The 71,728-nt window shown below is 45.9% G+C and overlaps 1 protein-coding gene and 1 long non-coding RNA gene across 2 annotated transcripts; both read right to left on the bottom strand.

Moving 5' to 3' along the window:
- Positions 1-11,842: 11,842 nt before the first annotated feature.
- Positions 11,843-14,626, bottom strand: LOC108640387. The gene is made up of 3 exons (XR_001921138.3): positions 14,109-14,626; positions 12,154-12,225; positions 11,843-11,926 (listed from the first exon to the last, which is right to left on the bottom strand). It is a non-coding gene; the product is annotated as an uncharacterized LOC108640387 (long non-coding RNA).
- A 5,452-nt stretch (positions 14,627-20,078) lies between these two features.
- AUTS2 (activator of transcription and developmental regulator AUTS2) lies at positions 20,079-45,898 on the bottom strand. The gene is made up of 12 exons (XM_018076719.3): positions 45,805-45,898; positions 44,521-44,762; positions 44,080-44,124; positions 39,772-39,867; positions 38,423-38,494; positions 36,726-36,755; positions 35,146-35,217; positions 31,245-31,386; positions 30,607-30,684; positions 29,211-29,294; positions 28,102-28,324; positions 20,079-23,256 (listed from the first exon to the last, which is right to left on the bottom strand). Exons 1-12 carry the CDS (start codon positions 45,896-45,898, stop codon positions 22,017-22,019), a joined length of 2,418 nt encoding a protein of 805 aa, XP_017932208.3. The 3' UTR covers positions 20,079-22,016.
- Positions 45,899-71,728: the final 25,830 nt, after the last annotated feature.

The raw sequence follows: 71,728 nt of genomic DNA, 5'->3' as shown, positions 1-71,728 counted from the left end.
AAAGAGGGGATGGGGAGAGAGGAAAAGAAACATCTTTGAAATCCTTTTTTTTTTTTTAAAATATGTACTACTCAAAGCCCCTGAATCATCCAGTTACCTGGGGATGCAGGGGGGTGGGTGGAATTTGTCCCTTCTGTAGATCAAAGACTTCAGTTTCTAAAAAGTTGCTTTGTTGAAGAGGGCTGCACTTTTGTCAGGTCCCCTCTTGCCAAAGGAACCAAAAGTTCTTGGCAGAAAACAGTCTGCCACGACGGTACATACAGAAAGATGGAAAATAGAGTTGTAAAAGGAACTCGTTCTCTTCAGCAGATGGCTCGTTCACCAGCAGGTATTTTGAGAAGCTGCTGCCTCGACATCTTCCTCGAGAGAGAAGGAACAGTTTAGCACTGGAGAGAGGGAAATCTAAATGCACTTGCAAGTTATTCTCTGACTCTTCAGTAGCTCACACTAAAGGAATGCAACTGTAATTGCTTGGGTTCCCAAACTACAGCAGGATTTTCTTTATGAGTGGAGTGTGTCCCTCTCTCACTTTCCCTGTCCGTTCCTTGGAAAGGATAAAAGAAATAAAAGCAGTGAGTGGGGACCTCCCAGCTCCAGGTGGAGCAATACTCCCACTTGCTCTGAGTCCTTTCTCCAGGCAGCTTCCCCTCACACTAACTTCAGTGACAGAACACCACGTGCCAGGTGACTGGACGTGCAGGGTTTGGGTGGATTCCCTGCCTGTGACACCACTCCCCAGCAAGCCCAGGGAGCTGGCCTGTCCTGCCCCGTTCTCTCAGGGAGGGGAGAGGCAGCAAAACCTTCCCCTGCTCTCAGATTCACCAATTTACACATTTTTCCATAGAGAAAGGAGAACAAAGGGAAGAAGTTTTGCAGAGAACGTTTTTTGCCTCCTCTGATTGCAGCCTCATTGTCCGTCAGGGTTCAGTGGCATTCAGTCAGTATCTTCCCAAAATAACTCCTGAGCACAAGGTAAGGTTCAGGCAAGCTAAAGTCCCCTCTAAAATTTCTCAACATTCAACTGCAGCATCATCCACAGGAACACAGCTCAGCTGAAACAGTGGCAAAGAGCCAGGATGTTCAGCAAGCCTGAAGCAGAGGGCACAGCCACCCAAAGATGAAAAGCACCTGGGAGGTGACATCCTGCAGATGACTCCAGGAAAGCACTGCAGCTCTAAAAGGCAGAGGAGAAACCACATTTCCAAACTGCAAACCTCGAGGTGTTCCAACCTACCCACACCACAACCATCCACTCCTCCCATGGAAGGGCTGGGGGAACACCAAGCTTGTTCACACAGACACAATGTGCTGATTACACTGATCTGCACCACTTTGCACTGGCAGATGGGAGAGGAGACCCACGATCCAGCAGAGCATCCTGCACCACCAGCTCCCATTCCTGAGTGGAAAGTTTAGTGACTTTTCTTGAATCTTTCCCCACCCCCTCAAAACCCCCACAAACCCCAGGATTCAGCCTGTAGCACCCTTTCCTCCTGAAACCAGAGGCTTCAGCAGGAGTGCAGGGATTTTGCCAGCAGCTATGCAAAACTTTTGCAGGTACTGGATCACCCAAATATTTGCCTAAAAGGCATGGGAAGAAAAAAGGCACATTGAGCTGTGATGTGCTGGCAAATGGTCTTAAGCAATAAAACAAACCACAGGTAGGTGCTTTCCTCACAAGAAGCCATTTCCATCTGCCCTACTTTGGATGTGGTAAATGTGCTGAAGGTGACTACAAACCCTTAGGCACCATTGCCACGGGCTGGGGTGCCCCAGCACTGGAACACCAGAGCCTTCACTGACAAGGACAGGGCACCTTATCTGCAGCTCTTGCCGTTGTGCAAGAGAAAAGGGAGTTAGTGACTGTAGGGAACATATTTCTTCCCTAAAGTATCTCCTTGGAACACCTGAGAGTGGCTTAAAGCACAGGTCAAGAAGTCCAAGTGGTTATTACCTTGAAGGGATGAGACCTGAAAGGCTCCAAGGATGAGAAATGCCAACTATTGTGATTACCACAAACTGATCTTAAAACAGATACCACGAGAGAGAGAAAAGGATGGGCACAGCCTTCAAAGGACAGTCATTTTTCACTGCCTATCAGCAACAGTTCAATTACAGCACTGTCTCCCTGTGTGCTATAATTACACTTTCAGCTGGGCTCACAGGCAAGTATTGCTCAAAACTAGTTTCCACTGGAGTGGAAGTGAGTGACTCCCACGCTGCCAGTCAGACGTGGCACTGGATGGGGACACCTGGGTCATGCTGTGGGGGCAGGGAGCTGCATGATCCTGAAGGTGCCTTCCAACCCAAACCATACTATGACCTTCTAAATCAAATGAATTAAAACCATAAAATTATACACTTGCATGCACATCTTGAACACTTCTTTTAGTGTCAGCCTTGATGCAAGGCCTGGATCCAGTGGCAATTACTTTACCAATCAGAGCACTCAGATTGCCCAGATACAAAATTATCCTTCACATTCAGGAATTAATAATGTACTTCTGAAGAAGCAGCAAGGGAAAGGCCTGGGGCAGAAGGCTGGCCAGCACACAGAGCACATATGTGGAGGTTGTGGGTCAGTCTGGTAAACAAACATGAAGCACCTCAGTGACATTGCAGAGGAAGGACCCCAACACCCATCCCAGCACACTTTGTTCTGCTGAACAGAAACAACCACAAACAGCTGCTGTTTCCTACCAAGATGGCCAGCAGATCTGCAGAGCCTTAAAAAGGCAACCCATGCTGTTAAACACCCCCTTACCACCCATCTGGCTGCAGGAGCTCCACAAGCGCCAACTCACTTCCCAGACAACCCAAACGCTCCAGAAAAGGAGACAATGTATTCACAGAAACGGGGCACCTGGAAAATGACAGGACATCTCTTTAACTCTGGTTATTGTATCAAAGTTCAGTGATTTTACCCAAGTCATCCCTAAACTACCATGTTTGCACCAGAACAAATGCTTGTTTCCCACTGTACTGCTCTCTTCCCACAGACCCTTCCCCACACTGCTCCCCGCTGCCTCCCCATGCAATACTTGGCATTCCCTGACGTTTTTGGTGCTCTTTGAAGCTCAGGATTTCACTAATTCATTTCTATGCTTTATTTCTTCTAAAAATTCCTTTGTGAAGTCTGCTCAGCCTTGGGAAGTAACACTGCACTAGTGTGTGACTTTGAAAAGGGAGCTGAAGCGTGAAATGGGAGAAAGGCTGCCCACAGGTGTGGTCACCCCAGAGCAGAAAGGAGCTGGAGAACAGGGCTCAGAGAGAGAGCTAGAAGCTGGCCTAGAAGCTGCTTTCCATTCAGGAAGATGACAACTAATTTCTCCACTCTGGTTCAGTTAATTACTATCACACTCCCCATGGGATTAAGTAGAGTTTAGACCAAGAGGTTTTCTGCCAAGAGTTCAGCAGTAGGTGGGGTGGGGGCTGCAGTGCCACAGCCAGGCTGTGTCCCTGGGCTCCATCATCCCTAGAGCCCATGTCACAGAATCCCAGGGTGGGTCAGGCTGGAAGGGACCCCAGTGGGTCACTGGTGCCACCTCCCTGCTCAGGCAGGGCCAGCCCAGAGCACAGGGCACAGGATTGTGTCCAGAGGGCTCTGGAATCTCCCCAGGGAGGAGACTCCAGCCCCTCCCTGGGCAGCCTGTTCAGAGCTGGGGCACTGCCCAGGGAAGAAGTTCTTCCTCCTGTCCAGCTGGAGCTTCCTGGGCATCAGTTCCTGCCCGTTCCTGCTGTGCCATTGCTGGGCCCCCCGAGCAGAGCCTGCTCCATCCTCTGCCCCCTCCCTGCAGCCCCTGACACACAGTGGGAGGGCCCCTCTCAGGCTCTGCTCTCTGACATTTTCCTCCATCTTCAAGGAACTCACCAACCCCTTCCTCACCCATCTCCCCAGCAAGCCATCCTTCACCCAGGATGTCACATCCCAACGTGCCTGCTGCCCTGCCACCCCCTCTGGGACTCTTTTCCTTGCTCCTCCTAAAACCCAACTACAAACAGTTTTGAGCCTGGGATATCTTTATCATGCACTGTGACCACCATGCAAGTTCTCCAGAGCATCCTCCTCTAGTCCATGGGAGTCTTCTCTTCTGGGGCAAAGACAACAGTTCCTGCAGGTGCTTGGCACGACCTTGGGAACAGGCCAGGCCAGGCTGTGACTCAGCTCAATCAATCAAATATAAAAATAACATGTGCACCCATCCTCCACGGATTTTGTAACAGGGTTTCCAACCCTTGGATCCCAGACCACATCCCCTTCACATTCTTTAGCCAGGACACACATATTTCAGTTACAAGGAGCAGTCTCAGATTCTCAAAGCCAAGTATTCTATTAATTTGAATTGGGACTAGTTGAGTTAAATTGATTTTTTTAATGCGTTTATCCTCTACAGAGGCTTTTTTTTTTCTTCTTAAATGCTGATTTGCTGAAACTGTGCCTATCCAATACTCATTACTGAAATGCATGGAAAGCTGCCAAAAGAAGCGATGCCTTCTGGACTAAACAAGGGATTTATTACTGAGAAACCACAGCACAGGGTAAAAATCCATCACAAACTTATTGATTTAAACTGATTGTAAGTAATCACACACAATTTATATTAAGTGAAACATACTGCCATCTAATTCAGAGTAAGTGAATGGAATGTTACTGCTCTGAATTCTCTTTAAACCCAAACTCTAATTGATATCCAAATAGAAATAATTGAGACTTTCAGAAAACATGAATAAAATATTTAGTTATCTCGGTTTATTACGTATTGATAGGTCATTTTTACCTATTTAAGAACAGTTAGACAGTAATTATAGTATTATATTTCATCAGAGATTTACATGTAAGCCTGAGGGCAAGTTAAATGAAATTGGACAAGTACTGTGCCTACAGTGTGGAGAAAAGGATTGGATGTGTGGGATGCAGTTTAAATAACTTTATCTTGCTCCTAATACAGAAGCCTCAAACTCTGCCTCCATTCCACCCCAAATATGATGAAATAAAGTTGTGCATTTCACTAAAACATGCTTGTCTCACCTCCAGAAGCAGCATTTTAAGATAAAAATTATCACTGTGGTATCAAATCTTCCCTCCCTCCCTTCCCATTCAGGGAATTGTCAGTCTCCTCTGGTATGTCACAGAATGGGATCCCAACCCTCAGCAGTACTAGTCAGCCCTGTAGCCAATTTTATTTCTAAATAAATGTTTGAAGGTATTTGCTGTTCTTTTAAACTGTCCGTGTGTAAACACTGACAGGAATTGAAAAAGTAAAAATTCAATCTTGATCAGAATGTTCTCTGCTATACTCAGAAATTCAGCTATTAATATTTAAGGATGTTAAGAACATATTACTTTTTATTAATAAAATCAATTACTTGCAGGAGCACAGAGTGTGCCACCATTTCAGCAGCCCATTGGCTCCGTGAAGCTGTCAGAGAGCAGGAGCCCACCTCAAACCTCTCCCTGTGGAACCTCCTCTCAGGTCATTTTTAGTTACAGACTGCCACACCATTTCTCAACAGAAGCATTTCTGAGCCAGATCATAACATGATCAACATCCAGGACTGACTGGGAACATTTCTGGTGCAGGTTGGGTTCAGCCACCCATTTGCAGGAAGGTGCATTTCAAGGTAACGTGATGTTAAAAAGCATAAATAAGGATTATTTATGCTTTATTTATTTATTGCTGATTTTTGTTGCTTTATTTCTGATGGCTTTCTGATACTGAAATGCTTTAAGCACTGCTCTAATCCACGTTGCACTCACGAGTTTGAATCCAGTCATGTAAAGAGCTGGTTTAAGTGAACAGTTGCCCATAACCAGCCTCATTACAACTCAATTAAGTCCATTTGCAGAGTGCATTGCAGAACTGGCCCCTCAGGAATTTCTTATGTTCCTGGAGCTTATTAAATTGCTGGATATCTTCAACAAGGCAACAGCTCTGCATCCAAACCATCATTTATTCCTATTTGCCTGGTTAGCACTAGCCACCTGTTAGCTCTTATTTTTGCACAACTGGACACTTCCATTCCTATAAAACTTTCCCCACTTTCATAATAATCTGGCTTTTAACACCAATCCCCTGACCAAACAGTGCAAAACTCTGTTTTTCAGCTGCTCTGACATTGTCATGGACAATGCTAAGTTCTACCAGAGGACATTCATGCTCCTCAGGTAATTGCCAAGCATGACTTCAGTTCTACAGAAGCTATTATGAGAAATAAAACCTAATTTGCAAGCTCTGTTTTTTAAAACAAATTTATTCACTGCACAGCAACCTGTTTAGCAAAGCCTTTTTCCTGTCCTGTGATGTGGGTGCTGCCAGGCCTGTTTCTACACAGTTCATGATCACCTGCCTGACCTCTCCACCCAAAAGTAGATCCACTGGCTGCAGTGGCAGAGATGGTCTGATGTGCTTGCTTGTCTTGCAAAGCATTTACATCATAAAGTCAGAAGAATGGTATGTTACTGAATCACAGAATGCCTCCAGTTTTAAGGAACCCACAAGGATCAACAAGTCCAATTCCCCTCTCCTTGCAGGACTACCAAAAACTAAACCTTGTGACAAAGAGTGTCCTCCAGATGCTCCTTGAACTGTCTCGCTTGGTGCCATGAGCACTGCTCTGGGGAGCCTGTTCCAGGGACCAACCACCCTCCCAGAGAGGAGCCTTGTCCTAATGTCCAACCTGAACTTCCTCTGGCAGCTCCACTCCATTCCCTGGTGTCCTGTCCTGGTCAGAGGGAGGGGATCAGCACCTCCCCTCAAGGAAGGTGCAGCTGCCAGGAGACCCCCTCAGCCTCCTCTTGTCCAGGCTGAACAAGACAAGGCACCTCAGCCACTCCTTGTAAGTCTTGCCCTAAATTAACTTACACTCCCATTCCAGGAGCCTTGCTGCTGTTTGGAGACAGAATCCCAGACTGAACACACATTTGTTTGCAGTCCCAGGGCTGGGCCTCCCAAAAACTGCTGTCAGCTACTGCACTGTTCCTTCAGAGAAGTGAGAAGAATTAGCAAGTTAGAGTAGTGATAAGTAATTCTTTTCTCTGAGGGGGAAATGCATTTCTTTATTAATAAATAGAAGTAAAACTTCAGTCAGAGATAACCTGTCACAACAGAAAGAAGTGAAAAAGGTTTATTTTCTCAAGGAATAGCTAAGGTTGAGCAGGCACTATGTCAGAAAGATTTTAGGCATCGGCAAGGTACAACCAGCAATTTTTCTGCTGTGTTTCCCCCTCCCCTCTCAGCAGTGATTCTGAAGCACATAACCAAATTCTTAGTCAATGTAATGTCAAATAGCACAAAAAACCCCACTCCCTCACAATCACATCTTCCTTTGATATCCCTGTGACAGCATTCCCACTCCTCGTGTTTACAGCCTGTTACTTCCTGATGGTTGTCCTCTCCTTGCTTTGGATCTCAGAAAAGTGAAATGTTGATATTGAAAGAGAAATTCATCTGTGTGATGAGTAGTTATCTGGCATAGAAGCTGTCAAACCATGGAAGTGTCTTACAACTGCCATAGAATAATGAAAATATTCTTTAAAACTGTGACAACTGCAAAGTGAGACAGAAAACGAAGCTGCCTACACCTGGAGACTGCTCTCCCCTGTGTGAGCACATCAGCCTCTGCTCTGGACTGCACAGCAGGTTTCATGGAATCACAGAATCCTCTGAGTTGGAAGGGACCCACGAGGATCATCGAGTCCAACTCTTCCATGACTGGCCTGGACAGGGATTAAACCCACAGCCTTGGTGTTATTATCACCGTGCTGTAACCAAGGGACAGACAGACCATTCTGCTTCCCGTTTCCCCTCTGCCAAAACAAGGCATTGTTGCAGTCCTGTTTTGGAGGAGATGGGAGATCTGCCAGGATCCCAAGGGCAAGCAGCTCCTTGCAAAGGATCAGCCTTGGTGTGGGGCAGGATGGCTGATGGAGCCTCACCATGGTCAGGGGCACCCATAGACAAGCAAAGGCAGCTCAGGCTGGAGGAAGTCTCAGCTCACTTGAGGAGAAGCTGAGGAAAACCCCTGGCCAGTGCAGAGCACAACTCCAGCCTTTCAGAGAATGCAGTCTACATAATGAATGTGGTTTTTCAGGAGCCAAAATAAAGATGGACATGAAGCTTCAAACTCTGCAGAGTCCATAGTACCTGAACCTGCACCCTGACTGTCACACAGCAAAGCACTTGCTTTACACAGAGGATCACAAAGATTCTGTTTGCCACAGTTCCTGAAAAGCTGCTCATTTCAGTGAATCAGACTTTGTCTCATTGAAAACATTTCTTGACTCTATGAAAAGCTAAAGATTTATATGCTTTAGACACTTAGGCAGAGATTTCCACAGGTCACCAGGGAACTGGGATGTTGAGCTCTTGCCAGAAGTCTGAACATTGAAGAGTGAGTACAGGCAAGCAAATATTCGAGGTATTTAACCTCCTCCAAAGGTACCAAGGCTAAGCACCCAGGTGACTAACCACCTGCAGAAACACAAGCTCCAGATTTTGGGAGGTCATTTCTGTCAGCATGGAGCAGCCATTAGGAGATGTGGGAGATCCAACACCTTTGCCTCAGCCTTCAGTGCTCCTGAGGCCTGCAGGGCAGAGCATCAGTGGCTTCAGGGCTGTTAATCACTGCTGTGGTTGTATATGAAGTCCAAGTGCAAAGGTGGGGCAGGGGGGACATTTAGCAGGGCTGCTTTGAGGGCAGAGAAATATGAGATTACAGTTAAGAGTGGAAGATTGGTATTATCAAATCAATACCCTACAATAAATATAATGTGTTGATCCAATTAGCTGAGTGGAGCAAGATGAATCTGGGGGCTATTGGTGAAACAGGAAAATTGCAAGAGGCTAAAATTAAATGCACCCAAAAGAGAGGGGCAATGGAAATAATACTCTAAAACAATGAGCTTGGGTGACTCTGTGCAGTTTGAAAATTCAAGCTGAGTACAGAGGTCATCATGGAATTTTTGGAGCTTTTATTCCAGAGGCTGAATAGAGACAAGTTCTTCCACAAGTGAAAACACAACAATGCCAAAATTCTGCAGATGAAGCTTGTTAAACTGTTTGCTAAATACCTTTGCACTGTAACACATTGAAAAGAAAGAGAAGTATCACTGTAATGATGTAGCTGCTTGCAGAGCTCGTTAACTCGTCCCACAGCCCCCTGTCCTCAGTGAACTCAGCAGCCAGATTTAGCAGGAGCTGGGGAAATAACGGGGAGGAGGCAGGAGCTATGGAAATATCAGGGAGGAGGCAGCAGTCAGGCTAAGAAAAGAACTGGCAGCCGAGGAAGGACAGGTATTTCAGACAGTTGCCAACACTTAAAGAACTCAGCTCTCAGTCTGTGGGTGTGTTTGCTCAGAATCTCGACTCAGTGGCCATTCCACACAACAGCAAAGCAATAATTCCAACTAAGCACACCAGGAAAACTTCTCTCCCTGAATGTTTAGGGAGCAGCTAATGAAGACTGACTTATGCATGCATTTATTAAAATTCTCTCAGCACCGAGCAGTGCAGCTTTTAAGTTTCATGTGCAGCTTGAAAGCCAGGCAGAAGCCAAACCCTTTGGAAGAGCAGCATCTCTTCAGAGGATTAGGAATTAAGTAAACTGCACATTAGAGATAAAATAGGGGAGTGCTTGTCTTTATTCTTAATAATAAACCACAAGGCATTGAGCTACACAGCATGATTAGCTCCTTTCAACTCCTCACTACTACTGCTGAGACAGCAATGTGGCAGTTTCACCGAAACATTAAAGAATACGGAGCGATTAAGTTAAAATTAAGTGAATTTAGGGCAGGCAGAAATGCTACATTGCAACCCAGAAGGGATAAGTCTTTTGTTTGGGTAAAGAGCAGCTTAAGCTCTAGTAGTGTTAGAATGGATTCCTGGAAAACAGGAGTTATTCATGGTTTGAAGCGACCAGCTCTGGGGCTGGACATGTTACTCTGCATCTCTCCTCTCCTTCCTGAGTCACCTGGGTACTTGGTCTCTAAAACATCAGCCCTGCAGTGGTGCCTGCCAGGCTGGGGAAAAGGATGTAATAGGGGAATCACAGCTGAGGGCTCATCCCCTCCTCCTTCAGCAGCTCCATACAGTCCTGAACTTCATGCTTCTGTGACTGGATTCCTCATTTATAAACTGCTCTTACAAACATGACAAAAATACAAAACAACCCCAGACAACCGAAGAACAGTTAAGTCTGTGAGATACAGAGATACTAAACAACCAGGGGCCATTTGGACCATTAAACAATCAGCTCAACACATATAAGACATCAGCAAAACCCATGACTGACCAGACTCCTGGGAATGAAAACATTCTCCACAAGATGGACAGAGGTCTGTCTTCACTGTGGACCTGCAAGTATTCAACTCCTCTCTATGGTTTAGTGAGATACTAAATTTATCCTGCTGTACCCTGACCTTGTTTAGGATGACTGGAATAAGAGAAGGAATAGATCAAACCTCCCAGCCCTGCTCCCTCCAAACTTCAGCTGTAGCCTATGAACTCGCACACTTTGTCCCTTACTGTCACCTTCCACCTGTGGGAGAAGCTCACCTGAAAGCTGTTGGTTTGAGTATCTACCAAATCCTACCCTAAAGTGCTTCTTCACTGCCTGAAAAAACTGGGCAATACATAAACCACTAAAAACACTTTGGCACCAAAGCCCATCCCATTAAGGCAAAGCTGTTTCCTTGTCTTTGCACAGTCTTGGTTGGGCCATTCCTGGTTAGGGAGCCACCTTTTCCTGCCTTACAGAGCCTGGCACAGGTGACTCGGACCCAAAACTAAGCAAATCTAAACAAGCAAACACATGCCTTAGCCCAGTGAGCAGCTGGAGCTCTGTGGGGGCCTTTAGGCACTGCCCAAACCAGGGCTGAGTGCCACGAGCACACATTGTGTGCCAGGATGGGCCCTGAGGTGGCTGCCACCAAAGCACATGAGGCAGAATTAGAGCTGCTGAAAGTCTTCCAGGAAAACACTGGAAAAAGGCAATGGATCAAAATGAAAATGCCTCCTGCAATGGACTCTCTTCCAACAACAGGGGCCAGTTCCCCACAGACTCTTAGGCTGCAGGGATTTCACAACATCTCAGGCAGAGTAGACACATAAATCACCTGAAAGGGCTTTTGGTTTAACTCTACAGCACCAGCAGTGTTTGGAAACTTGTGTCTACCAAAGTTGGCAGAGGCTTCCAGATTTGTGGATTCTGCTCCCCTCAGGGAAAATATGAGAAGGGAGCCTTTGGTCAGACTTCAAAGGAAAATATCTTCAGTCTTTGGGTTCCTCTGGACTGATACGTGTCAGCATTTTGGGAACCTGAAAGTCTGATTACTGCAAAGACCCAGTTATTGGCTTGGCTTGCTCTGGAATATGCCCTGGGATTCACAGAGAGCCTGAACTCTGCTTCCTGAAGCTGGCATGGTCCCAGGTCCCTGTCTGCCCTGTGGCAAACCACCCCAGGCTGTGGCTGTGCTGGGGCATTAGAAACCATTACTTCATCCTGGGTAAACATTTTAAAACAACACTTCCTGTTTTGTCTTTTAAAGTTATCAGGACAGTTTCATTCTCCACCCAGAAGAATGACTTCTCTTGTTTACTGTTTTCATAGATCTACAGGATGGAGATATAATACAATGGATAATATACACAGAGAAGTTTGGAATATTAGGCTCATTTTGATCCTGGGTAAACTATGTAAACCTGAGAGTCTCTTACTGAGCTGCAGAGGCCACAAGAGCTCCACAGCCCCAACCTGGTGGCTGTTTATCTTTACTAAACCAACCAAAATAGGTGATTTTGCCCCAACTCTTGCAGTAACATCTCTAATAAATGTTTTCATACCTGTGAGAAATTCAGGAACTCCTGGGATTCCTCTGATGCTCAGCAGTGAGAGAGTTTATTACCTTCAGCAGGTCTTCAGTTACCTACAGGAAGAAAAGATTCACAAGCATCATCAGCCTTTCAACACTTGCTGATTCAGAAATGCACAAAAAAAACCTTTTTATTTTGCAACTGAGTTTCCATTAATTTCCATTTAGACCTCCTGTTTATCTCCCAGTTAGACCATCCTCTGTCCCTTGCTCCAAAGCAGAAATATCCCCACACAAGATTCTCCCCCAGGCTAATGTTCAGGCACTGGTTTTATACCCACCAGATATTTCAGAGGTGCTAACTCTGTATTTGCCTTCCAGATAATCCATCTGAACATCCTGAAGTCAACCACCTGCTAAAAAACCACAAGATAATAGCAAGCCAATCTTCCTTTATAGAGCCAAAACTCTAATCTGGTATTCTAGACAAAAGAAAATCCTACTATTTTACACTTAATCATCACATTTTGTCTTTTGTCCCCCACAATATATATATTTGTGAGGGTCTTTTGCTGTCTTGATGAGTTAAGTGAGAGATTTCACTGATGGGATGCAATTTCACTGATGGGATGCATTTAAAAAGAAAATCAAAAGCAAGAATCACCAACAGGTGTGGTGTTGCAGAACTGTCTTCTTATTTTTCAGCTGGATTCCCAGGTTCAGCAAAGTGCTGTGTTCACACATCAACATGCAGCAGGTATTTTGGAAGTCAAATCCAAGGACATTCATGGTTTAGCCTTTTGGTGACAGGCAAATTCAGTCCTGCACATTTGGGGAGAAACTTGTCAAAGGTACAGGCACAAAAACAAGGTCCAGTTTGATCCCACAGTAGTCTAGATTCCAGAATTTCATAGAAATTCATGTAGATTATCAATTAGTCAGAGATCCACCCACTCTATGCTAGATTTGCTGCAAATAGACTGTTCCCTGTTTTATCAAGCAGTCATGGTGCCACTCAGAGCCATTCAGCCAAAGCTGTGGAGACAGGGAACAGGTTCATGGAGTTCAGAATTAGCAGTGATATAAAGCTATTGCAGTCATTACAGAACAATTCTTAAAATCCAATGCCCACATCGATTGTAGTCTGTCCAAATTCAAGCCAACCCAAAGATAAAACTAAATAATCTGCCAGAATAGACTTACTGCATTGCTAATGGGTATTAGAAAATGTAACTGCAGGAACAAAAAAGGAATAAAACAAGAAGACCACGATGAAACCTCTCTTATAGAATTCCTAATAACAAATATAAAAGTTCTTTACAAGAGACAAGGCAGGAGGGAAGGGCAGGGAGAAAAGCATCACTTATCATAGTGAAAAAACAAAGGCACAGATTCTTAATATTCATCTTAAGACTCCCCAGCAGGCTGGAACAGAAATCAAACCTGAAGCCTCAGTCCTTTGCTTTGAAATACAATTGTAAAACGTGCAGTCGTCTGAAGAAACATGCTACAGAACAACACACACTTAATTTACCCCCACAAAACTGGAGTGAGAGCAAATTTTATGTCTAATTCCACACAGTCTGGCTTCATCCTCACATTACCAGAGCTCAGGAGTCCCCCTGTCACACTAAACATATACGATGCTGGTGTGAGCACAATTTCCCCTTCAAAATCCTCGAGATCCTCGTTCTCACACCCCAAGTGGAGGACACAGCCCATCCTGTGTCCAGCTGTCTGCTCCCACCGTCCTGCTGTCCACCCACCCCAGCCAGGCTGTGCCAGGACGGTGTCCAGGGAAAACAACTTCTCCCACCCAAACTTGTCTAATGAAACTCAACTTTGGCAAAGAAAAGAAACTACTAAAGGGTTTCTCTTGCTCCCCAGCATCCTGCCTTCTTTTCAAGTTCAAAGTGAGAAATTACACAGGCTGCTGGGGAAGAGGCAATAAGGTGAATATGGGTGGCAAAAATCTGAAAAGAGAGGAGTTGTTGGGCGTTTCTTTCCCCTCTCTAAACAGGCTTTTATTTCCCTTTAATTCTTACTTTTAACCGGGTTTATGTGGAGCTGCAGGTCACCACAGTGACCTTCCCTGGCATTTCTGCTGCTGCTGCCAGTCTGTCCTCCCGAAGGCTGAGGGCACCAGGGACCACGTTCCGAGGAGCTGGCGGAGAAAGCAAAGCGTTTGCTGCCTGTTTTTATGACAAGTAAATGAACACATGCGAACCCCAGTCTGTCGCACCTGCTCCTTTTCCCACTTCATTTTTCCATCACCTCAGGCGACACATGAACTTACAGACAGTATGGGTTTTTTTCCCTCAGCCTTTACTTCTAACTTGCTGCGTTCCTCAAGATGTTTCTCAAGATGCCTTTATCAAAATAACTCCCGACCAGACTCTTCCCCCAGCCCCTCACAGCTCTAAAATAAGAAGCGGGAGCTGCTGAGATCTGTGCAGAGCTCGAGGCGCGGCCGCCCGAGGGGCGCCGGCTGCCGCCTCTCTGCAGCCCGGCACAAGAGCTGCGGGCAGGGAGGGTCCATTGGGGGTTTAAAAACCCAAACAGCCCCCAAAAGTCGTATTTTTGGCTTTGTGAGAGCCGCTCGAGCCGCAGCCCGCCATCTCCCTCTAGCGCCCGAGCGCGCCGGCCCCGCCGCCATCTTGGCCGGGCTTTCCCTCTCCCACACTGCCCTCTGCAGCTCCATCCCGGGCCGTGCCTCCCGCTGAGGAGAGAAAACATAAAAAACCCATGATAAATATAATATAAAAAGTCCTTCCTTATCTTAGAGAGGGGGTCCTTCCAGTAAGGATGATCAGAGAAGACCCACGGCGTTCCCCGAGACGCCAACACCTCGCAGGCCCGGCCGCCTCAGCGCCAGCGCAGGGTCTCATGCATCTTGATAAGAATCTCTCGGTTTTTTGCACTAAAACCAACAAATTGAGGCGTCATCAGATTGCACTAAAGATGCTCAATCAGTTTGCACAAACAGGTCGCCATCAGCCGTGTTTCTACCCCTTTCTGGTGCAGGACAGGTGCCCTGGAGAGCTGGGCTGGCCGGCACAGGCGCAGACACACCTGCCCGCCCCGGCTGCATTTTGCTAAAATAGATTCTTCAAAGCAATAGATTAGTACATTGCTGTAGCATTCAGTGATGTATTTACTGCTGCAAAGCTCCAGATGCTCTGTAAGCCACAATAATACAGTTAAGTGGAAAATGAGTCATTTAAACCCATAATGACTGTCATAGCATGACTCCGCTGACAACAAGCCCCGGCGGTAACGCTGCGAGGTGGATGAGACCTCATCCAGATTGTCAGGGCTGTGGGGCACGTCAAGCTCTGCCTTCAGGGCAGGGCCTGCAGCCCCCCAGCCCTGGTGCTGCCAGGGGAGCACCCCTGATGTTGGGGTGGGGATGGCTGGGGTGCTGAGGTGCCCCTGTGAGCCCCCATCTCCTCAGCACCGCGCTCCACCTCACTGCCGGCATCATGGAAACGCTGTTGTGGCTCCCAGGTGAGAAGAGCTGCGCACCCGGATTTCAGCTGTGAGGATGCAGAGCTCAGTTCTCCTCACCAGCATTCCCAGGTGCCCTGGGAGCAGGTGGCAAGCGGCTGCCACCCTTCCCAAAGGCTCCTGGTCAGACACCCCAGGCTGTGCCCATGGGGACGGATGCGTTTCCAGGTGCTTGCCATGGTTAGTCTGGGGACAGGCAATATGAGGAGGGACATGAAGGCTCCTCCAGCCCCGCTGTGGTCCTCAGCCGGGCTAGACAGCAGTGGGGCCATGTGGGGCCATGCCTTGCTGCTCCTCAGGCAGCCCCTTGGGTGAGTCAGGAGAGCGAGCGCAGCATCAGGGAAATCACAGGATCCCAGAATATGCCGAGCTAGGAAGGGACCCACATTGAGTCCAATCCTTAGCCCTGCACAGGCCCCTCTGTGCCCCAGAGGATCATCCAAACAGTCCTTGAGCTCTGGCAGCCTTGGTGCTGTGCCCACTGCCCTGGGGAGCCCATTCCATGTTGGCTCTCCGCAAAGGCCAATAGGGTAGAAAAGGTAAAAAGCAGGGCCAAGCTTTCTGCTGGTATTAAGCAGACAGCTCTGGTGATGGTAAATAAACCATTTTAATTTGTCTTCTTAGGAAATTTGGCATCAGTTTTTTCCCCCATCTCCAAAGGAAGAAATTTTCTTGCTTAGACCTTGGCAATTGTTTCAAAAACCAGGTAATGGAAAAATCAGATGGATGTGCTCACTAAAGGCAGAGACTTTAAGGAGCTCGTAGAACGGAATCATAGTATATCCTGAGGGAAGGGACCCACAAGGATCACTGAGTCCAACACACACTAACTCACACTGTACATACAATTTGCTATAGAGAAGCATCTTTTATTCCCTTAACACAAGCAATGTGCTTTGTTGCTGGACTGTAGCACTGTGCAATTTAAGCCTAACTCTCCAAAATACAATTGCCTTTATCGAGCTGAATGCTCTGGGTATGGACCACTTCCAGTGCCTTGTATTAAATGTGATAAAGCAAGGTCACTCCTTAATCAACCTGACCAGTGCCTGTCACAGCACCGCTGGGATTACTCTCATTTATGCGGGGGACCAGGAGAGCTCCTCACAGATCAGACTCTCATAAAAATAATTTACTGCTACATTCACCTTGCCCAAAACAGCAGAGCCATCCCGTCACCCTGCACACATTTCAGGCTCTCTTGAACTACCCTCTTGTGGTACGGCTGCAGAACGACATCTTCTTCTAACAGCTTAAAATACATCCAGTTCTGCTTCACTTTCTAGGATTAACTGAGACAAAGCTTTCCTTTTGGAGTGCAATAACACCCTTTTTTTTTTATCAACGAACTCCAAATGCATCATGTTTCCACCAAATACACCGAGCTCCCCAAAATAGGGACAACTGAAAATCCCAGGAAGTTTATAGTTCCATTTTTAGTTGTCTGTGAAAGAAAAGAAAACAAATTTCCAAGCTTTTAATGCAATTCCTGCTGCATAAAGCACCCCCCTGCCCCCTCAACAGTGATTCAACAGAAACTAGTTAAGGGCTTTGAAGATGCGAAGCAAAAGATACATTTCATAATCATATTGTATATTTGATAGGTAAAGGCTCTATGTAATGAGCTGATTAAGTTCTTGCTTAATTATTTTCTTGTATTGAAACAAAGATAATTGTACCAGGGGTGGGTGGTTCAGTTCCTAGGGCTAAATGCAAGCTTTTTGAGCAGAGAAACATATAAATTCAACCAAGAAAAATGCTGCACTCGAAGTGAGTTTCAATGTTGAGCAATAATGATGATTAAACAAGCCACATTATGTGCTAAAATACAGCATGTCTGCCCTCAGTAATCAGAATGACCACAGGCCTTATCAGCTTGGGTCAATACTCGAGGTACTTGAATTATCAATAAACAAGTAAACCCATTCTTTCCTGGATAAGTTTAACAAAGCTAGGGTGCCAGAAGTTGTTAACATGGGTGAGGGTTGAAAGTGCTTTCTAAAAAAAGAAATTCCTCATCTCCTACCACCACTGACTCTGCAATTTACCTGATCCAGGCTCTTTTTTTGGTTCTCAAGTGGCCCGGACAGTAACCTTGTTGCCCTGGGTGACTCCTGGGCTGACTCAGGCACCTGGTATTCCACTGGTGACTCTGAGTTTTGTGTTCCCAGCAGCACTTTTCCCATGTATAAAACAGGGATTACCAGCCCAATAGAAGAAACACCAAATGGCAGCACAAAGGACGTGGGAGACTGTAGGGTGGTACTGTGATTTCATCCCCTGCTCCTGGCTGGATTGAGCTTCATCCCTGATATTGTGCCTGACAGCATGTGAGCACTTTGACAGCTATCAATACCTGTGTTTCCATATGCAGGCAGTGAAGGAATGAGAAGGGGGATATTCTTTATCACCAGGAAATACCTTTTGCTAACATGATTTCAGTTGCAAGATGCCTGTGGAAAAGGAAAGGTGTGTGTCCCCAGCACATTGCCAGCTGGGAACTTCCACCTTGCCCACGGCCACAAGCAGTCCCAGCCCCTCCAGCTGGAGCAGGACACTGGGAGAACAGTGTGCCCTCACCTGTGGCTCTGGTTCTCCTCAGCTGGCACAAATCTGGACTCTTTTGTAGAGGTTACCATGGCTAATTCACTGAGGCCTTCAGTTTTAATACTACTGAGGGAGTTTTTTGTATTACAGCAGCACTGGGCAATGCTCACTTGCCCCAGCCAGGGCAGCAAGCACAGTGCAATCACAGTGAGAGACAGACTGTCCCCCAAAGAGCTTCACTTAAAGAATGGCCAGGATTGGTACTTACAGTGGGAACAAGGAAGCTCTGACAGACTGTAAACCAGCAGGGGAGGAGGAAGCCCCACCACTCCTTTGCACGCACTTCTCTCAACCAGCAAAGTTAGAGGTTTGTCTTCATCCAGAGTAAAGGCAGAGTCACCTTCAAAAGGCAATTCAGCCCATTTCAGCTGGGATCCTGCTCCAAATCACCTTCTGAAGGTAAGTACAGGTATGCTCAAAGCTGGCAGATGGAGTCCAAAGAAAGAAATTGGTTTATCCAGGTGGGACTTAACCGAGTCACTGTGGGAGTAACAAAACCCCTGTGATCTGAGCCCTCGGCCACCGTTTGAACCACAGCTCACTCTTCTTCCTTGCCAGAACCAGAGCAGCAAGCCAAGGAGCTCCTCTGGAAAACAACATGACCACTGGTATGTTACCTTATTCCAGGGGGCTTTCAGCAGGGTCACCTGCACGTGTGAAGCAGCAGTTAAGAGTTCAAAGCAGCAAGAATTGTGCTAAAGAATTACTTAACAAGGCACAGCCACAGCAAATGAAAATTTACTTTCAGTAAAGTCCTCCCCTATCTTCCAGTCCAGCAAGGACTACAGTTTTCATGAGCTCATACAGGCAAAGGTAAAAAGGAACAAAAATATAAGATGTCTGTGACATCTTGCTGCCTGTGATAGATTTAGCTGTCATAGGCCATGAGAGAGAAAAGGACTGCAAAGATTGCAGCAGTAAGGTCTGCATAGATGAAAACCAGGCTAGAGCAAGGTATTAGTAAGGAAAAACAAAGACAATATAGAAAGTTAAAAAAGAAGGGTCAAAGTATGGCAGAAAATGAACATTGTACTGGGAAACAAATGTTAGGAGTGCTTTCAAAGATTCCTCTCCTGTACACTATGGTTGGCATCTCAGCTGGTGATAGGAAGATGCTAAGTTAAGTGGAAAAATAGTTGGAGTGTGGGAAGGTGGGACTTTAAAGCCTAAAGCAAAGTCCTGGGTGCTGTAAGCACAGTAGCTGAGGGCTTTCTAGGATCTAAATCTCACACAACCTACAGAATTAATACCCTTACCACTCATTTCATTCCCACAGATAGTACTTGGTGTGGTCTTTAAATGAACTTCATTTCTTAAAAACTAGTGAATTCAAAAATAGAAGATTTAAGACAAATGTCCTGAAGAGAAAACCCTGCAAAAAAGATCAAATTGTCTATACCTGCAAGTTAACATCCCTGTATCAAACTTCTGAAAAACAAGGAAGGCACCTGAAAAAGTTTAAAAGCGTTAAAAAATCTGTTTTCATCTCTTTCTATACCTCTCAGGCATATTCCTCTGAGCATCACCAGCAGCAGAAGACTTGACACACGGATCTTAAATTTGATTGAAATCAAAGGGAGTGAAAGCCTCAGTGCTTCCTGGGACTCTGGGAGTGAGGGCTCATTGGCTTAATTGGGAATTAAGGACCAGCAGCAAGAGTTTGCTCAGCACCTGGGAGGGCAAAGATCATAGTCTGGACAATGAAGAGCACGTTTCTTCCCCCTGAAGACACGGGCAGAGCTGTCAGGGCTCTTCTGAGCCTGGAAGACGATGCTTTCATCAGAACCTCTCTCGTGGGGACCCTCACACTTGCTCCAGCAGTTCCATCCTTCTGTGGCCACCTAGAACTGGTTTCAGTCAGAAACCCAGAAGGCTTTTAATGATGTGATTCCAGAAGACTGAGATTATGGCCTAATTAAAATCTAATCCAAGTAGGGTAGTACTATATTTTAAAGAAGCCAAGGATGTGGTCTCCTTTTTGTTCCTTTTTCTCCGATTACTCTAATAATTTTAATAAGAAGGCTTAGAAAAGCTTGCCGTTTCCTTTCCATTTTTAACAGCTATTCCTTCTGAACAAAACCCCACTGTTGGGAAAAAGGATTTCTTCCCCATGGCAACGCTGGGGTACTCCACACAAAGAAGCACCTAGCAGTTTAGTTCACATTTTTTAATAACATGGCACAATTTACATTACACAAGTCTTCGCTGATGAGGAAACATGCTGAAGATTGAGAGCCGCTTCACTTTGCTTTTCACATAGGATCTAGAAAGGACTTTATTACATACAGGATAAACAGCAAAAAGGTTTGTATATAACAATCTCTTTACAATACTGAAAGCTACCACTACGGTTCCAGTGTACATATTCCTCAGGGTTGGGATTTTTTTTGGATTTTTCCTTTTGTTCTTAAAAAAAAAAAGAAAAAAAAGAAAAAAAAAAGAGAAAAAAAAAAAAGAAAAGAAACCACCGCACAACATCTGGAGTTCACAAAATCTGAAGCTCACAACTAAACCTTCAGTTGACTACTAAAATAGATCTCTGATCATTAGAAACAACTGTCTGTAGTTAACTTTTTTCTTTTTTTTTTCTTTTTTTTTTGCCAAAACAGGGTAACAACTTCAGATAGCACTTTAATACACTAGAAGACCAATGGAACTAATTTTATTTCATACATATATTTTACAGTCCAGTAGACAAGATATTGAATTCTCTCTGATAAAGTCATATTCTCTCCAAATATTTAGACAAGAAACTTAATGCATTATAAAAAAGTGTGCTATGAAAAGACAAGATTTCAGAAGATTGATGCATATTTGTAAAAAGGACCATGTTCTTCATGTTATTTCATGGCTTCTGTGATTAGGGAACAACAAGGCTGGCCTATTAACTCTTCACAGACTTTATTACCAACTGAAATACAATAAATTGCATTATGAAATCTGCAATGGAGTTCATTAATTAAACACTGATCCACAGTGAAAACATATCCATCATTTAGAAAAGTATTCTTGTAGGATTTGTTTCAAGGTAGCTAAAAATCCCATAACACAAAAAAAAGAAAAAGCGTGTGTACAGATAAAAATGACAGACTGGCAATAAAACCAGACATGAATGGCTATAAGCAGATGCTCTTCCAGAAAGAAATCTGACATGTTCAGTGACAAAAGTTCTGGAAAAGATCCAGCATTTGATTATTCCTGTTTAACCCAGATGAATGTGACTGAAAACCAACTGGCCATGACTCCAGTACCGGTGCTTACAGAGCACTGACCCTGACGCCGTGGAAGCGACACACGAGCTCCAGTGACCTCAGCAGCCTCATGCAGGGCTTCAGACAGAAAACTGCACCTCTAGTGGGCTGTTTCTTCATCAAAACAAGCAAGAGAAATAGGCTCCTATTAGAAATGAGCTTGTTCAGGGAAAATATGACTTTAATTATGTTGTGTGTTGAAAAGGCTCCTTTGAGTTATAAAGGCTTTTGTGAAAAGCCTTAAATTCATTGCATAGTTGAAGGGGTTTAGCTGTCTATAACAATATATGTAACACAGCATAAGCAGACTGTGTTGATCAATATTAAGTTTGCAAATAGCACAGTTTAAGAAGTATTAATGTATTATGTTACTTAATTTTATCTATTTACATTTGTACAAAGTAAAGCTTTCATCTTACCCTTTTTGCATATATGAACCATTAACCCATGAAGCAATCTTTTTACATAAATATCTACAATTGACTTCATTTCTGGTCTGAAAGAGCTTTGTAGGGTTGACATTGGTGGTGGCTTGTTTCTAGTCAAATCACTCAGATTGATGTCTTGTTCTTCAGTTCAAATATTGAAATTCTTAAACTAGAAATAAAATAGAGTAGGAGACACGAGAAACGTATGGACTTGGCTAAAAGATCTGGAAAATTTCAACATATAATATACAAAAAAAACCATTTCAAAATCTTTGCACTCGGGTCTATACATATTGTACAGTGGGTCACATCCCCAGTCTGTAGCAATGACTAGTAAGAAGGTCTTTATATTATGTTCATGTACAACGTTTTTGTCCTTCTTTCTGTGTTTTTTATTCAGTCTCACTCTGCTTATCGAGCTTCAATGTCCTTGAGGGTGTGAGAGGGGGGCCTCTCCCTCATCTCCGTGGACAGAGGAGTAGTCCTTCTGGGAGACCCGGGCCGAGGTCCCAGCGTGGAAATAAGAGGCGGGGGGGCACTGAGAGCTGCTGTGGGGGGAGTTTTGTTGAGGATGCCGTTCTGGTGTGCCGTGGGGGGGCTGACTCGGGGGTAGTGCATGCTGGGGAGCCCCGGGGTGATGAGGCTGGGGTGGGGCAGGTGCCCGTCCAGGGCGGCCGGGTGCACCGAGTGCAGGCGCGCGTGCTCGTAGTCCTCCCGCAGCATGTGCAGCCGCTCCCGCTCGTCCAGGTGGGTGCCCCGCTCGTGCTCACGCCGAGGGTCGACAGACAGAGGGTGGTGGTGATGGTGGTGGTGGTTGTAGTCGTGAGGCTCCCGATCCCTGAACGACCTGTCTGCTTCGTACAGTCTTGGCGTGGAAAGACGGTGAAGGGGGTCATTCCTTAGCAAAAAGTCTCTGCCCAGGGGGTCTCTCCGATGAATATCCAGCTCTCTGTACGGATCTCTCAAGGGATCCCTCATCGGGTCCCAGTGGAAAGAAGGATAGGGGAAACGTTCTCCACCAGGAATTGGGCTAATTCCCATAAAAGGCGTCATCATGCGAGTCCTATCCAGGCCACTGATGCTGTTCATGTGATGTATTCCAGTTACACCTACAGTCATGGGCATAGACACTAGAGGACTTGGATGGACGTTGGATGTAGATATAGGTGGTGGCTGATCAGATGACCGATGAGTCTGAGGTCCCTCAGGTTGAACATCATGGTCTTCCTTTCGCTCTTCCTTCACTTTGACTTCGTTGCTTTTCTTGGGATTCTCGTACGCCGGCTCGTTCTTCCTCTCGGCCTCGCGGTTTGAGGTGCTGTTGGGCCTGGTGCTCTCCACAACGGGGGGCCTGGCATAGGGGGAAGGAACCCTGGGCATCTGCTTAGACTCTTCCACCACTCGGCTTTCATGGCTCAGGCCTTCTTTCTCCGAAATATAGTTGTCCTTCACCTTGTGCTCTTCAACATTAATTTCCTTCCGGGATTCGGAGTGATCCCTCTCTCGTTCTTTGGGTTTCTCTTTCTCTCGGACCTCGGGGTTCAGATGGCTCCTGATCTGCTCGTTTGAGCTGCGGTTATGTCCGAGGGAATTTACTGGATGGATTGGTGCTGGCGAAGGATGGCTGGAGTGTCTTTTCTCAATGCTCTCCCTACAAGAAAGAGAAGTGTGAAAATGGAGGCATGAGAAGCTCTGCAGATAAAACAAAGCATCAGGTGTCTGGCTCTCTGCTCGTGGCTTTGCAGAGAGTTGGTAACATGCACCATTAATGCACTGTGCCTTTGGCACACCCAAAACACCAGAAGAACATCCCATCTCTAAACTTGGCCTGTTCTATTATCTCATCCCAGGAGAAGAAGATCCCAAAGCTGCTTTATGAATAATCTGATTGAGATCTCAAAGAGTGAAGTCCACAGAAGGCTCCCATGGAAATCCAGGTCTAGGACACACATTTCTAAAACAACGGCCTTAAATGTTTGCAAAGAGAGAGAAAAGTAAAAACATACTAATTTCATCCAAAAAAGTGAGATAATTAAATCCAAATTATGTGTTAGTAGTATTTTACCTGCTTCTTCTATTAGGAATACGTTTGGGAAAACAGATGACTTTCAACTGACTTTTAAAAACATTTCTAGACCTGTATATGTTTACTCATTTCTCTCCTCTATTCTCTACAAATGTGTAGCTTTTCAATTTATTTCTGACAATTCGATTTATTTCTTCAAACTGAAAACAAAAGCCTCTCAAGAAACCAGTACTGCTGGTGACAACCCACCTCTCTGAACAGGTGGAGACTTCTCTAAGTGTGCAGTGGCCTCAGTGCAAGTGTTTTAACAGAGCTGGCACAGATTGTGTGACCACTTCCTCAGCAGGCAGGGACAGGGTCAATGCTAGGAAGTCTCAAAATACCGTGAATTCATCACTCTTTCAAACCTATTTATGGTGTCCAAAAGATTAGAGAATTATTGCCTGGCAGTGGGCAAAAACCTAAATATGGGAATGGGTTCTGTACCAATTATTTTCAGGAAGCGGTGTTGACCAGGAGTTGTTATGGGCAACACTAAGTGAAAAAGCTTTTCTATTTATAACTAATAAAATTCATAAGGTCAATCTAATCCCTCAGTTCCAAGGATTTTAACCTCCTACTAATTTCAGTTGATCTCTAAGTTAGAGTCTCTCCATGAAGACAGCTCCAGATGCTCAGTGTTGGACACATGCTGTTTGCTGAGCATGGAAATTCTGTTCCATGTGAGAAGGACAATGAGCTGTTAGAGGCAAAAAGTATTATGGCTATAAACTAAACCACAAGAAGTTCCACCTCAACACGAGAGAGACCTTCTCTCCATTGAGGGTGGCAGAGCACCTGGAACAGCTGCCCAGGGAGGTCTCTCAGGAGACAAAACCCACCAGGATGTGTTCCTGTGTCAGCTGCTCCAGATGCCCCTGCTAAGGGGGTTGGACTGGATGATCTCTAGAGGTCCCTCCCAACCCTAATGATTCTGTGACTCTGGGAAAAGTGAGGGGTAAGCAGTGAGGCCCCTCAAGTCCCCACCAGCTCCAGTTTCCATGGTTGCTCTTTGGGTGCTGCTGACCGAGGTGTGCCCTGAACAGGCTGGGCTGAGGACACAGGGTGGCATCACTCTGCACAAGATCAGCAGTACTGGCTGCCTGAAGGGCAGCTCAGAAGGAGAAGTGGACACTTGCTCCTTCACCTACACAATTTCTGCTGCCTACTTTTCTTGCTGAGCTGAACTGCCCAAGATTTCCATCTCTAAGTACTTCTGGATGGTGAAACTGCAGCAACTGCAGAAAAACTGTCTTTGAGGAGGAAACTCTCAGTATTATAATCTCAGCAGAGGCATTTTTTCCTGTGCCTGGGCTGAATTGTTGAGACTGTCATTTCATGGGCCATGTCTGAGAGACCTCCAAGAGTCCAGAATGTGACTGTTAGAAAACATTTGGAAGAGGGAGCATTTGATACCAGAACTGCCAAGTCTGCACTGTCCAACAAATAACTCTTGGTATCAGGTTCTGCCTTGACTGACTGTGACCTAAACAGTCTGGAAATCCCATCCTGGCCTAATTTCCCTCCTCTTGCTTTCCACCAAGAGCTGAGGTGTTTGATTTAACAGCTGCCAGATCTGGACACATGGAGACCAAGTCAAGGCACTCCAATGAAGGATTCTCAAGTTGATGACTCAATTCTTTTACTTTGCTGGGAAAGCACTGGCTTGTGGGCTCTGCAATACCTAATCTTTTATTTATTTTGCTCACAGGACTAGTTCAAAGGGCACCCTTAATTGTTTTATTTCACTAGGAAAGCCCATTGAGTCCTTTCACTGATATTTAATCAATTTTCCATGTAATTGATGTATTTTAAATGACACATAAAATTTAGAGAAAATAACAGGCATTTTCTGTAATTAAAGAAAAATATATGTGCAACCAAAATAACATATTCCTTTGCCAGTTGCATCCTACTTAATGATAGTGTTGTATCATCTCAAGAGCCTAATGATTAGACAGCTCATTTAAGTGAACTCCAAGTAATCCAGTGGTCAGAGAAGGAATTTTTTATCCTCAGATACATCAAGGGCTCCTTAGGTTAAAAATATGGGAACAACTCTAAGCCACCTGCCTCCACAAAGAAGAAACTTAAAATGGTGTTCTCCAATGAACTTATTAGTACATAAAAGAAGTTCTGAGGCTGCACTGAAAACCACTGAATTTCTTATGCTGAGGACTTTGCCTTATTTTATGTTGATAAAAAGATCAAGAGATTCTTGGGTTTTTTTTTTAATGCTGTAGGTTTACATACACTTAACTGACATTATTAGATTGGAAGTGCTCAGTGACATCTTTTAAAATACCACTGAGAAGGAACAAATCCTTTTTTTCACATTAGCTATTTTTATTGATTTTTTTTTTTTTCCTAATGCTGGGCTGGCATAAGAGTCCTTAAAACAAACAAACAAAAAACCCCTCCACAACTGCAGACAATCACAGAATATCCCGAGCTGGAAGGGACCCACAATAACTCCTGACACTGACCTTAGTGGGGCAGAGCCAGGCCCAGAGAGACCTTTCCACTGAAGGCAGAAGGAATTGAGATCAATGCTTTTGGTTTCATGGCCCATTTCAGGGCTGATAAAATTAGACCCTTGACAGGATGATTTTGAGATTAAATCATCCCCCTGGGTGTGATTCCCAGTTCTTCCTGTTTGGGCAAATTAGCTTAAAAGGGGTAACAAAGACCAGGACCTCAACTCGACAGCAGAGCTCCACCTCCCCCTGCAGGTGCCACTGAATGTTACAGGGGTAGGAGAGGCTCACAAACCCTCCAGACTTTTTCTACACAGGGAACACGACTCCAGGAAGGGATTCTCAGCATCATCTCAAACAGGCAAAGGTGGAAACATGGTGCAAAGTCCAACTCTCCAACCCCCCCCAGCAAGGCAGCACTAGATGGGCAAAAACATCACTGCACTGGACTGGAAGCCAGAGTTGTGCACAGGGATGAGGTATGAATGATGCTTGCTGGGAAGCTCTCAAATTAGTGCAAAGAAACATGTTCTGGGCTATGATATGGAGTTCAGCAATGTCAAAGCAGCTCGCAAGGAATGTGTTTTGGAAAGGGATTTTCTTCAGCAGGAACATTTCATAAGAAAACGACAAAACAGCAACCAAAATAATAACATAACTCTACAGGTTACCCAAATCAGTAGTAACTAAAATGCTTTGCCATTCAAGCCAGTAAAGTTACTCACATGCTTAAGCATTTTGCAGGGCAGAATCCCCAATTTGTAACAGCAATTTCTTTTGAAGCATTAACACCAGACATGAAAATAATGAAGCTATGCTATCAAACAGAAAATATTCCAAATGGAAAATGTAGGTGAAAAGATCTGTAGTTTGTATTGCTTTTACAACAACACAGAAAAGCTCTTACATGTATTTTTAGAATATCTAATGTGTTAGCATAACTTCTTTTAGAAAAGGCTACTAATGCTTATATTTGGGTTAGTGACAGAGAAGTCAGAAAAGCACATCTCCTAAATATTCTTTAATGTTAAAAAATTAGAAACAAATAGCCATTATGTATTAAAGTAATGTGCAAACTTAACAGGAAAGCCATCAAGCCACAACTGAAAAAAGCTGAAATCAGCCTCTCTACATTTTTCAAGGAAGGCATGACACTTGCTGAATGGCAAATTCTTATAATTTGGTACTTCATTGTTAAGAGGAATTAACTGTATAATGGGAACAGTCCTGACAAAAAATATATGACCAGGTTTTACTTTCCATTAACCCTTCCCAGCCTGGACATGTTAGTGTGCAAGTCCATGTCAAATGCTGAAGAGAAGCTGTGCTTGAAGGTGTGTAAAGGCAGTGCATGTGGGGGGCCTTTCGAGGGGATTAAGGTGCATTTCATGAAGTGCATGCTCTGACCCTTCCTGTGGCATTGGCACATGACATCCCCTGTGCCCTTCATTGTTAGCATCTCACACCTTTCTCACTGGTCCCTCTGCTCAGGCTGCTTGGGGAGAGGGAGGGAGCGTTACTTGTTTTGCAGACAAAGTCCAATTGACAAAGTTATTGAAGCATTTGAAGGTGCAGATACGTGTCTGATGGACTTCAGAATCATCTTTTTCCATCCTGTCAGGCACTATCTACACATTAAATCTTCAAGAGGCCTATGACAACGTGACCCACAAGGTGACAGACAGGGTGTGTGGGTGTGGTTCTATTCCCACTTGCCACTGCCTGAACTCTGCTCCAGCAGGGCTCCTCTGGATGAAGTGCAGGGCAGGTGGGAAGAGAAACAGAGGACGTAGGAAACACCTGAGTTAGAACCTTCTTCCACGCTGTCACAGGCAGCTCCAGCTGTGCCTCTAGTGCAGCTCTGGGTTCCCAATGTGCCAGGCTGGGAAGGGTTAAAAGCGGAACGGAGCCCCAAGCTTCGAACTAGACAATTCTTGGAAGTTTTCTTTCGTACCTTTCTTTGTCATCTTTACTAACAGATGAGTCTCGTTTATCTACATCTCTATCTCTGTCATGAGCTGCAGCAGATGAACTGCGCTCCAGCTCTCCTGGCTTCAGCCAGGGCGGAGGGGTCGGGAACGAAGGAGGAGTTCGGTGCAGTCGGTTCCAGGGCTCGTGAGGGTTGCTAAAGCTCTGCATACTGGGGCCATCCTTGTGGCCGAACACTGAGTTGGGTGCTGAAATGGTGAAGTGGAAAACAAAAAGGTTTAAGAAAAAGGTATGCTCTAGTGAAGGTACTTACCAAAACAACTTTTACAGCACTCAGAGTTAAAATGAATACATATTATTGGGAGCTGGAAAAGGAAAGGAGATTAACAGAGATTCATTAGAGGGTCTCGTTCCTAAAAAATGGGCAGGCATCTGACAGCTCTTTTAATTGGAAAGGGGAATGCTGTGGATAAAATTGAGTGGGGATGAAGGAGGAAGATAAAAGTGGCAATGATCATTATTCCACATATTTTGGAGACATCAGGAAATGACCATTATGCAGACTATAAATAATGGAACTTGTTGCATTTGATCCTGAACCAAAACAAAATAATATGTGACCAAAACCATGCCAGATCTGAAGGATGGAGAAAGAGAGTGATTTTTACAAGGATGATCTTTTGTGACTGCCCAAATCTAGAGAAATGTTGATGATCCTGGACTAATAAATGCAGGTCAGTGATCTTTTCCAGGCACATGGCCTGGATTACTGGTGAGAAAGGGAAAAAATAAAATCTTTCCATCCCCAGCTGGGGATGCTGCACACATTAACTGCTTCTGAACATGCAACAAACCCCTGGGAAATTTCACAACCACTCACAGGTTCTCTATTTTTAAATTTTTTTTTTTAAATAAACAATGTAATGGTGACATTTAGCACTCCGTTGAACCCAAACCATTAAGTAATTAATGGAAAATTATTTACTGATGAGTGAAAAAGGTCGCTTTGCAAATTCCCACCTCTTAGTGGTACGTGGTCTAATCAACTGGTAAAACAGCCAGCAAACAGCCCCCATCACTCCATATTCTCCTGAGTTTCACAGCAAAAGAGGATCCAAAGCCAAAGGTACTCACTGACTGTGGGGTTCCCGAGCCCCCCGAAGGCGTTGCTGCCCACGGCGGTGAGGCCGCTGAAGGACGCCGGGCGGTTGAAGGGCTCTGCAAAGCAACACAAACAGCTCAGGCTCCCTGCACGCTGGGAATTCTGCAAAGCATTCCTGTGTCATCCCACTGCATCCCAGTGCTGTGCCCAGCACTGGTGGAACATGGTCCTCCCACGGCACAGCACTGATTGTGAGGGGCTGGCACAGGAACGATGGGGTTTGTTCCTGTGGTCCTGTCCCCTACTACAAAACCCTCCTCTTCAAAGAAAACCAAGAGGTTAAAATATATACAATACTGCATTTAAAACCTGCAAACATCTCCATTTTTACTTCCTTTTATTCCCTTCCAGTTCAATTCCGTGGTTTTCTTCAGGAAACCTCCCTGGCTAGTAAGACTATTATTAACTCTGGCAACTGTGCTCCAAACACCCTCAGGCCATGTCTCCTAAACCAGAGCCAGGATATAAATAAAATGTCCCATTACACTGATGTGTTCTGCTGACCTGACAACTGTAGAATTCTCCTGGTATTTATTGCTAATAGTATATGAAAAACTAGTGTGGACTGAAAAATGCAGGAACAATTCTTTTAGTAGTTAACGCACACAGGCTATAGGAAAGTCATATAAGCAAATTCTCACTTTATTTTGGAGTAGTCTGACAATTTTGATGAAGCCACTTCTGATAAATAACAGCACAGAGAAAAGGAAGCCCAAACCCTTTTCTATAGGCAGCAGAGTGCAGAATGATAAACCTGCACTGTGTGTCTGCTTTGTCAATTTGTGACCCTCCCAAATTCTTCCCTATGCAAAATAAAATGCCAATTTAGTGTCCTGATCTCAGATGTTCCCATAAGGAGCAGAGCACCTTATTAAACAGCAGGGAGTTAGAAGGGAAATAACAACACCTGGTAACTTGGGTGGTTCTGGTTTTAAATGTGTATAAACCAATTTTGACTAACAGACACACCTGAGGCCAGATCACAAGATTTTAAGTATATATTTCCCGCTCACTTTAATGGAAAACCAGACATCTAAGTAGGAGATAGGAAAAGAAACACTTCTATGATCCAAAGCCTTGACCCTAAGGCATTTTTTTTGGCTGGTTATAACATAAATCCAGTGAAACCCAAGCAGCCCTGTCACTCTGCATCTCTAAGGTCCAGATGCTTTCAAAAGTATTTCAAAACATGCTGTCAGCAACACTAGTAGGTGTATTTTGAACTGCTACCTGGGTGAAGGCTAAAATTAAATGGCCAAAATGTGCAATTTGTAAAGGCTGAGCAGGATACTCCACACAGGGAATCTGGAGTGGTCTCAGTGGCCAATGTCTGAGTCGAATTCACCAGTAGTTACAGAGAGAACCTACCTAAGTGAGCAGCTGGGTTGAGGAAGTTGCTGTGGTGAGGTGGTGGGCCAAAAGGGGTGCCAGCTGGATGCCCCCCACCTGCCAAAACAAAGCAAAAGGGGTGAATTCCCAGCAAAAGCTCAGAAAGGGACTTGCTGTGCTCTGGGCTTGACCTTTATTTCTTAATTTTCTCAGGTGAGCCCAGAGTGCTGTGATTGTGGGGGCTCTCAGTCAGGATCTCATGCAGATAGAAGCTGCTTTTCCAAACACAAATTCCCAGGTAAAGGGGTGGGAGGGAATGAATGTTGCAGTAAAGAAAAAAAAAAAAAAAAAAACACATGTGAAATACAGTTTATTTCCAGCATCTCATCTCCAGGATGCACTGGACACCACTCTGTGAAGAAACGTTTCTCCATTTACTACCTGTAAATACCCCTGACATTTCAGCAGGTTGGGCCTTTGTTTTAAAAGCATGCAGAATAATTCTGAAATATTTATCGATGGACAAGAATAATTTTAAAATATTTATCAAATAGACTAATAGCCCCTGGCATGTCTTGCAGAGAGTTCATAAGCCAAAGCATATGGGAAATTCCTGGCAAGGATTAGCATTTTAATGAGCACGGAGCAAGGAGGGGATTTCACTGCTCAGGACTCACTGGCTGTGGAGAAGAGAGTCGAGGGCCGGGCCAGGTCATGGGGGTGGTGGATGGCTCCAAAAAGGCTGGGGCCTGGTGGCCTGCTCAGAAATTCTGGTTTCAGGCCGAAGTCCAGCTTGTGTGGATCCGACTGCATCTGTTTCTGAAAGGGAAAAACAGCATTTGCAAGAGACTGTCGGAAAACATAACAGCAAAAGGCACTTTCTGAATGATGTGGGTGTAGCAGTTCATTCATACTGATGTTTTAACAGGAACATCAGTTTTTGGGACCCCCAGCATGGGTGCACAGGTGTTTTCCTGGAAGGCAGATCTAAGGCAAAGAGGGAAAAGCTCCTGCATACAAAGTTCACCCGTGTTTTCACATCTGCTCACATCCACCCTCCAGGGTGCTCAGCACAGACCTGCCTTCTACAGGAAACACAAAACTCTCTGAGGAGGCCTCAGACACTTGCTGAGCTGAAAGAATAGGTCAGTCATAAAAATAAATCAAGATGTTAGCTTGGCCCTGACCCCAGGTGGGCAGGAGTGTTAAAAGCTGGGTGACAGCCCGAGCTGTGCCAGGCAGAGCTGCCCCTCTGCCCAGGGGTCACACAGGGATGGCACAGGCCAGCCAAGGGACACCAGAGCCTTTAATTTAACTGTGAAGCTGCCACCAAGAAATGCAGTGTATCCCTCAGTGCCCCTCAGGCTGCAATTAGGGGCTAAAATGACCCAGGTGACAGATGAAGAGCGTTTGATCTAAGGAACTGCAGCCCCCTTTTGGCTGCTCACACTCCAATTCCAAATGCTGCATGTCCCTGTCTTTATTTCCTTGTATGAGAATCAGCAGCCTCCATTCTGTGAGGAGAATTTGCTGAGGCAGATGGATTGTGAAGGATAAGTGGGTGAAGGATGGGCTCTTCTTTGTGCCACATCCTCATTTCAGTGGTGCCAGCTCCAGTAGTTTTATAGAAGGAAGGAAGAGAAAAACCTAATTCCCAATGCCCTGTGCTGCCAGAACTCCCTAAACACAGGTTGCTGATTAATTGTACAGGTCAGCTGAAAGGATTTACAAATGGGTAACACTGAACCAGGAGATCTTAACAGTAATTCTGGAACAAGCTATGCTTTATAAATCAGTATTTAATACTGTGCCAGCCCGGAGTATAGACTATTACAATGATATAAATATGCATATTAAAAAGTTATGGTCAAGTTAATGTGCATGCCTAGGAGCTGTTTTTCAAGTGCTACTAATGTGTCTATGTAGTTATGAGAACAAAAAAAAAAAGAAAGAAGAAAGAGAAACAAAGGCATTATCTATGTTTGGAGGTAAGGGCCTGCAAGGACACTGAAATGGCAAAGATGGCCAAATTAAGGTAATTTCTTCTAAGAAAGTACCACTGAAGTGCTTTAATAGTTAAAAGAAGTTCAGCAAATGCCTCAGCTGAAGCCTGCATGCCAGATTTTTATGCTGTGAACTCATTTTATTCTTCTTTTTAACAACCAAGTTATAAACCCCTGACAGGCATTACTCAGAATAGCAAAAGCTTTAATTGCAGCCATATGAACGGTGCTGTTCTAAATAATGAACAAATCCCTGTCTGAACAGGAACAGGAGTATCATGGATGTGTTAAAAGATTTTTGAACGTGTTGGGTTGCCTTAAAATAGCACCAGAAAAAACAGTCAGGTTTCTTTTATCCCCAGCTGCTGTTCAGGAGAGCACCCCCCTGGCTGCCAGTCCTTACAATGCATTTCAAGGCCAGAAAACCTGTAACACCTTCACTTGGTGCCCACTGAAATCAATGTAATTGTCTGCCCTGATGTGAGCTCGGGCCATAAGGCCTTTCCTAGAAGAGAGAGGGCCAATTATGGAGCACAAATCCTCTCCTGAGCAGTGGTCAGTCTGAGGAGCAGTGTAAATGTGCCTTGTGCAGCCCTGGCTTTGCCTGTGGAACTCCCCAGGTGTGCACAGAGGTTACTCAGGTCTTGCTGCAGAGGCAAAGGCAGGCAAACAGCATCCACAGCTGCATGCAATTTTTCCTGAGGTCAGGAAGGTTGTGTTTTAAAGTTTCCCATCTTGCCTGCTCCTCCAGTGCCTGCTGCTGCCCTCTGCAAGCAATTACTGGGCCAGGTAGTTAGGGAGCCTTCCACACTTCTCAGCAGCCTGGTGGCACTGCAGCCAACAGGAAATCTCTGAGCAGGTCTGGTTTATTCCCTGCTCTGTGGTCAGGCAGCACCTTCAGCTTGTGCAGGACAAAAGGCACCTTCACAGCCATGGGTTAGAAGGAGAAATTGTCCTCTGTGAGCCTTCAGCCAGAGATTCCCCCCTCGTGGTCACACAGAGGGAGGACGTGGCTCCCCTGTCCTCCAGGAACACAAACCAACCTCCCTCACTTATTCTAGACCAGACCTCATTTTTTTGCCTGAACTGAGATAGTGAAAGACATTTCTCAATTATTCTTGAAATGTTCATCATGCACAGCCTCAAAAAGCCAAGTAACATCCTGTCCTGTGCTTCTGGGCTTTATTCCTGTTTTTTTTTAACATGCAAGGTAGAAAAGGATTAGGTAAAAGAAATGGCTGCATGAAAATGGCATTTACTATGAGTTATAAATACAGTGGTATGACCTCTCTCTGAATATCAAATCAAGGAAGATTCAAAGGACATAGACAGCATGGGAATAATAATTTCATTTCAAGAAAATACCTTTTCAATAAAATAGAAAAAAAGGACATATAACTCTCTAGGTCTATAATCTTGTCTTTTTTGATAATGGGAAGATGAATGAAGATCACTAGCAGGGGAAACATAAGGAAGCAGAGAAGAGAGATATGTCTACTGCAGCAAATTAACCTGTCAACCTTGTTTAAAAGGGTTATTTTTAAACTCTATTAGCTGCAGGTTTTTGTAGCTGTTCAACATCTTCATATTCTTGTAGCAATACCTTATACACCTCAATTGCACACACAGACTGCAAAGTGCTGTGAGTTCCCTGGTAATTTTAGTTTCTAACACAAGTTATTGACTCCTGAAGCATGAGCAGTGAAGAACAACCTTTCCTGACTTAGTGAAAAACTTCAGGAGCAACACAGGATTTTTCTGTGACAAATAGAGTAAAAATACTATAAAGGGAAAGAAACTTCACAGAGTCCACGTGCAATGAAAATACAGTTGCAGTAGGAATAGAAACACCCTCACTTATCACATGAATACATTGCTTTTCTCTGACTTTTGTTTCAGGAGAGCCCAAACTGCCCATGGACCTTACCCCTGAAATCTCAAAGCTTCAAAAATAACTAAGGAAATACTTCCTTCCCTTAAGTTTCAGTGCAATGAGAGAGTGTCTGATAACACATCACCTGAGGGGCTGTGTCTGCCTGAGCAGCCTGGACTCATCCAGGTCCAACCTCCAGCCAGGAGATGGGCTGTGAAGGAAGAGTGATGGGAGCTGTGCAGCCACACTGGGTAAAGCATCCCAGGGACAGGAGAAATCTCCCTGTGCCCCCTGCTGACCAGGAACAGGACTAAGAGGAACGGGATACACATGCTTTGCTTCTCCAGACTTAAAAAAAATCCCATCTCACATTCGTGTCCTCAGCCACAAATAAAAGCACTGTTGCAGCTCTCAGGCACACCCATCTATCTCACCCTCCCCAGCTACAAACTGGTGGTTATTGCCCCAGATCTGGTGTCCTGGCTCCAGAGCATCCCAGACATTTCACTGGGATTGTACTTCAGGTGTTCATTCTGATACACCAGCTCTCTGAATGGGAGGGTTGGGCTATAATGCTGTGCATGGTGGATTTAACAAAGCATGGGCCATGGCATAGAACTGCTCAAGTGAGAGGCAAACTCTTCCTCTCACAGGTTTGCTCTGTGCCCTTCACCCAAAATTCAGGTGTGCCCCACCACTGACCTTGACTTTCTGTTGGTGGTGGTAGATCTGCCAGGCGATGTGGACGTGCATGGCACACCACTTCCCAGGTTTCTGGAAAAACAAAACACATGCATCAGTAACTTCCAAAAAACTGTGGTGCTTTATCCTAGTTCTAGAACCATTACCAACCCTTAGCCCAGCCCAGTTTGGTCCAGGGGATCCCCCCACAAAGGGCTCCCTTCAATCCTCTTGGGAACCTAGAAATGAAAAACCTTTGTCCCTTGCTAAGAAGTTTTTCTTGGATATCCAGGAATGCTCCTGTTTTACACACTCCTGTAATCCTCTGATGCCACTGGCTGAGAATGCAGCTTGTGCTGCTGGGATCAGTGAAGCTGTGTCCCAGCCAGCAGCTGCTGCACAGCTGGATTGCTCACAACTGCACACTGAGGTCATTCCCACAAGTGCAGCTATGCCAGGACTGGCATTTCCACAGAAAGATGAAAATTAAAGCAGCTTAAAAGGTCTCTCTGGTTTTCAAAATAAATCTGACTCCCTCATATAATTACTGGTCTGCACCTCCAAGACTTGAGCACATAAATGTACTGAAAACACTGGAGGTCAGTCCATTCACTCTGTTTGGGAGGGTCTTTGCATCCTTCCTGTCACCACGGCTTTGAGTCCCAGGGAGGAGAGAGGGAGGGAAGAACCAGAGTGTTTGTTGTGTTTCCTTGTTGATTTTGAACTCCATTTCCAGCACAGCTGGAAACTTTGACTGAAAAAGACTCATCGAGGATATATTTTTCCCAGTTTTGTTACTTCAAGGTCTGTAGTAACCACACAACTAATGATTCCCGCAGATTTAAAATTTATCACAGGAATTCAAGAAGCTCCTTGAGCTACTTGTAAATGAAATGTTTCACAAACTATGGCACATGGTCTGCCTTCTATTTTTAGGTGTGTATCAACCAATAATTAAATCACAAAAAAGTTAAACCCTCTCTCACACACATGCTCCCCTAAGCTCAAGCCTTTTGCTAATTCAAAACAACTGGCTGTGCCAGTGATTTCATGAGTTCACTTGGTTGGTTTGATCAAAATCTAAATCTTCTTCTTGACTACATTGAAAAATTAACAAGAAACCCTTTTGGACGACTGATAGATCAATCTTTAGATCCTTATTTCTAAAATATTTTGTGTTTGAAGCGGACTGTCTGTCCATACTGGACAGTAAATACCTGGGTGGGATGTACCATACTGAATAACACTGACAACACCCAGTAAATAATAAAATGCAAAATCCTTCAGTGTGCAGTGAAATGACAGGGGATCACTGCCAGGATCTCTGGGATTTGGCTCAGGAAATGATGATAGAAGGATTATCAATATTTAACCTCGAGTGTTCGTGTGAGGGGCTGCACGAGAAGCAGAAAACTTCCAACTTTGAAACTCTGCATTGTCCTTGAGCGATCACGAGCTGAAGGACTGACCATCCTGCTCCCAAATGAGGGGTAAAACACCCCAGATGACACATGGCAGCACTGATTTGCAATTATTCTGCTGCTTCAACCCGGTGGGACCGAGCCAAGCTCGACAAACTGTAGCACAAGAAGATTTCTTACCCTCAACATGGGCCTGAACGGATCTGTCAACTGTGAAGAAGAAATGACAGCTTGGTTACATGCCTGTCACTCAAACAATTGCTCTAATTAACAAATTTGTATTGCTTCATTAAGAGACAAAATTAAAATGTTATCATTTTACTTTCAAATGAAGCCCTTTTGGATAATAATTAGTCCTTGGCCCCCGTCCCTGAGCGTGGCCCTCCCCCCTGGGCTGTTGTACCTGAGTGTTGACAAGCAACTCAACAAGGCTCACAGAGAGCTCTGTCCTCTGGCATCAGCTTTAATTGGTTGATTTAATGCTACAAAAATGGCTGGTTAACTCTGCTGAAGAAAGCACAGATCTCTCCTTTGGGCAAACTTTTGTCGTCTTTCAAAGCTGCTCGGCTCATGACCAGGCTGGAGAGTAGACAAGCTCCTTTTCCACAGGCTTGATCCCACAGATTGGGTGGGAAGGGGCTGGAATGGGGTGTCAGCCCCCACGCAGCAGTGTGTCCATCACCAGCCATGGCATCAGCTCCTTGCCTTGTGCCTCCAACCAGCCACCACTGACGGACTGCCCGAGGGGTTCTCTGCCACAATGGGCTTTGCCTTAATTATTTTTTCACACTGCAACAGATGTTGGTAAACAGGGGCTGGGTCAAAACCCAGTTTTCTCATTACTACTTTTTATGTGGCCTGTTGGTTTTTTTGTTTTTGTTTTGGTTTTTTTTTTTTAGTAGATTATTTTCTTATTCCCCTTTTTTTTGCTCATATTTCATCAGTTAATGCTGGAAAATAAATTCAATTTATTGGGTATTGCTCATTTGTTTTGGATTTTCTGTTTTGAAATGCAATCCTAAAGGAGATTTATAGGTGTAAAAGGTACTTAGCAGACGCAGTGATGGCACAATGAATCATCTTGAAATAATCGAAACTCAAGTTGAAAGGGAACATAAAGCTAAATGACTTCAGGATGGGAGGCTCTAGTTATCTCTGCAATTAGATACATAAACAAAAATGTGGCTCTTTTTGGTATAAAGCTCGACTACAGCACCAGTTCTGAGCAAACCAAAGTACTGGAATTTGGCATAACCCAACGAAAACAGCTCTGCTGCACCTTAAAGTGAAGCCATAGCACAACATGGAATTTTAAGGAGAGCTCTTCATTGCTTTTGTCAGAGAGTTCTGCTAAAAATGTGTCTGTGTGATGTTTCTCATGGCAAACAACGTCCATGAATTCTCACACACAAACAACCCACGGGCAGGGAACAGAAGGAGGAGAAGAGCCCAAGTGCTGAGGCAATAAATGCTGTTCACATCCCCTGGAACGCAGGAACCCAGAGGCACCAAGTGATCAATAAAGTGCATCTGTATTTCACTGGTGCAATCAATGCTACAGTAACCCAGGGAATAACTGCCATTACCCACATTAAAAACAATTACAGAGTACAAACACAAATCTTGGAGAGGTTTGTACAATTCTGTGCTGAATTGGGCTTTTATGCCTTGACCCCTGGGGCTGTGGGGGGAGAGCTGAGCGAGGAGAGAGCTCTGCCACTGCACAGGATCTGTTTGACATTCTTCCCATACAACCTCTCCAGTCCTCACTGACTGAAACAGCTCAGACAGCTTTAGTTTTAGGATATGAATTTGGACACTCGAGGTTTTCAGGAGGAAGAGCTTTACTTGAGGAAAACAAAACATGTTTTACGGACCCGTGGATCTTTCTGGAGAAGGGTATGTGGGACCGTCCCAGGCCTGGCTGCAACATCAATAGGATTGGAAGTCTAGAAACACCACAGGGAGAGAGCATTAATGAGTGACACAATGCTTGAAAGCAACAGAACGTGAAAAATAATAGTTCTTTATCATTACCACTGTCTAAGCAGCAGAGATAAACTTCTTAAAGAGGAAAGAAGAACCATTATAATCCACTTAATAGTATCTGTATTATCATCTCAATTTCCAAAGTTCCATTGTCCACCAACTTCCCATTATTTTAATCCAAAACACTGAGGGAACAGTGATTGTTTACACTGGAAAATCTTTCTAATATGGAAAACCTGATTAGGAACACATTTCTGACATGGAATCTAAGGCAGTGTTTGGAGGAGCTCGTGCTCTGCTGCTCATCACCAGTGCACTGAGCACACTGAGCATCTCCTCAGTCACTGCCCAAGGGCCTCAGCTCCTTCCACAGGCACTGGCACCACACAGATACCAGGAAAAATAACATCCAGTTGAAAAAACATGAAAGCTTTTCCCATGATTTGAATGTAAATAGTCAGTTAATAAAACAAAATGCAGCTCTGTGAAGAAAAAAAAAACCAAAACAAAAAAAATCAACCCAGCTCCCCTACATTTAGACAGAGCTTCTTCCTAGGTTAAATGAAGAAAATAGAAATCAGCTACAGCATAACTAACAATTAAGAACCAGAGTTGTTAACAGTCTGATTACCATACAGAGGAAGAATCCCACTAATGAACTGCAATTTACATATTCAGTCATTAGAGTGGATGGGCCAATTTAAGGGAGAAGGTGTCTCCTCTGCAGACATTCCAGGCCTGATTTCAGGCTTTAGTTGCAAAGGCCACAGACTGTGGTTTCCTCCCACTGATAAACAAAGAGTGACTCCATGAAAACAAAAGAAAACCCCCCTGAACTCCTCACATTTCTCTCTCCCAGCTATCACACACGAGGAGAGACAAATCAGTGTTCTTCACTGTGGTGGAGCTAATTATGGAAATGAGTAAACAATAATGATCACCATTTCTAAAAATCCTGATTATTACATGACCTTTCATTAATGCACACTATCTCAGAACTAATTATATTGCTTCTAAAGTGAACTATGCCATTATATATATAATTTTTTTAGAAAATGTTTGTATGTGTCTGAACCTAATGAGAAATAACTTCTCTTCGAAGTACATTTGGAAAAAGCCTGTTGTCCCCCATGGAATTAGGCTGTAACTCAGACCTCATGGCTCCAGAATAGGAACCATATCCAACCCCTGACCTGCATCACACAGTGTGAGTAGTAAGAGGTAATTCCTGTCTTACCTTGGGTTGAAAAGCTCCTTGTAGGGATCCAAAGGGGCCAGTTGGAGGAATCATGGGAGGAATACCTGATACAGCTGGAGGATAGGAGTGAAACAGCTGGAACAGAAAGAGGAGAACATCAATGCCAGCACAGGACAGGCAGAGGAGCAACACACAGAAAACATTCCTGTGGAACAGCAGGAAAATGGTACATGGAGAAAACTGAGGAGCATCGGAGTGATCTCGTTGCAACAATGTTAGTTAAAGCATCAATGAGATGTTCACAGATGTCATGATGTTTAGAGCTTAAAAGCAGTTCCAAAATCAGGCAGCCAGAGCCTGTCCCTGCATTAGCCCAGCAGAGTGTGAGACAGACTTTGTTCCTTCAGTTATTCATTTTTAAATTGGAGAGTGGTTTTAAATGGTTTCAGTCTGTGAGTCGTTTCAAGAGAAAAGGCAGAATCCTGAGTTGAATAAGACCTGGAAATCTACTGTTTAAGTGGAAAAAACCCTTATGAGTTCTACGATATTGTATCATTAAAACTCCATTAGTACCTTGGGATTTTAATGGTATCTGTAGGAAATGAGCAAAATATGCACAATTCTTACTTCATTAGCCTGTCTGAGAGGATATCCTGCCACATCTAATATTAGCAGACAGACAATCTGATTTGTTAAAAATTAGTATTTAAACAAAATGTTAAGGCAGAACCCTCCAAAAATGTAGGGTAATTTTTTATAAGGAGAGTCTGCTAAGCACAAAAATGTGCACATCTCCACTGACCTCCCTGCCCCCAGTGAGCAGAGAATTCAGGCAAAAAACACAAAAGGCTGCTCTGTAGTAGTGCAGACAAACCCAAGGGAAACAAGCAGGTAAACTAAATAAATAAATTCTTGGCTGTGAGGGTGGTGAGGCCCTGGCACAGGTTGCCCAGAGAAGCTGTGGCTGCCCCATCCCTGGAAGTGTCCAAGGGCCGGCTGGAAAGCGGTTGGAGAACTGGGTGGTGGGAAGTGTCCCTGCCCATGGCAGGGGGTGGAACTGGATGGGCTTTAAGGTCCCTTCCAACCCAAACCAGCCTGTGATAAACCACATCATCCCAATGGGATCTTGTCTCCGTGCTCTGGCTGTGACCCTTTGCCTCACTGCTGTCACCCAGAACTCATCCAATTCCATGGAAATGCTGGGATCACCCACCAAATTGCCTTCTGGTGGCAGTCAGGGATTCCAAGCATCACACTCCAAATACCTTCTCCCAGTGAAAGCTCTGGATCTAATGGGATGGCTCCCAGCTCCACAGGGACTGCCACCCAAAATCCCACTGGGGTTCTCTGGCTGAGACAAACCCCTCCGAACACACCAGATCAAAGTCAAGCACTGTTTGCTACTTTTAAGATCAAATAAATGAGTTAATGGCCAATTGAACAGAAGCAGGACTGGGCAAAGTAAAAGACTGGACATGAAGAGCAGGAAAACACTGAAAAAATCCCATCCCAGAGTGAATCAGTATCACAAAGTTTTGATGGATTTGGTTATGCCAGGCATACACATGTGCTTTGCTTCATCCCTTTTCCTTCCATTAGCTCATCTTGCAAGGTCATTTATTCATATTATATTCACTGATCACTGAGAAAATATTTCAGTATTTCACAGGTATCAGAAGATTTTCTCAGTTCAAAAGCATGGTATCAAACTTCTGTTCAAGAGTGTTGCTGTTGTTGTTTTTAATTCCATTTAATTTGGACCTGCTCCATGCAGTGGTGCAGAAAACACTTTGAGATTTAGTTGATAGTGAATGGTAGGCATTTGAGAAATCATTAAGAGACACTTGTCCTCATTTACAATAACTTTTAATGAGTAAAATGTGCTTTAAATCCTCCAGTGTCTTCTGCATTTAATTCTCTGTGTAATGGACTAATTCCAAATGATGGGAAAAGACGTAATACTTTGTATTCTATTGGCTATGACTGATAATAAGGAATTATTTCCTTAGAGTTTTATAACAACTGGTAAGTTAATTAAATGTGACCTTTCCTCAAGGGCAGAATTATTAATAAAATATAAATATTATAACTCCATGATCTCTTTGTATCAGTTAAATTCCTCCAGCTTTCAGGATATATCTTTCATAGTCAGTGCTCCCTTTTTCCCCAGTATCCCTTCTCTTTTGAGCAGCATTTCCCCTTTCCACAGCTCTCTTTGGCTGGATGTGTGCAATGCTAAACTAGACCTGGCTGGAGGTAAAAATGATGCCTCACTGTGTTAAAAGTGATTGTAAAATCAAAGATGCCCAGAAAGAAAACTGATTTCAACCTCAACATGAGTTTCTGTGTGAGCTGCATTCCCTGTCCTACAGGACATGGATTCTAACCCTCAAACAGACCTTGTTCTCCTGCAAAGTTCACCTGCACTCCCTGCCAGCTTTTTTAAGGTATTTGAATTCCTGGTGTGGATCTATAGTGGAAGCTCTTGTCTTCAGGAAGAAGGTCTGTGGAAGTGCCACAGCTGGACACTATTCCTATTTCTCCTGCCCTATGGGATGTGCTCTCACACCACTCAGGGGCTGCTTTTTGGAGCTGCAGCTGCTGAGGGAGCCCACAGAGCAGTTCCTGTCCCATGGGGGGATCACAGAGCAGTTCCTGTCCCATGGGGGGATCACAGAGCAGTTCCTGTCCCATGGGGGGGATCACAAGGAGCAGTTCCTGTCCCATGGGGGGATCACAGAGCAGTTCTTGTCCCATGGGAGGATCACAAGGAGCAGTTCCTGTCCCATGGGGGGATCACAGGGGTCAGGCCTTGCTGGGGTTACACACAGATCACTCATCCAGTGTAACCTGGAACCACGGGATCTCCTGCTATCAGCTTGCCAAATATCCCACGGTGATCACTGTGCAACCCCTTCCCAAGGACAAACCTTTCCTGAAGGGAAGGCAGGGGAGGCACAAGGGAGCAGATCTGGGCCAAGGCCCACAGCACAGCTCTCTGGCTAATGGAGAACAGCCTTTCCTGACATTAGAGGGGGTGATGCCATGACCTTTACAATCCAGGTTGATAAGGTATTATGTCACTGAATTTGAAAAGCAGATACAGCTGGAGACTTCTACAATGTTTCCTGTATTACATGTGGACTTCTGTGCTTTATTTCTAAAATTCTTGTACCTATCTCCCAGGTCCATGTTCCTGCCTGGATCAACATTGCTGACAATATATCTTCTGAATCCATGTAAAGCTCACCAAATCCCAGGGCAATTTTGCAAACAGCAATGCAAATGAGCAGCATCACCCTTTATCAGCACAGGCTTAAATGTTTGCCCAATACTCCTCGAGCTCTGAGTCTGCAAACACTCTCTTACTGTTCAAGTTACTCAAATCAAGTGCCAGAAATTACCAGGCCTGTTCAGGTGCAGGCCAGGCTGTGAGCAGAGACTGTGGTTAATCAGGACAGCAGAAAGCACCACACCATGGTCTTAACCAGTTTTTTTTGCCCAGTTCCACTTCTAAGCAAAACCAACACATAAAGCCAAGTGCTTTGCAGATTTCTGAGTGCCGATGCAGTACTCCTTCTCTCATCAAAATATCCCTGTAGGATTTAGAAACTCTTGCCATATTCATTCAGGTACCTGCCTCTGCCAATAGGATGAAGGAAATGCAACCCAGATTTCAGCAGCAAATGAATCACCCTTAGGAGCAGAAGGTTTACACTTAACTGGAATATTAAAAATCGGTTCATCTCAATAAATAACATTTTTGGTAGCTTATATAAACACATCTAGTGCATAGCTGGATTCATGTTGCTGTCATCAAACAGAGCTTTCAAAACATAACAAGCCCAGTGGATCAGCTGTGCCTTTGAAATCTGAAGAATAAGACAGGTTTTCAGATTTTATCAAACAAAATATGATAGATTAGGAAAACTATTAGATTACCTATCCCTGGAGGGTTTGCATGATAGTTTGTCAGTTCATTTCAAGTTTCTTAGGAAAAATATCAGCCTAAGGGTTTGTGGCACAACCAAAACACTGTGATGGAATCACTGCTCCCTCCTGCTCCATGGAACAGTCAGCTCTTCTGTCTCATCTTTTCACATCAAACCTCTCCAAATGGTGTATGAGCAAGAGATCTTTTGATTGGAAAAGCTGATACTGCATCTTGATCAGAAACAAGCACCATGAGCGCAAGCCTTCAAAAGCCAAAGCAACCAAGGACGATAATGGTAAATCCTGGAGTGATGATTAGGGAGAGATTGGACACTGTGCCGTTGATTGAGTGGTGATCCCAACCCACCACAGAAAAGCAGTGAAGTCAGTTTGAAACAGAGCAATAAAACTCACACTGTGACGGTAGAAGGGGTCAACTTTTGTAGGGTATTTGTCAAACTGCAAAGGGATCAAAGCACAAACTAGTTACTTGATATTTCCTTGCTTTACTTCTGTTGGCAAAATAGAAGACAAACTTCTCTATTGTTTGGCAACCAACAGAGAGGAAAAAATATGCAGAAAATTAAGTTTCCAATGAAACTGTTTGGGATTTTTCTTTCTTCAAAGTAAATCAAGAGACAGGAAAAGGGAATAGGCACCAGAGTGCACACTCCTCGTCCCTCAGCTCCCATCCTTCACCTGAACCTGCCGCTCACGGGCCTGTCACGAGGGAGGGACAGCCCTGCCTGTCCTGCCCAGCCACACCTGGGCAGCACAGGCCTCCTGCCCCACACCCTGGCAAATTCTTAACACTTTTTGTAATAAAGAATAGAGTTGTGCTCTACTTATCCTCACATTTCTGCCTGGGGTACGCACCATGGGCGGTGCTGGCGTCGGCATGATGGCAGTGGGTGGGATGGCGTGGGGGAAAGGCGTGAAGGTGTGCTGGTGTGTGTGTTGGTGTGTGTGCTGGTGCTGGTGCTGGTGCTGGTGGAACTCGGTCCTCAGGTAGGGCGGGGGGCCCAGGGAGGCCCCGCGGTCTGCGCTCTGCGAGGCCAAAAACCGCGTGTTTAGTTCCTGACGGAGGAGATCTTGTTCTGAAACACAAACAACAAAACAACCCCCCATGAGCTCTGGGGCTTTTCCACGCCTTGTGCCACTTGGCTGTCTGTGGCATCAGTGCTGTACTTAAAACCCTGTGCAGGGGGAGAAAGCTCCCTCGGTCTTCCCCAAAGGCCTGAGACATTTGAAAGTCTCCATTTCCCCTTCCTCACCAAGCCTGCTTTCACATTCCTCTGAGTATTAACCTGAGGGTTCTCCCTAAATTTGTATGGACATGAACACAGCCCTAAATAGGTGAGGAGGTACGAGTAGGCTGGAGGAGCAAACGAGTGGCTGCTGCTCATGTGAGTACCCTGACGTACAAACTGATGTTACTCAAATGTTGATATTCCTCCATTTTCTTCCCCCACATCCTTCTCAGTGACCTGGTGGGGCCCTGGCACAGGTTGCCCAGAGAAGCTGTGGCTGCCCCATCCCTGGAAGTGTCCAAGGTCAGGCCAGACGGGGTCTAGTGGAAGGTGTCCCTGCCCATGGCAGGGTGGTGGATCCAGATTATCATCCTTCCAACCCAAACCATTCCATGATTCCATTTTTGATCTCCCACAGTCAAGGTATAAAACGAAGCAACAGTTTTCTCCAGTGGTAAGAATCTCTACATCTCACCCCCCACCACCATCTTGCACAAACCCAGGCTCAGCACCACTGTGTTCACAGCCACTGCAGACATTCTCCCCAGCCAGGGAAGCAACGCTGGGCTCAGACCACAACTGCAGTGAAGACCTTCAGCAAAGGGGTCACAGATTCTGTGGGGGCACACAGTGGTTGTACCATGGGTTGAACAAAAGAGACATGAAAAAAGCACAGCCTTCCGAAAATAGTCATTCCCAGGGCAGAGGAAAAGTCATTGGGTATGTCTGGGTGTTTTGGGGCTCTGATCTCACTTAGAATCATCCAGCAGCAAGTACAGCCTCTCCCCACCCAACAGTGCACCAAAACCAGCTACTCAGACTAAAACCAGAGAACTGGTGTCCTACACTGCATGAGACACTCTGGGGCCACAACCCCTCTGGCTCTTACCTGAGTAAGTGCTACCAGCGGGGTGTCCTGGAACCTGCAGTGTCCCTGACGTCAGTGGAGGTGGAGGGGGCAGAGCCGTGGGAGGGGCAAACATATTGGGGTGGTGGGGGTGTGCTGGGGGCTGCAGGGTGGGCGTGAAGGTGTGCAGGGGGCTGTGGCTGGGCAGGGACAGCGGGAACGGGGAGGCCGAGGGGTGGTGGGATATGTGGGGAGGAGGGGCCTGAGTCTTGGCAGGAGTGCTGCTTCTGCTGCTGCTGTTAACGAGAAGAAAAGCAATTAGGCTTTGCATGGAGGGGAGGAAAGCTCTGAACACAGACCCCCTCCCAACCCACACACAGCTCACATCAAACACAGCACGGATGGAACTCAAGGGTTACAGATGCAAGTTACTATTCCCAGCCCCACCACTGTGATACTCCTTCCTCCCACCACCTGCTGGACCTTCCCTGGTATCTTTTACTTCTTTTGGTCTCTCCACACCAGCACTTGACACATATTCTCCCTCTCTGTAGGAGGCTGGTATTCTGTCCCCCGACAACACAGGGATGACACACAAAGGAGTAATCAGCCCTGTGCATTCATTACTTAATTATCAGGTCCTTTCTACATGACTGCTTCTGATTCATGTTTTCAGGCAAATGGAGCTCAAAATCAGTGATCACTGCATTAGTAAAAGTTTAATTTTTTTTTGCTATGAATTAGTAAGATGAAAGACTGCAGGAAATGTGGAACGAAGGTGGAAGGCAACAAAAGATACGTGCTTATTGTACAGCTAATGCCTCTCTCTACCCCCACAATATAAAGAGATAAGACGAGTCAACAAAATAACTATTTGTGATTACACTGGTTGCATTTTCTGAGGTTTCTTTTCCTACTGATGAGTATTTAAAATATATTCATGTAGGGCTGAATTCTACTTGTCTTTATTTCATGTAACAACATGTTCCTATTGCAGTGACTTTTAAAGACAAGCAATACCAGCTTGGTTAAAAATAGATCCAAGTCTTAAACACCTCCATAGTCAAAACATGAAGCAACCATAGTCCTGGTTCACCAGGTCTTGAAGGTCACCAACTGCCTCAGATTTGGGGAATGACAACCTTGCTTAGAGCAGGGGAAACCTGAGGGTCCTGACTCCGAGAGACATCACGGGTTTCTGTGAATGTGTTGTTTAATCTCACTGCTCATCTTTAGAGGGGCATAACAAAAGGTGAGGCCGATCTCACTGTGGCCAGGTGAGAGAAAAGCACTGCAGACTGCCAGGTGTCAGCAGTGCAGGAAACACGAAGCTGTGCAGTCCCTGGTGTGTGACTGGTGGTGCTGGGCTGTGTGCACCTGCACCACACTCCCTGCTCTAGGGCACAGCAGTGCCTGGAGAATCAGATGTTTACAGGGATGGCAGGGTTAAAGAGTTACCCTTCAGAGAGCAGCCCAGCCTGCAGGAACTGCAATTTTCTTCCCCTCATGTATACCGTGTAAAATCCCCTCCAAAAGCCCAAGTATGACAGGCAGGAAAAGTAAAAGCTAATTTAAAAATTCTCAGGGCTTTTGGGATCGCCAGGTCAGACACAGAGTGATCCTGGCTCATCTCAGGGTAGGAGCTGAGGTTAAATGCACTAAGTCCCCTCTACTTCCCAGTGATGGGATGGGATGTGCTGCCACTCATCCCCTTTGGTTAATTCCCCTCCACTCCACCCAGGCTCAGCCCAGCGTCCCACCCCAGCACGGCTGCAGAGACCCAGACCCACGCCTCCATCCTCCTACCTTAAGCTGTTGAGGCTCAAGCTGCTGCTGTTGTAGGCGGAGAGGGGCTGGGAGAGGCTCTGTGCGGCTGGATGGGGCTGCACGTGCGGGCAAGGGCCGCCTGGGCCGGCCCGTCGCGTACAATGGCATGGGCAACGTCTCGGCAGCGGCGACTGCCCCTGGCCGCGGCAGGGAGCTGCCCGGTTGGGGGTTCGCTGTGACCGCAGGGCGTGTTGTTGCCGAGGGTGCTGTGCCGAGGGTGGCTGTGCCGAGGGGTGCTTGGGGAGCAGGGGCCGGGAGGGCTCCTCGGGGACGGGGTGGTCAGGGCAGCGGCGCCGGCAGGGGCGGCGGGACGGGCAAGCTCCGGGCGCGGGTGCGCGCGCGGGCGCTGGGGCAGCGGGGCCTCGGGCGGCTCGGGGTGAGGCTGGGCCAGCGGCTGCGCCACCTGAGGGCAAGGGTCTTTAGGCACCACGGGCTCAAGGACGGGGTCTTTGCTGCTGTCCTGGCTCTTCTCTTGGCTCCTTTCTAATCCTGATATTTTGGGGACAGCCGGGCCCCGAGCACCAGGGTCGTCATTGTCAGCGGGCGGACCGACTCCTAACTCCTTATCTGCAACAACACAGAGACAGAAAGGGTTAAAACCAAGCTAGCAAACCCAGTCACACTCTGGGCAGTTCCGTTTTGTTTTCATCAAGAACCACCCATGCCAACGCGAAACCAAATCAAACCCCTCTCCTGTCTGGTAACCCTCCTCAGAACAAACCCCCGGCAGAGAAGAGAGACCCTGCTTAGTGCTGCTGTTCTCTGTCATTGTCACTCATCATCACTGACCCTCTGAGGGAACCAATGCCACCCGAGCTCTGGACCTCATCACAGAAACATCAGGGTTGGAAAAGACCTACAAGATCATCACCCACCAACCCAGCACCACCACCATGTTCACCACTAACCATGTCCTCAAGGGCCACATCCACATGTTTCTTGAACACTTGCAGGGATGACGACTCCACCGCTGCCCTGGGCAGCCTGTGCCAGTAGTGCCTGACCACCCTTTTAGTGAAGGAATTTTTCCCAATATCCAACCTGACCCTCCCCTGGCACAGCTTGGGGCCGTTCCCTCTCCTCCTGTCCCTTGTTCCCTGGGAGCAGAGCCCGGACCCCCGGCCTCCCCCCCTCCTGTCAGGGAGGTTGCAGAGCCAGAAGGTCCCCCCTGAGCCTCCTTTTCTCCAGGCTGAGCCTCCCCAGCTCCCTCAGATGCTCAGACCCTTCAACATGACACAAGATCTAAACATTAAAACCCTGGCTCTTTTTGGTTGGCTGGTCAGGAATGACTTACTTCTATTTTCCAACTCTTTAATAATATTGATTAATATTATTATAATTTTAACATTTGCTACAGTGGAGTTTTTCTCACTGGGGCTCTACAGCAATTTCCCATTGGAATCACTCCCCAAACCTTCTGCCAAAGCATATCTGGTCCACAGCACCCCTTGGAATAAATTGAGGGAATGCTGCTGACCCAAGACTGGAAGAGGTGATGTCTGAAGGAGGGGGTGTCAGGAGCACCATTTAGGGCTGTATCCCACAATAATTTGGAACAGCTGAACTTACACCTTCAGCAAATATGGAAGTGCAGCATATGGAAAGCACAGAAGGTTTGAAGGGAGTTGGGACAAACTTATAATTAAAAAAGGATCCAGTTTTCTAAATAACCTTAAGACAGGAAAACTTTACTCCTTCTTCTGCCAGTTTTAAGGGGTAAAATGACTAAATGCATAATAAAATAATACACATCCAGAGAAAATTGTTGACAGCTCCATTGTCCAAACCCCAAAGTAAAGGAGTGAAATAAAGAGGGAGGGGAGTGAACTCTCCCAGCCCATAGCCCAGGCACACGTTCTCCAACCATCACATCACTGGAGACAGCCTGGCAGCAATGTGTCACAAACACAGCATCATCTGGGTTTCATTTAGTTAAGACATCAAAACAAACCATGTCAGGCACTGTTACTGGTGCTTTACAGGCCCTGTGCAAAGGTAGCAGCAGAGGTTTTTCATAGTTTGTAGACAGGAGATGGGGAAAAGAGGGTAAAAAGAGTCAAAAGGGAGGTAAAGAGGATAAGAAGGAAGAAGGAAAGAGGAAAAAAGTAAGCAGACTTATTTGATGAGGACCTACTTTAATCACTTCTGGAATATGTAACCTGTAACAGGCACAGAGGCTCCTCCACAAATTTGGATCAGAAGACTATGGAGGCAAGAGTGGGACTCCAGAGGGATAAAAATAATTACTGTGCCGTATGCTCAGGGTCTATCTCACTGCAATTAAAGTGCAGGTTCTAAATAAAGGGACTTCCCTTGCATTAATTGTTTGGATCAATCCTGTTTGATCAAACAATTTTAGAAATTAGACAGAGAGTGATCTGCACATGTGTAAAGGCAGGTCCCCAAGGAGGAAAGAAGTGAGCACGTTTGTTCAGGAATAGGTGGATCTATGTTCTCAGTCCTTACAGGTGTAAGAGTTAAAAGGTTTTGTTTTGTTTTTTTAACACAATGGCATAATAATTAGGGCTTTGAGGGCTTAGCCTTGTCATTAGAAATCCCCCACTAGATGAATGAAGTAGGTAGTCTGGAAATCCTGCACAGGTGATACTTCCAAATCTACAGGGAACACCTTGCACTCAGTGCATTCATTGAATCCTTCCACTTGGTATTTTTATCCCCTCTCATGTGTGGAACATTTATTCAGCACAGCTCTGTGCTGAGGATCTGCTCCTCATGCTCCTCCTCCCCAGGAGAAAAGGGTTGGGAATGCCACTGTCTCCTGGGGATCATTTGCTGCTGCTCACATCTTCATTACACAGCACCCAAGTACCATTCCTGGGAGTCTGCACTTGGGAGATGCTCTTTGAAGTGAGATAATGTTGTTCCAAATGTCTCACACCAAATCTGCCCATGGTTTCTCCCTCTCCCTGTCTAACCCCCCTGCCCCCCCACAGTCCCCCAAGACAGGGTCAGCTGTCCAGGAGTCTCTCTAACCCCAGTAACCTAGGGCACATGTCCCTGCACGGGTGATAATTATGATGTATAAATCACAACTTTCTCATGCCACAGTATCTCTTTGGGGAGCTGAAATCTGCCCTCAGTGATGAATATTACCAGTTACAAGTACTTGGGCTCCCAGTTCTCCCAGCACTCACTGATGGAGCACATTTTGTCTAAATGAGTGGCATCCTCAAACTCCCCAGGGCTGCCCATGGCACTGCCCAGGCTCCCCAGGGCAGTGGGCACAGCCCCAAACCTGCCAGAGCTCCAGGAGTGTTTGGAATGCTCTCTGGAACAGGGAGGGATTGTTGGGGTGTCTGTGCAGGGCCAGGAGTTGCCCTGGATGATCCTTGTGGGTCCCTCCAACTCAGGATATTCTGTGATTCTGCGTTTCATAAGGAGGGTTTGAGTCTTCATCAACAGCACTTCAGGGTCACACAAACAAGATTAGGCTTTTTCTACCAGTACATCCTGACTGAGAGGCTCAGTGTGAGAGCTATGGGGAAAAAAAAACCACTTTATGTCACTGTGACACAGACAAGCCAGCCTTCTGAGTTTGTTTATCATCACAGGAAAGTTCACAAGTGAACTTTCTTTGCTGGCAGCCTCCACGCTCTGTTTTGGATGAAGTGGAATCACTACATCGTTATTCAGGAGAGCAGGAACTGTGATGTAACTTCCATGGCCTCCCCTTCCCCACTGGGTTGAACCTGCATGCAGCAGCAGTCAGTCTTTTACTGAAAAAGGAATAAAGCCATAATTTGATGCTGAGGACTGAGGAACATTGGCTTAGCTTGTCCCACCCACACAGGAGATGCAGCTTCCATTATCTTCCTTTCCTGTGCCATTTGATGTGTCTTAAATTTCAAATTCCTCTGTTTTTCACTTAGCACAGACAAACTGGGGATGTCTCAAGAGGAAGGACTCCCAGTAGCCTCCATGAAACCCTGCAGTGTGTGTGATTCTTACTGCATTGGCTCCATTACACCTCCCTCCAGAGCCATGGATTTGTAAAATAAGCACACATTATATGCAGCTTTCCATCGTTGCCTCTCTTCCTAATGTGCAAACCAGTAAAATTGCCCCAAACTCCACGTTCTGGCTCCTTTGGACCAGCTGGGTGGTCCCAAAGAGCCAGAGGAAGGCCAGGGGTGGCCAGTTGAGACCATCACAGCCACAGATGATGCCCAGCTGTGCTTCTGCTGACAGAAAGGCCCCATCAGAATTCGCCAAATTTGAAAATCCCAGAGATTCACCAATACAGAACACTCTCAGTTTGCCTGGTCAAGTGTTGCTTGCAATGGGTTCACTGTGTCTGGTTGCATGGGAGGTGCCAAGAGCCAGCACAGGGCATTCCATGATGAGAGCTGAGGCCCCTGGGCAGCCCCGGTGGCAGCCAAGGACGTGTGACCTGGGCATCCCTGCCCTGCCCTGCCAGGACCTGGGGAATGAAACCTCCTCAGGCAACGTCCTGCATGATGCTGTCAGCTTACAGTGGCCAAGCTTTCCTTCTGAACATAAAATCATCCAACTTTTCCATGTCCAGGTCTGGAGTGTCATCCAGAAACTAGGTTGTATCATATCCTGTCACTCCTCCCTCTGCCTCTCCACGTCTGGCCTGGGAGCCTTCAGGCATCTTCAGAGAGCTTTTCAGAACCAGCACTAAATTTTTCACTTTCCTGAGAGGAAAGTTTTGAATTAAGCTCAAAGACCTTATTGCACAAGTAAGAAAATTACAGGAATTTTCAGTGTTTTGCAGCATTATCTCTGGGACTGAGCATTCAGCCTACCAAAGAAAGATTTTATGGCATTATTTAATTTAAAAATAGTATTAATTTTCTTTTTCTACTTTGCTAAGCTGAACTCTTCTCTTGAGAACACTGCCTCTGCCTAACTCAAGTTTTCTGCAAACTTCTTAATGCAAGATTAAAAACACAGATCTTTCAAAAATAGACTCTTTTTCTCCAGCTTTACCACGGATAAGTGTGGAGTTGGTGCAAACTGTCACAGCAAATACAAGCCCCTAGAAGATCTCTGGAGTCATGGAGTGCAGGAAAGATCTACTCCACAGACCACCAGCCCTGGGAGGTTCACCTCAGCAAGCACTTTACAAGGCTTGAAACAATTAATCAGGTTGAAGACCTTTCATATTGATTAGACACTGGTCAGTGCAACACTGGGATGAACAGGGGCAGGTGGCAGGAGCTGTTGGGTGCACCAGCCAACAGGGACCACACAGGCCCCAGAGGGATTCAGCTGCTCCACTGGATACACATAATTTGCTAAAAACAATTTCTCATTTTTAGCACACAGTCATCTTTCATCCTAATTTCCAAGGACACTAACAAAGCATTTGATTATGCAAATGAAGAAGATGCCTTGGAAAGCACGGTTACTGCAGCTCTGTCATCTGCTGATAGCAATTACTCCCCAGTAAGCAGGTATTTAGTACAAGTGAACAGCAAGGATGGTGACACACTTTGCACTTAATTATAAAACAAAGGAAATCATTCAGGACAAAAGATTTTGCTACCTCCTGTTAAATGTTTATCTTCTGTGTTCAAAAGGATTTAATTGTCAACAATGAAGTTGCAGATCAGTGAAAAGAAGCACTTAATGGGATTGCACAAGATGTTGACAATTCTTCAGTCATTGAGCTGCTTCTGGCCTTGATTTGAGAGTGCAGAGTCCTCCAATACTGCACACGAAATAATTTATTTCATCCAGCTCTTAAACAGAACATACTCCATAAATGTAAGTCCTATAGCCCTGTACACTGGGAGTGTAATACTAACAGCCCTTATTTTTAAAAAAGCACTTTTTACTTAGTAAAAAGGAATGAGATAAAGCTTTCCAGAGGAAAGCAAAGCACAGAACATCCAAACACTCCCCTCTCTCAGAAATCCTGGCATTTTGGTCAATAGGAAGGAGCTGCAGGCTCCTCATGAAAGACCCTGGGAGAGAGAAACACTGGGAGAACTCAATCCTGCTTCAGTGCAGGGGCACGATATGCACAGCCAAAGGTCTATTTCCAATAGGGAAAATCTCCTTACTTCCTAACCCTTTCAGTTCATAATCAATAAATTACATCATTAACTACACAACCCTGAAGTATTCCATGGCCAGCTCAGGTGCTGACTGAAGGGGACTTCTCTCAAACATCAGGAAAACTTCCCACATGGCAGCTGCTGCTGACAAAGTCACTGGGGGTTATTGTTTGATAATAATGGGTTTGAGCTCAAAGAGTTTTATCTTCCTGTTTTAAGTCTGCGTTTTTAATTAAAGAATTCGAGGTCTTGTCTTCACAGTATTTCTAAAGCACACCCAGATTCACACAAATGAAGGCAACACCTTGTTAAGCCAGGCTGGTGGTCTGTGTTTCCCACCACCCAGTGCACCAGCACGAGTCTTTTCCAAGTCAGGTGTACAGCCCTTGGAGCCAGGGTATGAAAAGCCACCTGCCCAGCCCATGGGCTCTCATGCTGATCTCTGCTCAAAGACTGGCTTATACCCAAAAGCCTGAGATTTTCTGCCAAGATTCTCTAGAATTGTGGTGACAACCATGAGCTTGTTATGTACCTAAATCTCAAGAGTCGTAGAATCCCAGAATGGCTTGGGTTGGAAGAGACCTGAAAGCTCATCCCATTCTACCCCTTGCCATGGGCAGGGACACCTTCCACTAGCCCAGGTTGCTCCAAGCCCCGTCCAACCTGGCCTTGGACACTTCCAGGGATGGGGCAGCCACAGCTTCTCTGGGTAACCTGTGCCAGGGCCTCACTACCCTCACAGGGAAGAATTCCTTCCCATCTAACCCTGCCCTCTGGCAGTGGGAAGCTGTTCCCTCTTGTTCTGTCACTCCAGACCTTCATCCAAAGTCCTTATCTGCCTTCTGCAATCCTCTTTGGGCTATTCCAGAAACACCCTGTGACCCACCCAGTGGTGAGAGCATTTCAAACCTGCCCAGAGCAAATAACGTGGCTCTACAAGGCAATAATCAATTAAAAAGAAAGCACAGGAAGGCTTGATAATTTTCTCCAATTATCAACAGGGACATCACCTCAGCACAAGGTTAACCCCATCACAGGGAAAGGGAAGGCAAATATAGTGGGCTTATCCAATGTATTTGCTTTGGCCACGTAGCCACAATATTCCCTCAAATGCCCATGACATCTGCTCAGCCCGCCCGAATGTGACAGGATTACTGAACAAAACCAGCTTTCAAAAGCAGCTTGAAAAGTGTCACTGATTGAATTTAGCCCGACAGCTCAGTTTAATATACCAAGGACAAAAAAGATCTGTGTGATATGTTTATACAGCAAAATAACACATCTATTCCCCGTGAGAGGTGTCATACCCCCAACTCACCAGCCACATACTCCTGCTTCCTTTGGGAATTTGTTCTTTAGAGCCAAGAATTTCTATTCTGATTTTAAAGGCATGATGCCAATATAAGCAGAGACCTTAAAAACTCTTGCTAACACTAACATGAAGCTCAGCCTGACCAAGACAATTCCTACTTTTAACTACAACCATTTCAGCTCATTGGTGTTTACAGGGAAACTTCGCTGAGTTTACACATCCCAGCTCCCCCAGTAGGGTCACTTTACACTATTCTCATGCTCGGCACTATTTTGCTCCTGTTTCCAGTGCTGCAGAGAAAAATATGGGTATTATGGAATCACAGAATCACAGCACCATTAGGGCTGGAAAAGCCCTCAGATCCTCGAGCCCAACCATTCCCCCAGCATCGCCAAGGCCACCACTGACCCACATCCCAAGTGCCACATCCACATGTCTGCTGAATCCCTCCAGGGGTGGTGATTCCACCACTGCCCTGGGCAGCTGTGCCAGGGCTTATCCAGCCATCTGCTCTAACACAGCACTGCTGGGGAAGAATTCTTCTGGTCTGGGTCATACCAGTAAATGCAGATTTCACTGCTTCTGGCCAACAAAGTGTCTCATTAAATGTGTCAATTATAAGTGTCCAGTAATGCCCATCTCTCTGTAAATTGAATTTCTGGGCTAAAACACATCTAATGAATTTGGTTTGTTTTAAAAGGGGGAAAAAAGAAGCTAATTTACTGAATTGGTTAAAATGTGTAACTGAAGATCTACCTATCATTTCTGTTTCATTCCTTTGACAATATAGTCACTAAAAGCTTTTCTTTGCATGTAAACATGATTCTGCATACCAAATTCTTCCTGCAAGGGACAGCAGTATAGGACTTAAATGACTTTATAGAAATTAAAATAGAAAAGAATACAAAATTGAGAAAAAGACAAGGCAACAACAAGGACTCTTTGGCATGCTTTGTTCTTGCATCATTCTACAGCATTTTATACACAGGAGTGGGATATTCCACTGTATGGCAAGTCAGAAATGGAGAACTTTCTAGCTTTGAATGACAGCCATCCCTATGGGACCATTGCTGTCTCCTGGATAATTCACTGTAGGTATTGGGGCCCCTTCTGGTCCAAAGATCTCCTGGTGCCCTCTCTCCTCTCCATCATTGCTACAACAGGTTTCCTTGGTCTTGGTAACTTGTGCTCTTGACCATGTCTCTCCAAACCTGCTCTCCACATCATAAGCAGACATCAGTCAAACCACAGCCCTCCCAGTAACCAAACCTACAGAGACAGCTGCAGTCTGACTAATTGCCCAAGTCACACCCATGTTCAGACAGGAGGTGGGGAGCTGTGGAACCTGGCAGGCCACACAGAGATGCTGTTTGCCATGTTCATGGCAACTGGAAAGGCTGTGCTGCCAACCAGCTCTGCTTTCACACGTGTCAGGTCAGCTGGTGGTTCCTGGTAGAGTAAATTTTGGTACAGCAAAGGGTCCCTTATATCCTAATTGCTTCACACAATGTGACACGTTTTACTCCAATCAGCTGAACTACTCTCAGTACGTTTATCTGTGACCTGAGGGGATTTATTCCTTATAAATACATACAGCAGGACTCTGTGAAATAGGATTTCTGACAGGACTATTGACTCACTGAGCACTGTGCTTGCCCTCCAACAGACCTGGAGGAATAACACAGGTCATGCCAACCAGGCACCTCCATGTGACCAAGAAAGTATTTTCCTTAAGCCCCCTGGATGATCACTTATACCGTGAACACAGGTCAGGCAGTGCCCATCATCTCAGGGCACCACTTTTACCACTGTTTCATCATTTTGCTGGAAGACTGACAGCAATGTCAGTGAGCACTGGCCATGGCAGTTTGTAGAAAATGCAATTTGGGACACTCTGGTTTTTTATTACCAACCTGAAAGCAAAATCTGAGTGAAGGTGCAAAGTCAGGGTGAAGGCACTTGTGAACTACCTGTTCACTGCTGAGGCAGATGTTGTCTTCAAGGAAGCTCTGACTCAAATGTTTCTTCCCAGAGGTGTGGATAATCTCTGCACTGTCCATACAGATCACTAAAAAGACACTGAGTTGCTGTGAAAGTGCCTTTGCACATCATCAGCAGCAGTGCTCGCCTTAGTGTTTACTGACTGACCTGGCTGTAATGAAAACAGCAGAGCAGCAGGTCAGCAGCGTTCCTGTTAAGACAGAGCAGCTGTCTGAGAAGCTGCCACGTGAACACATCCTAAACCACCCCAGCAGGAATGAACACAAACACCCCCAGCTCAGTGTCAGCTCAGCACCACACTCAAAAATCTAAATAAACATCCTCGGTGCCAAAATAAATGGTGAGCAATGAAGGCCAGATTAACATCAGCTCTGCCCCACACAAACCTCCACTGTCACCGTGGTGTGGTTAATGAGCTGACAGGTCACAGGGCTGACACAAGTGTCCTACAAGCAGAAAGGACACCAACATCAGGACAGCCCTGCCTGCTGCAGGGCGCTTTTGCAGCCCCAAAGACAGGGATTTTCTACACAAATTGGAATCATTAGCCTGTGTATGATTCATAATACCATTTGTGCTCCTCACTTTTATTTTGATTCATGTTGTGCCTTGCTGCTGAGGCTAATTATTATCCAGCACTGGTACATTCAAAGACTTCAGCCTCACATGCAGGATTTTGTGGTGTTGCCTCTGTGTCACAAGGAACTGTAATTCTAAAAGGATTAAAAGTTTACCAGCACAGTCATGTAAAGTAGAAAATGAATTGTTCACTCTTCTCATCTCTGTTTGGAAATTAGATTACAGGCTCCAAGTGAGCTGAAATACAGAATGAGGCAAATCTATGTGATTAGCTCACAGGTGGCCAGTGAGCCTTTCTGGGCTTCAAAGCCTGGCAGATTCCCATTAGCTGCAATAATAAAAGAATGTGTACTTATCCCTCAGCCCCAGCCCTGCCCTGTGCCAACACAGCTACCTGCTGTGCTAATCCTCAGAGCCAATATCATCATCCCCAATTGTTGGTTCATGAGTTTGCTCAGCTGTCGTCGGGACACACGGTCTGTGTGGCACAGCAGAGCTCAGTCCTGCTTCCCCAGCACACCCCACAGCCACTTCCCAGCAGCGGGAGGGAACTGGGGGGCTCACCCCAGCCAGCCCCACGCTGTCAGCAGCTGTTTCCCAGCACTAAGAACAGCGTTGGTACCATTAATCACGAGTGTTTCCTCTAAACAAACAAACACAGCTTCACCTTCATCTTCTCTCTGTGGAAGGCACCCCTGTGAGTGTCAGTGCAGCAGAACCCATCACACACCAGGGCAGAAACCAGCACAGACAGCAAATCCAGGGGTGGGCAGAAGGTCACAAGTGATGCAGAACATCAATGGCCCATTTCATTGGGATTTGCTCCTGACTCATCCCAGGTGCAGATGTGGTGGCACAATGGGAGCCCCACACTCAGTTACAAGGAAAAACTCTCCAAGTCCTCCTGGCAAGAGGCTGGTTAATACAATGACCCTTGAGGGTCCCTTCCTCTAGCAAACTCACATACTACCTGGTACAAGTGTGATAACTTTATTATTATTTCTATAAATGTCTAATAATCCTCTGAATTCCCCCTAAGCTCTTCACTGTAATATTATCTTGCCTCAGGGAGCTCTACAACTCAGCTTACAATTTCCTTTTCTTCCTTTCATAGAATCACAAAATCATTAAGGTTGGAAAAGCTCTCCAACATCATCAAGTCCAATGTTCAACCAAATACCCCCATGAGCACTAAACCACATCACAAAGTGCTCCTCTACTAATTTCTGGAACCCTTTCAGGGGCAGTGACTCCACCACTGCCCTGGGCAGCCTGTGCCAGTGCTTGTCCACTCTTTCAATGATGAAATATCTTCCTAACATCCAACCCGAACCTTCCCTGGAATGTGTTAGGCCGGGAAATGAGAAACCGTCTCCCTATTCCCACATCACAAACTCACCAGAATATTTCATACTAACTTTATAATTTATACATCAAAAATTAAAAAATCCTGTTGAACAGTGGTGCTGTGGACAGGGGGCAACTAGTGCTTCAGGTATCCACCTTCCCACCCAGCCCTGGCATGTTTTATAAGCCGGTCTGGGGAAGCAACTGGAATTCAAAGTAACCTATTCCCTTTTCATTTCCCTTTTGATAAAAGCCTGAACCACCAAAGCTTGCTTCAAACAGCCCTGCTGCTGGAAGAAATGCTTGGAAAACTGCCCCCATCCCTGAGCTGCAGGTCCCTAAAGCACCAACAGGCTCAGTGCTGGAGCTCTCAACCTCCCCCAAGTTGTGCACACATTTAACTGGACGTGAAGGGAGTCAGTTCCTGATTAAGCAGCAGCTGATGGTCTGATCTGTGGATGAACACCACACACACACCTGGGCTCACAGGCACCAGCTGCTGCAGGGCTGGTGATGTGGCACTCGGGCTGTACCTGCTCGGGATCATCATGTCAGGTAATCAAGGGTGGCACTGAACTCCCCTGCTCGGGGTTACAGCCTCACACAGCCCAGGTTCTCCTTGTGTCACCCCAGTGTCCTAGAGCTGGAGGTCGTGGTGACCTCCCTCCCAGGGCAGGACTGCACATGGTGCCAGTTACATCACAGAATCCCAGGATGGGTCAGGCTGGAAGGGACCCCAGTGGGTCACTGGTGCCACCTCCCTGCTCAGGCAGGGCCAGCCCAGAGCACAGGGCACAGGACTGTGTCCAGAGGGCTCTGGAATCTCCCCAGGGAGGAGACTCCAGCCCCTCCCTGGGCAGCCTGTTCAGAGCTGGGGCACTGCCCAGGGAAGAAGTTCTTCCTCCTGTCCAGCTGGAGCTTCCTGGGCATCAGTTCCTGCCCGTTCCTGCTGTGCCATTGCTGGGCCCCCCAGCAGAGCCTGCTCCATCCTCTGCCCCCTCCCTGCAGCCCCTGACACACAGTGGGAGGGCCCCTCTCAGGCTCTGCTCTGGAGGCTGAACAGCCCCAGCTCCCTCAGCCTTTGCTGCTCAGGGAGATGCTCCAGTGCCCACAGCTCTGCAAAGTGCCAGCAGGAGCTTGTGCTCCAAACCTTTCCAGCAAGGAACCAGACAACCTTCAGAAAAATGGCAGCCTGAAGTCTGCAAAACTGCACACCAGGAATTCCCACTTTGTCTGAATAACTGGTGTGGAGATAGAAAAAAAAAGCCCATTCCAGAGCCAGCCTGGAATGCAACACCCAAACCTCTTCCACCCAGCACAGGTAGAGCACACTGAGAAAGGAGGTTTCATTGCTCAACTTTCATTTTTATCTCAACAGCTGAACAACTCACATTTTACTTTATTTTATTTTCCCCTCTCTGTTCCTCCTCTCCAAGGCCTTTGATCAGGGAAAACATCCCTCCAAGGGGACACTACAGCACCCACTGAACACCCAGCACATGCCTGGGACACATTTACCCAGACATTTACTGACACTTCACCCATGCATCAGGGGCAGAGGGGGGAGGTTTGCAGAGCTGTGGGCAAAGGGGGTTGGTTTCTGTCCTCCCAACACTCCCACTGGCAGCCTGAGTCCTCTCCCAGTGCTCAGCTTTGGGTCATAGAATGATGGAATGGTTTGGGTAGGAAGGGACCTTAAAGTTCATCTTGTTCCACCTCCCTGCCATGGGCAGGGACACCTTCCACTAGCCCAGGTTGCTCCAAGCCCTGTCCAACCTGGCCTTGGACATTTCCAGGGATGGGGCAGCCACAGCTTCTCTGGGCAACCTGTGCCAGGGCCTCCCCACCCTCACAGGGAACAATTTCTTCCTAATATCTTATCTAAACCTATTCTCTTTCAGCTTAAAAGCAAGAAAAAAGGCCATTTCCATAACTGGTTTGGTTTCCAAGAAGCAGAGCTTGGCTCCAGAAGCAGCCTGATGGAGACAGGTCTGATCCAACATCCTAAAATCCATGGGGCTGCAGATGGCAGTGTCCAACAGAAAGCTCAGTTGCTTATAAATTAAGGATAGGCCCCACCTGTGGCATGAAATATCCATCTTGGAGAAAGGGGAACCTTTACAAATAACATTTACTTATGTTTAAGAAAAATACTTTAAAATAGAGGGAAAAAAACCCAAACCACTTTCAGTTTTATAGTATTTTCAATTCTTTTCACAAAGGGAGGTAAAACTGAAACCGAACATTTACTGGGTGCTGGAAGACCAAACCAAGCACACATGATGTTTCAAGAGCAGCCCAGTGAAATAATCAATAACCTCCAATTCAGGTTATTGACTTTTGCACACCCTTGCAGGCATGAGACTCCAGACGAAGGCAGCAGAATCACCAAAGTGTTCAATTTGCTCTCCTTCAGATATTTCACACTGACATTTTTTATGATGGTGTGTGGAAGCTTGTTTGAGAGAAGCTCTTGAAAGTCAAAGTGGACTTTTAACTCCCCAGATTCCCTCTTTTGCTTCACTTAGGGATCCAGGGCTGCTTTGTGCAAAGACTAAGAGAAATAGGAAATACTCCCTTCTCTGTGTTTTGTCCTCTCTTACAATTTAAGGGGGCTTTAGGAAGAAAACCACCTTCTGCTACTCCCTCTGTTTAATCATACCAAAATGACAAAAGATTACACATCTATAAATGGCATTAAAATGGGTTGTCTTTGTGTGCCCCACATTTGCTCCCCCAAAACCCCATCTTGTCTTTTCATGAGCCTGTTTGGACAATATAATTCTGCACTCTCTTAACAGCCACAATAACAAGTTGTTTGGACCACTGTGAACCAGCAAGAGCTCATTAAGTCCTGGAGGATGTTTGCAGCTATTTTAGCACGGGCGTGATTTGTTGTGACACGGCAAAACTCCATCATTTTGCCAGGTTTAATGGGTAATAGATGTGCCCCAGCACAGGCTTCTTGCAAGGCTACAAGGAGCTTTCAGCAATAACCCTTGAGGATGTATTGGGCAAACTCATCTTGCAACATCTCCAAATCTGCAGAGAAAATGATGTGAGCTATGGCAAATCACCGTGATTCAGGGACGGTGCACCAGACTAGAAGATTAAAGTTCTGCTCCAGCTCCCTCAAGACACAGTTAGGTCAGTGCTTGGCCCTGTTCCTTTTCCAAGGATTTAGATGATGAGCTTTCCAGGGCAGGGGCTGATGTAAAACAAGAATCAGCTCTTGCTTAAGTCTTCTCTGTATTCATTTCATGAGAATAATCATAAGGTTTAAAAAAAAAAAAGGTCAGATTCAAGCCTGGCAGAATGCCAGCTCTCTTCACCCTGGTTCAACAGATGCATTTGAGTAAGGAAATTTAAGATACAACAATTTATTTCCTTGCACTACTCCTTGTTGTCCATCTGCATGTTTGAGAAGCACCTTGCTGGGGTTTCTCCCCTTTTCAGAGAGGGAAGCCCTGAGCATTTGAAAATCGTGTCCTGAGCTCATGTGCCTGGTTTTCCACGAGGCCCTGACAGCCACCAATACTTATAATCATATATGATCAAATATAATCCTTACAGAACATGCAGAGGGCTGAAACTGCACCGATCTCCAGTGCAACACAGAAAATACACAGCAAATCAGCTGGGTCTGTTAAGACTTAGAAAGAAACTATTAGGAGCTCCATTCAACAGATCAACCCAGTGTGGTGCAAATGGGGAGGATTTTTTTTTAATTATCATCAAATCAGAGCTGCCAAATTGACTCTGAGGGAAGGAGGGAGAGCAGCACATGCAAATGGTTCTGGCTGCAGGTTGGGACCAACACTTGCTCCTCACCCTCCACGTCTGGAGGGATCCAACCCCTCCTGCTCCTGGGAGATGCCAAGCCTGCCATTTGTGTTGGAAGGTCTCCAGTGCTCACTTTGAGCTTCCTTGGGGTTTGTTTCTGACTAGCAGGGGAAAAAAATAGGCAGTTTAACATTTATCAGCTACACCAGTTTTACTGGAAACTGTTGAAAACGTTTAACAACTTGTCCTCGGGAGGAGGGAGGTGGTGCCACGATGAGCACATCAAGTGTTTTCTCTAAGTTACTCTTCTTCAAGCAAGGCTGAAAAATGAACTCTAGATACAAAGTGAGTTTAGAGAGACAGAAGGTTTTAGGAGACACAAAACAGGAAATCATTACAGGAAGAGATGATAGAATCACAGAATGGTTTGGGTTGGAAGGGACCTGAAGACCATCCAGTTCCACCCCTGCCATGGGCAGGGACACCTTCCACCAGCCCAGGTTGCTCCAAGCCCCGTCCAACCTGGCCTTGGACACTTCCAGGGATCCAGGGGCAGCCACAGCTTCTCTGGGCAACCTGTGCCAGGGCCTCACCACCCTCACAGGGAACAATTTCCTCTCATATCCCATCTAACCCTGCCCTTTGGCAGTGGGAAGCTGTTCCCCTTGTCCTGTTACTCCAGGCTCTTGTGAATAGTCTCTCTCCATCTTCTTTGTGGGCTCCCTGTGAGGGAGGACAACACTGACTGGGACTGGGGCTCACACATGACTCCAACAAAGCCCAGAGTGAGGCAGGGGTAGAGACCTGCCCTTTCCTCTTCCACGCGATTCCATCCCTGCTCTCCCTTCTTCCTTAATGAACAGTCACTCAGAACAGACCAATGGTCACATCACAACTCGTCCCTGGATTCAAAACCTCTCTCCTTCCCTCCTCCAGCTCCACACTCCACCAGGCTGCAGCTCCCCTCTCTGCAGTGCCATCGTGGCACAAACCTGCCAGGCACGTAGAACTTAATGATCTAATCCTCCCACTTTCACAAAGACCAGATTAGCTTTAAGTTAAATACTCTTGTTCCTTAAATTTCCTCCTTGTCAGGATGCCATGGGAAGCTCTTAATCTTACGAAAAAGAGCCTGAGGACATTCTGATGCTTCTGCATGAAGAGAGAAAGCAGTCCACAGTGCCAAGATAAAGCTGAGGTATTAAACTAATCCCCCAGGCCGGGGGTGTGCAGGCAGGAGGGGTGGCTGTGCAGGCAGGAGGGGTGGCTGTGCAGGCAGGAGGGGCGGCTGTGCAGGCAGGAGGGGTGGCTGTGCAGGCAGGAGGGGTGGCTGTGCAGGCAGGAGGGGTGGCTGCTGCTCATCGATCGCCGCAGCTGCAAGCGGGACCCTGCCGGGAGCATTCCCCGCTCCAGGAACAGCACACCCAGCACACCCCGGCTCGGGATACACTTGTGCAACTCCTCAGCTGCAAAGAAATCCAGTAAACCTGTGAATTAGCCCCAGAAGCCCAGGGGCTGATGAATCCAGCCAGCCTGCCCACACTTGCCACATCGGGGCCCTGTGCTGGCCCGGCCCAGGGCCAGCAGAGCAGCTCCACTGAGGGGACACTGTGCAGGGAGAGAGGGAGCATCCCAAACCACCACACTGCTCCATGACAAACCAGCCTGCAAGTGCTCTCCAGTTGGATGGTTGGAAAGGTGAATTTTCCCTTGCTAGGTGTGACACCAAAGGGTCTCTGGACTGGCAGTGCCCGACCCACCGGGAGCCCCTGCAGCCAAGCTTCCACCTCCTCACCAAGCTGCTTGGATTGAAGCCTGGTCTTAGACAACAGAAAGGAAAAATCTTCCTAAACTTGAAATAAAACAGCAGAGCCTTTGCCCCCAGGTAAAGACCAGAGCACATTTATGAAGCAACTAATCTTCTTTTCATCCTTCTCATCCACAGGCTTCGAGAGACCACAGGCATTTTACCTAACACCATAAACCCCCGTGTGGCACCTCCAGCTTGGCTCACCACTCCTCACTGCTCCACACAGCCAGCAACACACTGGAAGGGACCTAATTCCTGTACAACTTCCCATGGGCAGCACAGCCTTCTGGAGATTCATCCCTGGATCATGGGAACCAGGGGGATCTGCTGGAGGAGGGAAGTTCACCTCACTCACTGCCCAGCAAACTGTGTCTGTATCAGCTAAAGACAACTCAAAGGCAAGTTTGCAAAAGCAGGCTAAATATCAGTGTATGATATCAAGCACTGGCTTCTGCAGTTTCATATTTTAAGATCAGATAAAAAAGGAAAGAAAGGTTTTTCCCTGCACATCTCTTTATAGACTTTCCAACAGCTTACACACAAAGCATTTAGACACTTTAATTTCCACTCTAATATGAATACTCTAACCCCAAATGAAACCTATTAAAAATTAAATTCTTATATTAAGTTTAAGATGCGTCTCTTTTCTCCCCAGGTCCCATTAAACACTCTCCCTACACACAGTTTAGAAGACAGAAGAGATCCTAGAGAATATTTACAAAGAGAACAAAACCCCCTGAGGGTTTTTATGTTACTACAACATTAATCTATTTTAATCACACAACAGATTAAAACCAAACAACATTAAATGGTTCTGCAAAGTACCCAGTGAAAGTCTATCTTTGTTGCACAAAAAAAAACCTCAGGAAAAAATTAAAGTGCTTGGAGATAGGGTTATGATGTTGTTCCACAGAGATAGAGCACAGCAAAATCAAGACTGGGCCATAGAGCCCCTGGTGGGAAGAAGATCACAGAATCATGGAATACCAGGATGGTTTGGGTTGGAAGGGACCTTAAAGATCATCTTGTTCACCCCCTACCATGGGCAGGGACACCTCCCACCAGCCCAGGTTGCTCCAAGCCCTGTCCAACCTGGCCTTGGACACTTCTAGGGATGGGGCAGCCACAGCTTCTCTGGACAAACCATTCCAGGATTCCGTGATTACTTCAGCAATCGTTTCTACCATAAATCTTGGTAACTCTGACATCTTCTCCATTTCCCTCACACCCTGTCCCAGCCCCTCCAGCCTGTTCTCACACAGTGCCCTTTGCTGTATGAGCATCTCCTCTGCCCACCCACAACCCCCACCCTCAGCTCTGTTTTGGGGGGATGGAGCCCAACGAGCAGAGCCTGTTCCTCAGAAGTTGCCTTGAGCAGCTGCTGAGAACGACAGCCCTGGTTTCTATCCCATGCTCTAAGATTTTATTCACCTTTTAATTATTTACATCTTTTTTAACAGTTTCAGTGCAGTAAATTAAAATATCTATTGAGCTGACCACAGGTGATTTCCTTGAATAACCCCAGCTAATTTAGAGGCTGGGGCTGCTTATGAGTGGTTCATTCTTCCAGTAGCCCCCATCTCAGAGTTGCTAACACAGAATCTCCTCTACTGCTGCTGCAGCTGCTCAGTGGCCTGGTTATCTCACCCTGATGCTCAAGGTTGTTTTTTCTCATCTTGAGTAACCCAAATAATTGTGCTTCTGTAATTGAGTTTGCCATCTCACTGCCCAACAGGCTCTTGATGAAGAACTGCAGCATTCTCCAGGATGGGTTTTGCTGCATGCCAGATCAGATCCATACACTGCTGCAAAGCTGAGCCTTTCCAACAGTCACAAGGCAATGTGTTCCATCACAGTTTTATAACCACCTTTGCCCAGCAGACATTGGATGGGAGCAGTTACGTTGGAGCTTGAAATTATCTCAAGAAACTACAAAGAAAAATACCTGCTCTTGTTCAAAGCTGTTAGATTTACTGAAATGAGTGGAAGCATTTCACAGGGATGCTTGGATAATATGGGGTGCTCTAGGCAGCCCTTTTATCTCAACATGTACCAACTGAGCTGCCAAAGCAAACCAAAACCTTCAAGGGAATGATTTGTGTGATTACTCCAGATTTACCAGGAGATACAGGTGGGAGTAGCTGCGGTGAACTTGTTTCTGGCAGCATCACTACTGCTGCGGAGGGATAAAATCCAGGGGATTCTGCACAACAGTTGCATTAAAACCTTCCACTCTGTTTACTCAGTGGATTTACTACCAACGTGGTGCAATCCCTGACAGGATTTGATTACTTCATCTCAACATTCTTTCTCCCCAAACCAGCTGCTGCAATGGATAATCCATATTCAACCGTGGAGGACAAAGAGGAGGAATGAACAAACCCTGATCCCCTTCTTCTACTGTTTGGGTCTCTCTTTCTAGGCTAAGAGCCAGTGAAGGAGAGCTGCTGACCTCCTCTGAGGGCAGGACATGCACTGCAATCCCACTTCCCTGCCAGTGATCAGGGAGAGAGATCCACTTCCCTCGCTCTCCAGGACTAAGCACTGAAACAGGGATCAAGCAGATTCTACTAATGCAAGTCAGAACACCTCCAGCACACAGAGATGCCTGGAAATGTTTTCATGGCAGAGATATTGTGTCTCTTCTAGCTGGCACAGTGTGCTGCTCCCACAGGGCACCCTGGGTGACACTGGAGAGACAGCCCAGGACCTGCTGGGCTGGAGGAGTGACCAGGCTTTGGGAGGAGGAACAAACCCGTTGTGGCCACAGCAGCAACACACAGGAACAGTCCATGGGACATATGGACAGAACATAAAGGATGCCACCCAAGGCACAAGGACACCACTTACCTAGTGGCAAAAATGCACGAGGTATAAAGCTATGCCTAGGTGAGATCACAGAATCATGGAATGGTTTGGGTTGGAAGGGACCTTAAAGCTCCTCTCATTCAAGCCCCTGCCAAAGGGCCTCCCCACGCTCACAGGGAAGAATTTCTTCCCATTTAACCCTGCCCTCGGTCAGTTTGAAGCCATTCCCCCTTGTCCTGTCACTCCAGGCCATTGCAAATAGTCTCTCTCCATTTTCTTGTAGGTTCCTTTCAGCAGGAGGCAATTAGGAGATGTTTCACTGCTCCTCACAGCTTCACAAAACTTTCTAGGATTTCCAGTCTCAAGCAAAAAGCCCCCCACAAGTCAGTGTCCACCCTCCCAGGAACCTGCTTTAAAAACCATGGCATGTATATCCAGGGCTTTCTTATTTGCATTGCAATTTTTAGCCTCATGAAAGGGAATGCCTTTCACATAATGATATTACTTAAGGATCTAAGATAACAACAAAAAAAAGATGATGAGCCCTCCCTGTGATAAAATCATGAAAGGCAGTAATGCTGCACCTTATTACCACTCCATGGTAATTCAGCTTCTCTTAGTAGTGGTAAGGGCCTCTCCAAGAGCAGACAAGAGCCTGCTGTTGAGCTCTGCTAATGATGCAGAAGATGTAACTCTAATGCAGCCGAGGTGCCAGCTCCTTCCAGGGCCACACACTGGGCAGGTAACATTATCCTCTGCATTTTACAGGTTCTCACAGTAAAAAGTCACTTCTCAAAATCATAGGAAATCACATTTTGAACAAACTTTAAGCTGCCTAAGTAACCATAAACTCAGGGAAGGCAGAAATAATGTGCCTGTGCCATGGTGAATGGATGGTGTAAATGTACATCAGATGTTGGGGAAGTGCAACCATTCAGTGGGTGAATCACTGCAGGGTTTTTCTGCCTCAAACTGCAGGCACTGTACCCACAACTGGTTTTGAACCAGCTGCTACAGCGAGAAGACATCAGCTTTAAAAGATAACAGCAAATCCTTAAGGACAATAAGTGCTCAGCTTCATGCTTATCCAAGCTCCTGGAGTGCCTCCTTTGAGTCACAGGATCATTAAGGTTGGAAAAGACCTCAAAGATCATTAAAAAATAAAAAGTGACTTTCAAAACATGCCCGGACATCCCTTCTGTCCCACCACAGTGTGAGAACAGGGTCTGCTTCCCATCTGGTCTCAATCATTCAAAATGTCAGACTGTCCACCTAGTGGGTTGTGCAGCTCCAAAGGATCCCCCAACACCACCTGTGAGTGTGCATTAAATACTGACTCCAAAGGAAAAGCACCGCTGTCTGCAGCATCAACAGAAGGGTGAGATCCCAGCAGCTCTCACAGCCAAGGGGTTTGAGGCAAAGTGTGAAGAAACTTCTTAATATTTCTACTCCCAAAATAATCCTGAGTATCTGTCCTGGAACTCCAATTTTGGATATTAGGAATGACAACAGAGCAGCTTGTTCAAGTAAAAACTGCTCATAAAGGAGTATTTCACCTAAATAGGGGTAATGATTTGTTATTATTGGTTGTAAGATCTGATACACAAGAAACACAGCAAAGAAAATCAGAGTAAGAAAAGAACACTTTCTCCATTTGTGCTATTTTCTTGAAATTAAATCTTGCAGGGATTCTTCTGTATCCTGATGCCAGCCCTTTCCCATACCAAGTTTGCAGTCAGGAATCACTAAGCCTGGGAGTTTGGGCTGGTCTATCATGTCCAGCCTCCTCTTTGCTAAACAGCTCCTGTCCCAGAAAAATTAATAAAATTACTCACTAAATGAATTTTATTTTAAAAAGAAGAACACACTTTTATACTTTAAATTCCAATACAGCCAACTAAATTAAAACAAAGTATGCACTGCCAAATGTTTTTGTTAATAAGACTAAAATCACTCTAGAAATCAAACATCAGTTAATCTCCCAGCTTAGAATATCACGTAGAGAAGACTAAAGGATCTGCCAGTAATCTTAAAATGAAGCCTGATAAGGCAAAAAAATAATTCACAGCAGCTTGTGATCACTTAATGTTCTCATTGCTGGTTAATCCATCCAGCATCAAGGGGTGCTCACTGATCCAGGGTCACAGGGCTTTTCCAAAATAATCCCCAGGAAGAAATAGTCCAAAAGGGTTATATTTAACACCGTATCACTTTCAGGCTAAAAAAGTGCTTTCAGCTACTTAATCCCTTTCTGAAAGAGGTGGCCTCGTGTTTGGTAATCAGTGACTGCCTCTGTTGTGTTGTTGCCATAACAGACGAGAGGAGCTTTGAGCGCTGCCCTTTCTCCTCTGCCCTGACACATCTCAGGTTGTTAATCCTGCCCTGGGATCAGACTCGGCCCAGCTTTCATCTCCCCCCCGGGGGAGCAGCCGGGGCTCCTCGGGGGACGGGTCACGGAGAGCTCTGCTTTGGGAAGGGGCTGGCACAGGGAAAAGGTGATGGTTGGGCCTGGGATCCCGACAGCTGGTGCATATTCATGGCCACAGGGCTGAAGATGCAGGAGAGAATCCCTTCTCCCTGCTCCTTGGACAGCTCAGCATCTGAGCAACCAGAGCTGCCAGGAGAAAGGCTGCGGGTCAGAGCATCAGAGACACTACTGTGGAACAAGGGGAAATGAGAAAAATCAGGAATGTGAACAGTTATGAGCCTTAACAACACCCTCCTGGAGGAGGAGGATTTAGCTCTATGAGTCAGCAGTGCCCTGGCAGCCAGGAGGGCCAACCCTGTCCTGGGGGCACCAGGGAGGGGATTGTCCTGCTCTGCTCTGCCCTGGGGCGGCCTCACCTCAACATTGGGGCAGTTTGGGGGGACACAATGTAGGGAAGGGATTGAGCCATTAGAGAGTGTCCAAAGGAGGCCACGAGGATGGGGAAGGGCCTTGATTTGAAGCCACCTGAGGACACTGAGGGCACTTGGTGTGTCCAGCTGGAGGAGACTGAGGGGAGACCTCAGTGCAGTTCCACCTTCCTGGGCAGGGGCAGAGGAGGGGCAGGGACTGAGCTCTGCTCTGGGGGGACCAGGGACAGCAGGCAGGGAATGGCTGGAGCTGTGTCAGGGCAGGCTCAGGTTGGATCTCAGGCAAAGGTTCTTCCCCCAGAGGCTGGTTGGGCACTGCCCAGGCTCCCCAGGGCAGTGGGCACAGCCCCAAGGCTGCCAGAGCTCAGGGAGGGTTTGGCTGATCCTCTGGGGCACAGGGGGTGACTCTTGGGGCTGGGCCTGTGCAGGGCTCAGGGTTGGACTCCGTGATCCTTGGGGGTCCCTCCCAGCTCAGCACATTCTGTGACTGTGATTCTTGGTCTGTTCCCTCCAGTGAGGCCACCACAGGCCATGGGCAACTGATGGGCAGCCCCGGGGATGACAGGAACCTTGGCACAATCCAGCTGCCCAGACCAGTCCCCAGGCATTTTCCATAGTGGGCTTCTTATCCCAGAGAAGACACTAATCACCAAACTGTGATGACGCTTATTAAATGAAAACATCTCAACCAACCTCACCAATAAGACCAAAACTAAAATGAGTTTCAGCAGCTCTTCCCTTGGGAGTGCAGGGACGTTGTCAGTCAAGCCCAAACATGAACAGGATCTAAACAAAAGCTGAAAAGCAGGAGGAATTCCAACCCCGCCTCTCGGCTGCTTCTTGGAAATCCATTTCTTAGATAACTGAAAGGCAGATAAATAATAAAAAAGAAAGATCTGCACTAACTAGATCATTTGTTTTCAGAGATGTAAGTGGCAAATGCTGAATTTCTTTTTCATCTTGCCTTGAGTTGCAGGAAACTGTCACTCTTGCATGAGCAGCAAGGGAAAAACATACTTATTATTAGAAAACAATCACTGCCAGATCTGATAACAATCTGACATTAACAACTGTGGGGATTCTGCTGCCAAGGATGTCTTCTGTTATTTAGAAAACAAAAAAGAAAAAATTCCTGAGGGGAGAAAGGAACAAACAAATAATTGTTTTACATCCTATTAATAAACCTCTACAGCTCGTATCTCCCTCGGAAAACACTGACAGTACTGCTGTCACCTTCCAGAGCAAGCCACCAAATGAAATTAATATTCCTTAGGTTGAAGAAACAACCACAACTGTCTGAGAACCTGTCATGAACGGGGGTGTGAGTGGTTGTTTTTATCCAACTATTTTACAATGGGACACAACCTTATGTCTCCTTTTTGTACTGGCTCCTGCTACTCATAACCCAGCCTGGAAGGATTTACTCCCTCCTTTATTTTCCCAGTCTTAACCCCTCTATCCAGCCTGAGCTCCAATGGCAGCACCATCCACACAACCAACCACATTACAAAAGTCAAGATCAGCTTTTAGTAACTCAGGTTGGGTACAGAGCTCTTGGTTTCTGACTTCCAGCTTCAACTGGTGGAAGATCAACCT

Source organism: Manacus vitellinus, unplaced genomic scaffold, assembly GCF_001715985.3.
Source record: "Manacus vitellinus isolate BGI_N305 unplaced genomic scaffold, ASM171598v3 scaffold_32_pilon, whole genome shotgun sequence".
NCBI classification, from domain to species: domain Eukaryota; kingdom Metazoa; phylum Chordata; class Aves; order Passeriformes; family Pipridae; genus Manacus; species Manacus vitellinus.
Note: the sequence above shows the minus strand (reverse complement) of the source record. Positions and strands in the feature narration are given on the sequence as shown.

Coding starts and splice junctions, on each gene's coding strand:
- AUTS2 (XM_018076719.3), bottom strand. CDS start 45,898: ATGTTTGCCCCTCCCACGGCTCTGCCCCCTCCACCTCCACTGACGTCA. Junction 44,763..45,804: donor CGCTGGTAGCACTTACTCAG/GTAAGAGCCAGA, acceptor TTTGTGTTTCAG/AACAAGATCTCCTCCGTCAG. Junction 38,495..39,771: donor AAGGAGCTTTTCAACCCAAG/GTAAGACAGGAA, acceptor TGGTGTTTCTAG/ACTTCCAATCCTATTGATGT.